Here is a 71,322-nt window from a genome sequence, read left to right as displayed (position 1 = left end):
TTTACCTGCTAACAGGTGATATGTTCCCACCCCTTGTGTCTGAATGGTGAAGTGGGGCACACGCCTCTCTGAAGCTGCAATAAATACCTGCTGAGATGCTGCTGTCAGTGACAGCCAAGGGAAAGAGGCCAGCTGAGGAGTGATCAGAGCATCATCACCATGGGGAACTGTTGCGAATGCATGAAGAATTTTTTCGGCCGGCAAAAGAACACCAATGTGCGTGTTAGTCTGCCGGCTGTCTGCTTCGTGTGGCAGATTGCTATGATCATCCTGTTTGGAGTTTTCATCCGGTATGATGAGGAGTCAGACGCGCACTGGGTGGAGTACAGAAAGGAAAACAACATCACTAGCGACATTGAAAATGACTTCTACTTCAGATATCCCAGTGAGTACAAAAATGGACAATCTTAAATACAAGTCTTATTTTAAAGATCCAGTGTCCTTCAAAAAAATTATCGCTTAATCGTCAAGGTTGTTGATGGTGGACCCTCTTTCTCATTTTTGTTCTTCCTTAGTCAGACCTTGGTTTTTTTTCCACTCATGGCAAATTAATGCCCATGAATTTTTAGCTATTTTAAAAATATTTATGTACAAATTTGCTTTGATTTCTCACAACTGCAGCAGTTCAGTGCCATACTGTATCAGCTTTACTCCATTTTAACTCTCCTGTGTTTGTCCTTGTTTTTGTTCTCTACTAGACATTGCCACATCACAAAATGATGTTGCATTTAACTATCAATGGTCATAAAAAATCAATTTTCTGGCTTTACATGGAACAATCTGACAGCAGCAGTATGTTGCCTGTAAATACTTTATTATTGGATTGCAATTTGCCAATTGATACAATCTTACCAACCCTAAATGAAAACATAAATGGGAAATCTATAATAAATGAGAAACCTTAATTCATCATTTAAATTACCCTGAGCTACTTCATGTGAGTAGAAGATTAAAAAGATTGTGGTGTTCAACTGTTGCTCCATTAATTATTCCACAAATGTAACTCACTGGATGCTATTACAGCTTGACACTCATCATTCTGATGTTTTATTGCCCTTTCTCCAGGCTTTCAGGACGTCCATGTCATGATCTTTGTTGGATTCGGTTTCCTCATGACCTTCCTCAAACGCTACAGCTTCGGTGGTGTGGGCTTCAACTTCCTGATCGCCTCCTTTGGTCTGCAGTGGGCTCTTCTCATGCAAGGCTGGTTCCACTCCCTTGACCCCACCACCGGAAAAATCACCATTGGAGTTGAGAGGTGACTCTCTTCGCTGCAAGCGAAATTAATCATTTTATTTTGTGTATCACAAATTAAGTAGCAAACTGTAAAAGTCTAGGCAGGGAAGCACAGGTGTGTTATGTAACCCACAGTAAACCACATTCTTTGCAAATCTGGGTGTGGAGTTTGACAGAATTGAGCTTAACGGCTCTTTGTAACTGCTCATCATTTCTGCCATATGCTCAAGGCCTGAGGTTACATTGCTGCTACTACTATAACAGAGCTGAATCTCTGACTGATCTGTTGGTGGTATTGTGGCTATTCTAGGTGCCAGGTCTTGACAAGGAATAAAACATCATCCTAATGTATTGATTTTGATCTTTTTTTGTCTCTACTGTGTGTTTAACAATGTTATGCCGTGCTAAGTAAGGGGAGTCGTCTTTTGAGTACAGTAAACGCAACAGACTATACAAAACAAATCAGCAATTCAAACCACTTGACACAAAATGACTTGTGTGTTCTTGTCCTCATCCCCCCACAGTCTGATCAATGCAGACTTCTGTTGTGCTGGCTCCCTGATTGCCTATGGTGCCCTCCTGGGAAAAGTCAGTCCTGTCCAGCTGTTGGTTGTCACCTTATTTGGCGTCACGCTGTTTGCTGTGGAGGAATACATCATCCTCGACCTCCTTCACGTGAGTCTCACCAAAAATAATCATTCCACCGGAAACTTAATTATTAGTTCTTCAAGGAGTGAGAATTTTCCTTCAGATGTTGCAGTTGCTGCTGTGTGTATCTGTCTGCAACAGTGAAATCTCAATGTTTCCACAGTGCAGAGACGCTGGTGGCTCCATGGTCATTCACGCCTTCGGAGGGTATTATGGTTTGGCCATCTCTTGGGTCCTCTACCGACCAAACCTACACCAAAGCAAACGCCTCAATGGATCTGTCTACCACTCTGATTTGTTTGCCATGATTGGTGAGTGAGCGGTGATTTATACTTTACACTTCAGCACCTTCTAATTTCACATATCAGTACTGTCTTTGGGACACATCTCCTCTGGTATATTTAAAATTTTAGATTCAGATCTGTGTGTTTGATCATAAAAACCCAGCTGTGGTTTCACTGTGGTTTGACTTCCTCTCACCTCACAGGTGCACTGTTCCTGTGGATGTTCTGGCCCAGTTTCAACTCGGCCATCACAGACCACGGTGATGGACAGCACAGAGCAGCCATTAACACTTACCTCGCCCTCGCTTCTTCCGTGCTCACCACTGTGGCCATCTCCAGCATGTCTCAGAAAAGAGGAAAGCTGGATATGGTAATGCTATGTTGCTTAAAAAAAAAAAAAAAAAAAAAGTTGCAGGAAAAGAAAAGACCACGAAGAGCACAGCAGTTACTCAATAACGCAAGAACTAGTTATGTAACATTCATGTATTTCTCAATTTCTGTTTTACCTGACAGGTGCATATCCAGAATGCCACTCTGGCTGGCGGTGTTGCCATGGGAACAGCAGCAGAGTTCATGATCACTCCTTATGGTTCACTCATTGTGGGTTTCTGCTCTGGCATCATCTCCACTTTTGGCTACCTGTTTGTCACGGTGAGTATTTCACCTTCTAACTTCTGATCTCTGTGGCGCAGTCACTACAGGTGAAAAGTAAAAGAGGAAGAAGAGAGAAAAAAGTGGCACGGATATGAATGAAGCAATATGAAGGAGGCAGAATGAAAAGGAGTCAAACTGAGACAAACTATAGGTTGTACTCCAGGAAAATAGCAGAGTTACAAGAGCTAAAGACTCACTTGAACTGAATGGACTTAATTAACTGTTTTTCTCATTCTCAGCCCTTCCTAGAGAAATATCTCAAGATCCAAGATACCTGTGGTGTCCACAACCTGCATGCTGTGCCAGGGATGCTTGGTGGCTTCACAGGGGCCATTGTTGCTGCAGCAGCCACTGAATCTGTCTACAGTAGAGAGGGGTAAGTCACTGACACAAATAGACACAGAGCTTGAAATTCAAAAAACCTGACCTTGCCTGTTTATTGACTCCAACATAGCGACTGGAAACAGTCACCCACTTGACTTCTTTTTCTAATTATTCAGGTTATGCATTATATGTGCTTTTAGTTTTTGTAAAGACAGTCTCTGCAGTTTCTTCCTAAGTTTTAATTAACTGAAAATGAACTGACCTTGCAAGGCCTTTTTTGAAAATCTTGTCTTATTGTCTTATTTCTTTCTGTCTAGATTGATCAACACGTTTGACTTTGAAGGTGAATTCGCAAACAGATCTGTAGGAACACAGGGAGGCTTTCAGGCTGCTGGCACATGTGTGGCAATTGCGTTTGGACTGGTTGGAGGTGCAATTGTTGGTGAGTTTGAAAAATGGGTTGTGTTTTACTATCAGAATCAGCAAAACAGTAATCTTTCCCTATCAAACGATCTGTTCCACGGATTTTTGTAAAGCATTCCAGAGACCTGATTATTTTTATTTCTAGTTTAATTTCTTTTGAAAGGAAACTTCTCCAACCAAAATATTGAGAAAAAAAATAAAAAAATAAAATAAGAATCAATGTCACTTAAAATAGACAGTATCAGTGTTTTTGTGAGTCTTCTTCAAAAAACATATTTCTTAAATCCTTAAAAAGTGCTTGTTTAGCAGCCCAGTTATTGTCAGATCGACATTTCCTGGACTTTCTACACTGACAAACATGTAGCTAATGACTTATTTCATCCTATTATTTTAAATTAAATCTAGAATTACTGCCTTGCATGTATCCAAGTTGCAGGAAATATATGCACAACCTCTCCCTGGATACAGTATTGAATACTGGGCAGAAGTGTTTTTGCAGATGTCACACTGAATTTGACCTGTGACCATTTGGATATAAAATGTCATCACTGCATCATTTTATCCTATTAGACATTTGTGTTAAATTGTGTCATAATTAGCATATGAATTTATGAGTAATGGCCAAGGCATAAATTTTTTTTTAAAAAAAGGCACTATTGCATCATGGGCAAGACGGTATAGAGATTGAGATGAATATTGCTTAATGCCTGTTTATTCTCTCCTCAAAGGTTTCATCCTGAGGTTCCCTATCTGGGGCGACCCTGCTGATGACAACTGCTATGATGATGAAGTTTACTGGGAGGTGAGAGAGATGGTGTTCTTTTCCTTTAACTGGAAAGGAAACATTTTTTCTGTTTCATGTAAAAATATTGCACTCTGAAATCACTCAGAAGTCAGCAAGCTTCTGGCTCATGATCTGATCCCTTATGTCGGTTTCAGGTTCCTGAGGATGAGGAGACCATCCCTCCTGTGTTGGAGTACAACAACCACATGATCCACAAGCACCAAGACATGTGAGCTCACTTACACTCACACAACTCTTCAATTACTCCACCCTTTCATTAGTTTCCCATTAACTGTAATTTTCCTTTTTCTGTACAACAGATCTGAGTCAAACTTCTCCGTGGAGCAAAGTTAGAGCCGCACAACAGGAGATCAATCCCCTCATATCACTTTGAACTTGATACAGCTGTGAAACACACAAAAAAATCAAAGAAGGAACCATCATCAAAAACGTCTGGCACCTTTTTCTACACTGCACAAAATGGGGACAGAATATCTCATTAATGGAGAAATAATTCTGAATACAAAGTGGTATAAATAAACTGCATTTACATCTACTATGTTGGAAGAAACTTTATATTATCTGCAGATGCTTAATGACTGGAAAATGTCAAAGACGATTTGTTTATACTGTGTAATATAATTATAATGAGCAGAAGAACTAAGAGCTATTTTCATTGGAGTTTGGAAATGCATTATTGTCTACATTAATTGGAGTAAATTCCTCTTTTTAAAGAACAGTACAAAGCTCTGAATTCTTTCATGTAATACCTTTTAATTGCTGAATATTGTCTTTGATAATGCATGTCTGTTAGTATACAGTATATTGTGCTGTGCATAAAAAGGCCAAATTAGATGTTTTTGAATTCTATATTTTAGTTATTTCTTTCAAATTATGTATAGGTCTTTGTTAGTTGTATGTACAAATTATTCCACTTTTATTTTTTTTGTTGCCTAAATGACTTGTTCTTAAGATGGACAGGAACTATGATGCAATTGTTAACAATTTTGTTGCTGTATGTTGAATGTTACCTCCAAGACACTAAATGTGATGGTCTGTCACAATTTGCTTGTTGTATTATTGACGTATTATAGTATTGATCAAATGTAACTAAAATAAACAATAAAGTTATATTATCTTTAAACTGTTTTACTCACATTTTTATGACATATGATGAAAATGAAATAATATCATAGTAAGATAATTACAATTCTGTCAGTGAGTAAATAAGTGTGATAATAACAATTATGTGCTTTGATAACAAGAATAAATGATAATGATCCCTCTGTGCATACAAGGAGCCTTAATAAGTGAATAAACGTGCAGAAGAAGCATTGTAACAATTGGCAGTTTTGCTATGTTGCTAACTGTTATATATACCATGGTGAATGAAAGCACAATATGAGTGGAGGGACAATGGATCACGGTCATTTAAAACAAGAGAATGAATTCATTCAAAATCAGTCAAATAAAATCATTGGACACAAGACGCTGTCCTGACAAAGAAAATATTCTCATTTTGAGCTCAAAGTGACTTCAAATGGCAAAAAAAAGACATCAAAATGACAAATTCAGTGCATGGATGGGAAGTTATATATCTGGCTTGATGCTATCGCTCTTTTAATCACCTCACCCGCACAGAAACACATGACCATGCAAATTCCATTGACATTCTTGTTGTGTACCCACCTGTGTATTTTTAGCTCTGATGCAAGACTGTCATATGATGCATCACATTTTTGGATAACCATCAAGGACAATATAATGAGGCAATTATAGTATACCTCCTTAGTGAAGACGGACACATTTTAATCAAGCGAACATGAGCATTTATTGACTGACTAACATTTGGTAAGTAATAGAGGAGGATGGGAGCAATTAGAAGCCAGAGCAGTCCTGCACAGTCCAGCAAAAAAAAAAAAAAAAAAAATCGAATTTCAGTGATTTATCAAAGCATTATGGCAATCAAAACAAGTTCCTAGTGAAGCACATCAAAAAGTAAGACGCTCTCAAATCTCACCACAATTGGCAAGTATCTCACCACTGTGCTGACCCTGTGGCAGGAACACTCAAGATTCCTGCTCTCATCATGGCAAAAAAATGGCTTTTGCCACATGGTAAACAGTCCAAACTGCTACCAGCATGATGACAAAAAACAGTCAGGGTCCCTGCTTCTGTCATGGCAGAAACATTACAAATGCCTGCTGATACCACAGCAAAAACCCATTCTTGCTACTGAACAGAAGATACAATTTTCTGCAATAAAATGGTTGGAAGTCTAGATTGACTCATTGAGCACATCAACAAGAAACTGGGCAAAAAGAAAGCCAGTGTAATAGCGACTGTAACTGGTGAAAAAATGATGGCATTATATGCCATTATGATTTAAAAAGCTGCTTTTATCATTAAAAGAGCGATAGCAACGTCGTTTTCCATTACAGTGTAAACTATGTAGAGCCCGTCTCTTGTACAAAGCAGGAGCACTTGCTCTCTTGCTCTCGGGTCTTGTAACTTTCTTGTAACTCTTTTTAATTCTTCGCAGTCCTACTGGAGTAGCTGATGATTTATGTTGAAGTAAGTGACTGGTTATTTCTGACTGTTTGTTGTGTCTTTATGATGTAATCATTGGGATTATTGTGGTGCTCCCGACAATTCGAAACAGTTTGTGCAGTTTGCAGTGACACAATTAACCTTTTGAATTTTTGCGATCAACTGTAAAGTGATATATCTCCCATCATTTATTTCAGGGAACATAAATTATGTTTCCGTAGAGGTGATGGACTGTGGTTACAGAACTGGATGGTGCTGTGTGTCTACTGTGTTGATGATAGCGATTGGCTGTGCTTTTGCTTTATTTCCAGAAAGTCAGAGGGTGGAGCTGAGACCTTGGCAGATGTGCAGCACACTTGGTTGACATCCATGCACTCACACAGACATTCCTTAAACCACTGACCTGGTCACACCCATAACTTATCGTATCAAATTAAAACAGTTTGCATTATTTAAGAACTCTATCTACTTGTCACACACTTTTGAGCCAGGTTTTGTAACAGTAATATGGAGGTTATGAAAGGATACCTTGTTGTTTTCATTTGATTTGGTCTCGTATTAATTCACAAATCAGATGCTCACTGCTTAACCTGAAGGGTCGCTGTCTGCACATAGAGTAATAATAACAATAAAAATGAGAATAAGGTTATAACTTTTTTATGGTAAAAAATATTTAAGCTTATTTGTAAAAGACTTTTCAAAACCAATGTTCTTTATACACAGCAATAAAAAACCAGGAGGCAGAAATAAACGTAATAAGGCAGAAACCAGTAAAACCAGTGTGGCAAGTAAAGTCACATGATAGTAGGATCATTTTTGTTTTAACAACAAGGGAGGAAATGAAAACAAAGTCTATTGAAACCTTTTGAGAAACGTGTGTTGAACAGACTGGTACCATATCATGAAACCACCCTGCCCATCCATCACCATGTCAAACAAAAATAATTTGACCATTTGAAAATGTTCTCTGTTTATTGTAATTTGTTCTTTGCTCCACAGGGTGGAGCTATAAGGTTAAAATCAACAGCCTCTCAGTTCTGGTCCAGCAACTCTTCAATCAATACTTAGTGATATGTTCTTTCAGACGTAGGAAAAAATCATGTTTATGACCATGTGATATGTCCTAGTAGTCAGTGGTTTATTTATTCAAAAACAGATTTTAAGTTTAGAAGAACAAACAGGATTAAAATTTGCATGCATGCTGTACCTCCTCCAGGGTAATAACATCTATTTTGTTTCTGTAAATTTGCTCAGTGTGGGGGCTGAAATTTCAATACATCTACACTGACAGATATCTTGCAGTATTTCTTACACAAGGTTAATAATTGTATGAATTCCTGACAAAGACCGCAACTAATTAACGGCTGATATTCACAAAACTGATTAAGCTCCTTGAATGAGTGGGGAAATAGTGTAATCTCTTCAATGATAGCCCACAGCTTTATTTTGACTTGACTTGAAGTTGAGAGTCTGGAGAGTCAGAGGAGAGTTAAACTGGGACAAGTGGACATGCGGTGGGCATCTGGCCCCTTCAGGCCACCATGGGCTTGCTTGTTGCCTCCAGGGCTCTGGTCTCTCTGCTCCCTTAATTCTGATGGTAATGAGGCCTGGATGGGGCAGTCAATAGGGTCATTTCCTGACCAATCACTGTGACATTAATGAACTCTGAATACACATATGCTTTGTGCTTCTCTTGTCAGGTTGGCTAGTGGCAGAAGCTTTATTGAGTTAAGAGGTCTCTAAAAAGGCCTGTTAAACAAGTTAACTGTGGGGTTACCTGTTTAAAGACTGTTGGGGTCAAATACTTTGGAGTCTGTGTTATTAGTTCAATGACACAACATCATTTATACGATGTCATTCTCATTGAATTGACCCCCATTTTTTTATTAGATGCACTACTTTCCTACAGATTAGTTTTACTAATATTAATGACCTCATGTGTGTCCCAGGGTCCAAGGACTCCGTCATAAATGGTTAGTGTTTGCATATAAGCATGCATTGTTAGGCATTAGCTCAATATTCAAATCATATCATAGGTATGCAGCCTTTATGTGTTTAGAATGATATTATAATGGTATACTTACTCTTAAAATATCCATGATAGTGTTGCAAATGTTTTGGCATGTTTTGTTTTTTTGGACAGTTTACGACTTTGAGAGTTAAGAATGTGATGATGTGAATATAATTTATGGTATAATTCATTTATATTTATCAACTAAATTAAGACAAGATTTTATAAAATTTTATAAAAACCTTTTGTATGTTAGAGGATATTAAGATTTGATCATGATTATTCTACACTCACGATGTCTATAATGTTCTTCTGACAACTTGTAGGCAAAACAGCTCAAATTAAAAGTCCCACCACAACCCTCAATAGTCTGCAGTGAGTTGTTCATTAATTATAAATTTGACAAAAATTGTAAGATGTTCCCAGCACACCAAAATGTGTCAATATTTGATCATCTTTTTTAGATTTTTACGCAGTAGGTGACTAAAGCATGGTGTCAGATTTTTTAACAGTGACACAGACAGATGCTGCTACTTGAGCATGCTTAAAAAAAGTTCTTTTATGGACTTATGTGGAAAAATATTCCATAGAAATCATGAAGGAAGGTTTGACAAGGATTCATGTTTTTTCAAACCAAGACAAAACCCGTGAGACATACGTTAAAACAGACAAACCTCAGGGGGAAAGAAAGACTGGAACAATGAGTGATCCATCGCCTTTAATAAGAGACAACATCATTTCACCAAAACATCAGATTCATCAGATTTTGACAGTGATGAAGGCTCAGTGGTCTCAAAATGTTAGTCTGTGTGCACTGTTATTCAAATCAGTCAGTGCGCTCCAGCGTTTTTTTCTTGACTCAAATCCATCTTTTCAGTAGCTGGAAGAGTTTTCTGAGATTTTTTTAAGGACAGGATCCCAAATGTGAGAAATAGTGTCACTGTAGCAGAGATGTTTCTAGACAGGCCTTGCTGGGACCTGATGCCGGAGGAGAGTGGACGCAGCTCCTCTTGTGAATCATATGACCCTGGGGAGAGTGTTTGTGAAACCACTTGGTCTGCCATTGTCCTCCTGGGACTGGCCTCCTCTGAAAAGCTGCAGCGAGCCTGTAATCAGATTAAAGGTTGCTGGGAAGGGGAGGAGGGATTTTTGAGGAATAGCGAAGAGGTCGTGGAAGTTCTCTAATCAGTACCTGCCATTGAAGTGCAGAAGAGAGGCTAAATAACGCAGCAGGAGGGAAGGCGGGAGCCAAGCTGGAGGGACAAATTGGCCTGTTGTTGGAGGGGGATAATGGGACAATGAGGGAGGGGAGTATAATCAGTGAGTATAGAGTGGGAGAGAATAGATGCAATGGGAAAAGGAGGACACTGAAGAACTCCAAAGGCGGTGGCCTTGTCCCATCTTGCCCTGGCAATTATATCACCTTTGTGAGCTGATTGGAGCGGGCTGCAGAGTCCATCTGGGCTTATAGATGGACGTAACAATCTACATTTTCTCACTGTCCTCGTCAACCGTCTTACTGGGCCACTGAGTGAGATATCAGGGGCTGTAGTGGTCTCAATAAAACTCATCAGCACACTCCTGAAAAGCTCCTGTCCTTCTGGGGGTCCATAATACCTAAGTGCAACATGACAGTGACAATGATCAGTTATCAGTCAGATCTGCTTTCTCCTAGACTATTTCATTACATTGTCTCATTCAAAAAAGAAACATTCAAACCTGGAGATGTTTATTGTTTGTTTTCTAGGTCTGGCGACAAACAGGCAAATGAGTTGTATTGACCAATGATCCTCTAACCGGTGAAATGAACCTACTCAGTACCCAGGGCTTGTAATGCTGATGTCATATCACAAGACATCCCACTGATTGCTGCGCTCCACAAGTCTCTCCGTAGGATCCTTTCTGTCATTGTGATTACTCATCAAACACCCATTGCCTGAACACCAGGCATCACTAAAGGCCAATCACTTCTTTTTTTATTCAGTTGACAAGAGTCCATTTGTTGGGGTCGAAGGGGAAGGTCTCAAGGGAGAAGACCTCTCAGCCAGCACTGGTGAGGAGGAGAACCAGAGAAATCACTATTCATAGCAGAAGAGTGCTTTGACTCAGGCACAAAGGCCACTAGTTCCCTGCCTAGATTGAAAGAAGAAGAAAATCAGAGCTGCTTTAAAACATGTACAAGGGATCCAGACTGAATGGTTTAGTTAATTCACTGCTTCACCTGCTCATGAGCCCTAATTTGGGCATAAGAGATATTATTTAATTATTATTATTATCATAAAATTAAAAAAAAACAATTTGGAAAAAACATTGGAATATTTACATACCATTTAGCCTTTAATCCTAATTATAATATATGACATTTTATTTGCATAATTGTTCAATCACAGAATAGGAAAAAATCCATTTATTTCTGAATCAGCAGTAGAGTGTCCCATTATTGAAAAGATTTCATTTGTTTATTGGTTGCATTTCTGTAAAACAAATCCTTATTGTATTTGATAATAAAACGAAGAGATAGGTGGAGTTCTAGTGAAAATCAAAGAAAGTAAAATATGAGGACACAAATGTTTGAGAAAGACAGAGACTATGAGAAGCAAGCTATTTCTGAAAAACTGCTCATAGAAATAAGAATTTTGCTTACATCTGAGAAAGCACAACAAAGTACTAGACCTGCTTTGGTCTCGTGTGTCAAATAGGCTTTAACTACAATCCCATACTGAATGAAGAAAGTTTCACTTCACCGTTCGCCTCTATCCCAAAATATCAATCCAATCCAAATACCAATTTTAATCAGAATCAGAATCAGAATCAGAATCAGGTTTATTGCCAAGTATGTTTTCACGTACAAGGAATTTGTTCTGGTGAATGGTGCAGAGCGCACCAAAACACCGAGGCAGCCATCTGCGGCGCCATGAGTCAAGAAAAAAAATCTGATGTTTTTTGTATAGCAAAGAAAACAATAGGGTCAGTTTTTCTAATCCTCAGCAGCATGAAAAAAGAATTATTGTGTTTTATAATTGGGAGCTGGACCCCAGAAGCCTGTTTTATTGCACATATACAATATGGACACCTTATCAAAATGTATGTCATGACACAGACTGAAGCTGAGCTGGTATAAGAGAAAGTGTGCTGAACCTCCTCTCCCTGAGACCTGATCTGTGATGAGTTCCTATCCCAAGAGTCCCCTGCTGAGTACTTCTCTAAACCCACCCTAAAAACACATGCTCACAATATAAATGTAAACAAGAGGAAAACTGATATATGACACTATCATCAATAATAACTGCAGAGATGCTGAGAGACATGACAGACAGATATTATTATAAAATGGCCAATAAAGCGACCTCACATAAACTGTAACTGTTTTTGTCCCGTTTGCTTTTTATTCTTATTTTTAAGAAATAAGAATTTAAAGAATATTCTCATAGTAAATATTTCCAAAGGAATACTTCTCCGGAGTGATGATCTGCAAGTGTTGGGCCTGCAATATCTATCATTTTTGCAAAGAAGGGCCTTGTCAGAGATGGCCTTAGGAAGGAAGAGGCATTTAAAACAGAAAAATTTACTTTTGTCTTACTTTTACAGTAAAGCAAGTGGATGTCAATAATTGTTCTACACTCCTTTGTGTGACTGTTTCAGAGACCGTACGAGTTGCACCAAAGTATCTCTGCACCAAAATCATCAGTGCTCCTAATGGGAAGACCTAAATTATTCATTCCTGAATGTCAGCCGTATGCCATCTTTTAAGAGCACATTGTAATTCCTGCAGGTGACTTATCTTTGCAGAAGCCATCAGCTCCAGCTAAGTTAATGCTGATGAGACACACTGACAGAGAGGGGGCAGTAATCCCACAAATACAAAGAAAGGAGGGAAAGTCATGGAAAAAAGGAGGGAAAGAGGGGGACAGGAAAGGAGGGGAGAGGAAGGATTCTCTTGGGAAGGGAGGGTGTTTGGGTGAAAAGCAACAGCATATGTATTGTTGGAGGCCCTGACTCGCCACCCTGGAGAGCTCCCTGTTCCCACGGTTTGCTCAACAAACAAACGCAACCCCCCCACCCTCCCCTCACACATACACACGCATCACACCACACCACACCACACACCACCATGCACCCGCACGCAGTGGTGATGTCATTAATTACCATCAAAATGAGCATGACAGCAAGCAAGTTTGCGTGCGTCTGCCAGCGAGGCTTTGTGTGTGTGTGTGTGTCTGTGCGTGTGTGTGCGCGGGAGAGAGAGGGAGTTGTAGGGAGTGAGAAAGAAAGAGACCATTGTCCGTTCTGAAATAAAGAAATCTCCACTGAAGCATTGTAAATGGAAAAGGCATAAAAATGGACCAAATTCGGGGATCTTTGAGTGAGAGCTGGGCTGTCACATCTCGTCAGAGCTTCACAAAACCTGATGTGCACACATTGCCCTGCCCAGCTACAGAGACACACTGTGGCCCTGTGATTGTGTGCTCTCCTGATGAAATTCAAGCCTTCTCCTTCCCAGCCTGAGAGGCACAGGGCTCCTGTTTTTATGAGCACAGATATTGTGTGTGCATATTTTTATTTTTTTTGTCAATAATAACTTAAAAATGGTCTTAATTACAGCAGGCACACTGTATGTTAGTATTTAGGTAAAACCATTGGATTAAACATTACTTTCACTGTGTAATGCCACATTTGGATCAGTTATTATGCGTGCAACCAGGCTGTTAGGAAAAGCTGCAGCATTGGTCTTGTAGTGGGAACTGTGACTGAACATTTTTTTCCTGTGTTGTGATATCTCTCTCTTGGGCTCATCCCCTCATGAAGTCTGACAGCTTTGGCAGCAAATGTGAGCAAATTCACCTGCTCTTGTTTACACCACTTGTTACTTTGCATCTATTTATATAAGTATGTTCATGTGCATGCTGCATAGACTGTATACATTTTTTAAATTATTATCCTGCTGTATCCACTGTATTTGAACATGCTCAAATCTTTTATTGCACTCATTTCTCTGATGTTCATTGATGTAATGTGCTCCTGTTATCAATGTGGTATTTAGTTCTTTTTTGCAGTTGAAATGAGGAATAAACTTGAATTTGAAACACTGTCAGCAATATGCGGTAATAAGATTTATTAGATCTGAGCATGAACACAATCAACTTTGCTTGTGAACAATGAACCATAGCTGGTTTGCTTATCATATGATAAAAAAATAAAAAGACTGGAGTCTACAGTCATGTTATCAGCTTTGTGAGACTTTAGGCACAGCAATACTTTGAACTAAACTCTAATATAAGCACAAAATGCTGATGTTTAGCAGGAATAATGTTTACCATGGTCATCATCATAGTTTACCGTCTTGTCTTGCTAATATGTTTATGTTTCAATTGGTATGAAACATACAGTAGAGCTAAGGATGATGGGAATGTCATTTAGTCATTAACCAAAGCATTAGACAAACAAAAATTTCAACATGATGAAAAGTTAAGTGATCACTAAAGAGATAACAATTCATCCTGAGTGGGACAAAAATGTCCGTACCAAATTTCAATCCAACCAATAGTTGTGACATTTTAGTCAAGACCAGAAATGTTAATGTTCTCTTTGCGCTAGAGGAAAAAACGAGGATCATAAATTCTCCCAGGTTATAAAATTTCATGGCAATCCATCAAATAGTTTATGTTCAAAACATGAATACTTCCAAACTAAAGCACAGCAATGACCTCCTGGTCGGCTTTTCCTCTGGTTTGGCTGAAACACAGCAGAGACGTGGCTTGGTTGTTAAGATGGGAGAGCAGAGAATGGGACAATTCAGCATTTCAGGTGTAAAACACAACTGTCCAAACGCTCAGCCTGCTACTAAACGTTCTGCTGTACAAGTAGAGAGTCCAGCTTGCTGTAGACGTCTGCTATACTCTCTAACCTAATGAATTTACAAAGATTTAAATTGGATTAACACATAGATAAAATCACTGAATTCAAAAAATTTCAAACAGTCATCAGAAAAAAAAAGTGTGTCACTCTGTATGTAAATGTGTGTGTGTTTGTGAAGGTGTGTGGTGTGTGTGTCAGCTCTCTGTCCTGCAGTTTTTTGGCACGGCAAGGATCATTGTATGGACCTTCATTAGAGATCATTAGGTTTTTTTGCAGAGTGGGCCTCACTAAGCTGTGGTTGTGCAGTGAACCAGTCCGGGGACTGAGATTATTGTTGAATGTGCAGGCATGAATACATGGGATTCCACCTCATCAAAGTTTGCACAGATAATTGCTACCATTTGATCTCCACTATCTGAGAAGAAACCGTGTTCATTAGAGGCTTTGATTGGGACGTGAAGAGAAGAGAAACAAACGTGTGCTTTGTTGTCTTGTACAACTCCCTCCTCTCAGAGGGTTTATGTATCTGCAGAGATGGAGGGGTTTTTTGTGCCCTAAACTTTGATGAGGTCCTTGTTTCAGGACCAATCCCATCTCTGCGTTTGGGAAAATGTGCCATGTGCACCCTATCCTCCAAGCTCATCAGCCATCCCCGGGAAAATAACACAATGCACTGCATTGAAGATGGGAGCTCGACGGTTGAAAGTCCTTTACTTTGACTGGTAATTTACATCTTATCTATTGTTTGAATGGTAAGCTCCTTGAGATGCGTCATTTTGTTTTTGAAAAGGATTTCACAAAGGTTAAACAAGGATAAAAATAATAACATGACAAAAACCTAGCCCAGGTTTGTGCCTTTTCTGTATCATTATTACACTTGAGTCACAGTAAAGCAACAGTTTTTTCTGATGCTGATGATTTCAAAACCAAGAAACTTACTGTAGTCCCTTTGCATTAAAAAAAGAAAAAAAAAAATTGAGAACTTACATTTCATTAGCAGTGATATTTGTCTATATCAGTATTACCTTCTTATTTTGTATAGTTATTTATAAAAACTCTTGAATCTTGGACAGTCTCGGATCTGTCACTTTAATATATAAGAGAGGCACAAGCTGGTGCTGGGGGAAAATAAATGTAAAAATGTGAGTCTAGTTTGGCAGATAGTTGAACTGTTAAAGGTTTTGAGTTTATCAAGACTGGGGATATCAGAAAAAAACATAACTGAAAGCAGTAAAGCTGAATGATTAGTTGCATTGTCATTTGTGTGCATGTTCACGTGCGTTTTGTGTGCGTTTGTGCAAAGAGGTAAATGCAGGTAAGAACAGAATAAAGTGAGGGAACACATTGTGCTTTAGTTCCAGCAGGTGGAGCCACAGTGGCAATGACACAGGGTGGTAATTTGTATTTACATGAAAGCAGACATAGAGTATATACTCTGAAATTATTAATGACTCTAAAGTGACGTAGTATTTGTGAGAGGGAAATATTCCTAAACTATAAATGTTATTGAAACAAGATCCCTGATCTCTTAAATTTTCTCCCCTTATCCTTTCTTCACCTACCTCACCCCCTTTGCTTTCCTCATCACTGACTGGCTCTTGTTTTCACATTTACCACCTCCCATTTACTTGGGTAAGTTCACCTGGTCATTTATTATTTCATTGTTTATTTCAAGACTTCACTCCCACTCCCTATTGTTTTTCACCTTTGTGTGAGGCAGCAGTTCTGGTAAGAGCAGTTTGTTTGTCTTTAGTTCTTACACTACATCCATATTAGTCTAATTGAGAACTTTATTTACAGGAGGATTTATTGTGTTAGACAGAAGTCAAAGCTTTAATCTCTAGTTGTTTTCTTTCAGAATCAGAGGCCTGTGTCTGTGTTCTCCGTTCATATTCACAAATGCAATTCATTTGACATTTGCAAATAAACTTTTGGGCAGAGGACTGTGGTTTCATTGCTTTTTTTCCCCATGCATTCTGACCCAATAGCCATGTTGATAGTTAAACTTTTATTCTGAAACTTCAAGTTACAGTAATGGGTAAAGAATGTGAATTTAACCCTTAAAAAGGTTTTCACACTTGTTTCTGTATTCTGCCATTTAAAGCAGCATTCATCACAATGTAGAAGAAGATATTACCCTACAGAAACTTTTGGAGCCTCACACTGTGAAAATGTAATATCTTTGTATCTATTAGGACAATAAAAAAAACTACATAACTATATAATGATCACAGGCAAGTGGTCATGATGGTGGTTTACAGTATTGACTGATTGTCCTCAGTTTTAAGTACTTTTTCCTGAACTGAGTTCAACTACTTGCTGGGAAGAATTCAGTTTATAGTTAGGACAGATAAACATTCAAGAAATTCACAGCAGTAGCTCTCAGATCCTCTAAATGAAATGGAGACTCATGTTAAATTATAACAAGTGTTACCTGTTAAACAATAAATGAAGATTTAACAGATATCAGGACTCCACTTACTTTTGTGGACAATCCCTTTAATTGTCTATTTCAGTAAATGATGAGTCCGTTAAATGGCTTTTTAATTTGCAACCAATTAGCAGACATGTAGCTCACACACATGCTGCAGGCTCAGACATGCATTTGGTTCTGTGGTTAAAAACATCTGAAGTTATCACTGCCAGAAACTGATGTCATTCGGCCAGTTGTACAAAAACTGCAGAGCAGAAGGGAAAAATGTTTTGAAAAATGCATCCTGTCCTGTCCTTCACATGTCACGCTTGGTCAACATATGATTTGCAGCATATCATAACAATGGTTGCATTATTGAATGTGCTGCTCTGCTTTTTGTACCTTCAGAGTGTCTTCAGCTCTCAGAAAGGGTTTTGTATCATAGTTGTGCAAAGCCTAACGGCTCTGTAATAATTCTCAAGCACATCTTCACCGAGGATCATGATTTGAATTAGTGTTATATTAGGGTTTTAATGCAAAGATGCAGGCTGTCCTGCAATCTGCGTACTAGACTGATAGTAACAAATACAAAGAGTTACTGTGTGCCCACATGAGCACTTTCAGCTGGTTTTCTCAGCTGGTGTCTACATGGCATGTAAATTAAGTTATGTTACTAGAAATAAACACGCTCACTGTCCTGGACCTAAAGGTGCCACTTGTGATGCACTTGTGCGGTTGAGATGTCCTCATTCTGTTCCACCATGTTGCTCTTTAGCTATCTGAGATTTTTCCCTTTTCTTCTAAATCAAAAGACTGAATAATAATAGGAAAAAAAACTTTTTCTAATTATATGGAATCTAGGCTTATTTAGCTTCTGAAAAGGAACTTGTAGCGCCACAGTAGCCCCTTAAATTTGCCAAATAAGGAGTAGCGCTGATGAGGTGAGAAGCAGAGAATGCCTAAAACAAACTGTAGAGAGGCTCCAGCAAAACAGCCAGGCTTAAGATATATTAAATTACCATGATTGGGACTTAAGGCATGGTTAAAGCCTGTTTGAGAGGCTGGGGAGCCTCAAAGCAGTGCTATTCATGTCTGGGGAGTTGGGTCAATAGGTTGGGGAAGTTCACAGGACCTGATTCTATTCTTATGCAAACGCAGCGTACAAGACCTAAAACTCACTGAGTTGGAAGATATAAATGACTGGACAATCATCTGCAGCCCTCCACAGGCACAACCCTGGTCCACAGCTGCCTACTAGTCGCTCATGAGGTAGAGCAACAGCATGTGAGTTCATACTGAACTCTGTCTCCCATCCTGCTTTGAAAAGTTGAAATGTACCTGTTGATATTATTGAAACTGATGCTGCATTTTGGCACTTGACAGCTCTGATAAACAAATACATGTTAGATTCAGTCCTGTCTCATGGAAAATGTTGTCCACACTTCAGATTTTGGAGTGCAGCAGCGTAAAGAATGAAACGCCATGATAAGTACTAGTTTATTTATTTATGTATAATAACAGCACATAACAAGTGTGCTTTGTTCTCTGCGGCTCAGCCTGGAAATGAATTTCTCAGCTCTGGTGAGTAATGTGACCTCCGGTGACTCTGAACACAATAGACAACATCTATCTCTATCTGATGACAAGTAGAAAATCTGAGCAGAATGAATGAATGAATGCACACTGAGTGCCGTGAGAGAGAGCACCTGCAGCCAGCAGCTCATGAGTTCCTGTGGTCATCTCTGTCTGACGCAGTTTCACATCACACGCACTTACAGTGTTGGGGGGTTTACAGATTATTTTTACAGAAATTATTCACTGACTGTCTGGGTGTGGTACTGTTTTGACATGAAATCATAGCAGCTGTAAGATACAGTTAACACTTGAACAAGACTAGGTCAAAACCTATATGGCTGCAAAGTTAAGGATGTTGTGGAACCGCTGTAAAAAACTGAAATCATCAAATCATATTTCAACCCATTATCTGTTTTCTTCTCTACTACTCTCTGTGCTCTCATATACAGTATTTTAATGCAGCCGAATTCCCAATAAAGCTGTCCTCATTTACGTGTTTTTCCGTTTCTGTTGTCAGGCAATGAAACAAGTTTGAAATAGTGACTGAAACACAGCCCATTAAGACTACATATTAACTTCCAAGTTATTCCCAAACTGCTGTTCTGCACTGTCATTCTGATTTTATAACCATGACATTGTCTGAAAAAACACAAAAGTTAACGACTTTACTGATTTCTGCTATATTTACATGTAAAATGATCACTCAGTGCACAGCCTCCGTAGTGGCTCCACAATAATTTTCAACTACTGTATTTATGTTCAGATCTGCTAGTTTCTTTGGCTTAACAGTTACCAGTGGCTTCTGTTACCTTCTTGTCCTCTCTTGCTTGGCTTGTCTTATGTTTAGTTTTCCTCTTCCTCCTTTAGAATGAATGGTATATGTAATAAAAGCAGTCTATTTGCCATAATGGAGGCGAGGCTCAGTGAATTGGAAGCCTACTCTGCTTCCCTGCAGCTCCTGAGAAGCCGGGAGACAAGGGCGGTTCAGTAGACTTCTCGTAACAAGAGGTGTAGGCCTAAGCCCCTGGTTGGCATCCATCCAGCCATATACTAGGTTTATACCCAGTCTTGTTTGAAAAAAGTCTCTAAATCTAATGACAAATGTGTTAAGTTGGCAACACTGCAGGCTGTTAACACCCTCTAACAAAAACAGTTTGTGCCAATTCATTTTGAAAGAGGAACGTCTGATGCCAACTCAGTCATACAACATTCGGCTGGCCCATCGTGGTCACTTAGTCAGTCAGTCACTGACATTCACAAATAATGGGCTGGCCCCACTGTTGCAGTCCAGCCAAAAATCAGGTGCTGATGGTCAAATGAGGTAAAATCAAGAAAAACCAGAGGCAGTATATGTTACATGGCCAAAAGTATGTGGTCACCAGGAAACCATGGGTATTAATCTGCTGCTATAACAGCTTCCTCCTGTCTGGGAAGGTTTCCAGTAGATTTTGGAACCTGAATGCAGGAATTTGCTCACATTCAGCCACAAGATCACTGGTGAGGTCGGGCACTGATGTGTGACCTAACAGCCAAAATGACAAAATGCAATGATAGGTTTAGCCATCCATTATGTTTATAGTATTTTCCTATAGTGAATATGTGCATTATTGTATGTTACAGTTTGTGAATAAAAAAGAGAGAGAAACAGAGCATGACATTGGGAATACACTTAACACAGCACTGTCTGCAATGTCTTTCTTTCTTTCATTTCTTTCATTCTTTCTTTCTGAGACATTATTCCATTGGCATTGCCTGTAAATACAGACCCTCCTGCCTGATAAAGCTGGGTCAGATGTGACATGGATGGTGAAATTCCTCAAGTCACAAAATCTGAGGGGTCACAGATGCACGTGTCTGGCGGCTTGCGTTGGGTCACGGTGTGTCCCTGGAGAGTGAAAGGTCACGACATCGTCTGTCTCAGTCCAGCAGCAGACTGATGCATTTAACACAGACAGTCTGCAAGTGCGACTACGTATGTGTGAGTCTGATGGTTGGCATTTACCACATCATACCATCATCAGAGACTGCATGGCATTGCTCTCATTATTAGATGGCATGACAGAAAGAAAAATGGCTGAACATTTTGTGTCTCCATAGACAACAAATGAATGGTGAATGTCTGGATTTAGTCTTGGTGCAGACTGTCTTTATTATTTTCGCATTACTTTTATTATCATTCAATAAATTCTAACATATACGGAGAAAAAGAATGACATCACTTCTCAGACGACTCAATGAACGCAGAGACTGAAATTGACTGAATTGAATAAGTTACTGCGACATGGTAGAACTTAAAAACACAGTATGGAGAAATGCCTTCACGTTATTGTCTTGGCACAATAATAGTCAGCAATGTGTGACATCACTTTTTTGTGCTTGTCATCCTTTATATAGTAGCCGAGGCCTTCCCATGCTTTCATTTCCCCATTTACCTGCTTACTGGTCAAGGCTTCCTGTGTTTAATTTTTTGGGGGATATTAGAGATGAATCCCGTCAAAAGAAAAAGAAAAATGTATCTCTACATTTCCCGCCATTTTCTTGTTGTTTGTGAAAAAGCAGCACATGCCGCTACATCAGGGATTTAAACAGCCCCATTATGCAAAAAGTAGCCTACCACTAGGCTAATACCTACTGTAAATGTTTTCAGTCTACTGCCTCTGTCCAAGGTGCTGACAGAGACCAGAACTATTTCAACAATAATGTAAATAATAACACAGTTATCATGTTTCTGAAACAATTCTTTTATTGAATAAAGAACAAAAACATATTCATAGTTATATGAATAAATTTAATATGTCATATGAATAAAGTCATATGAATAAATTAACAAGGAAAACAACAAACTTTCCTTCATAAAATTACCTGATTACTAATTTAAATACATAATCAACCAGAAGGACAAAAATAACACTTAAATACAAGTATACAAGTAAGTACGAAATATCTTTTGAGGTATCAAAACTCAATGAAAACAGGTTAGGGACACACTAATTCTATTTATGAAGTGTGTTTGAAACTGTTTTCAGTTACACTTGAAGCCCAATCATGGAAGAGAGAACACTTTCATAAACACTTTCATAATTGTACAAAGACAAAAGCCCATGTTTGGCAGAGGAATCCATGTGACTAACACACTGATGCAAGCACTGAAGATCCTCCACAGCATAGTGGCATCAGCATCACTGTGGTTCATTTCTAAAAAAAAAAAAAGACAAAAAAAGGACACAAACAGATCAACATAAGGAATCAAAATCCACTCTGTAGCCTTATTTGCGTGCAGATATTGTCATATGACATCATGCCAAGTGGACCACTCTGAACATTTACACTGTTCTTTTACTGGTTGCATCATCTCAGCATATGTAACTCTTGTCAGATGAAGTTCAGGTGGGAGCTTGATGTGAGATCAGGCTGAGTTCAGTCCTGCAGCCAAGCTGCTGCCAGATTCACCAAATTATATATAAAGAGGTTCCTGGACAATTTAATCCCACTGGGAGACGTGGTAAGACCCTTTCTTTGCCAATTTTCACCCTCTCTCTTATTCAAACCTCCTCTTTCTTCCTGCTGCTCCACAATGCACGATCGTGCTTTCTTTTTTTTTCCATGTTCTCTCATATCTTTTCTCAGTGTGGCTGCCACCCCCAAGCCCCTCAGACAGCATGTAGTTTATGCAAATTATCAGCCTTTCATGCTCAAAGTTGAATGAGACCTCAACAAAATCTCTCTCTCTTTCTCCCCCACACTAACACACACAGACAGCAGACACACACACACACACACACACAAACGCACACACACACACACAGACACACACAGTGAGCGATTCAGTTTGAAAATGCTAGTCTTCAGCATCATCCTTCTTCTCATCTCAGTTTTTGTTTTTGATTTGAAATCCTTCATAAGATACAGATTGGCATAATGAAGTGAGGTGTAGCGTGGGCACTGAGAGGAGAGCAAGACGAAGAAGAGCAGTGTATGTGTGTGTGTGTGTGTGTGTGTGTGGGAGGATGGTGGCTGGAAGTGTGGGTGACGAGAAATGCTAAGTGGTGGATGGATGCATGGATGGATACAAACGTGAGGGGTTGGTTGGGGAGGAGTGTGAGAGGGGTTGGTGTGTGTATATGTGTGAGGATGATGAATGTGAAATTCTTGGTGTTCCCAGGGTCTGGGAGATGTTTGAAAAGCCTGAGGGAGGCTGGCTGCAGGGGGGCGAGGGGTGTCTGTGCCCAGCTGTTGGGGGGAACCTGAGTCTCCCTCTCTCTCTCTCTCTGACAGGCTGTCCTTTTCACCAGCACATAGCCGGGCCGTCCAGCCTGCTGCCATAACAACGCCACAGCCCCTCTGTCATAGTAACGCCATGCAGTCATTACAGAGCATGGGGGGAGAGGGAGGGAGAGGGAGGAGTTTTGGGGGGAGGAAGGACAGACGTGAATGAAGAGTCGAGACATTTCTACCCCTGTGAACTTGAACTTGACTGACTTGTCTGAATGACTGGCGGGAGAGAATGGAAATCTGTTCCTGAGAGATTTTGTTCTGTGTTTTCGTCTCTGAAATACTTTTATATGCCATGAATCTGTGGTGTAAGTCATAAAAGAACAAATGTTTAATAAAAATAACAATATCAATAATAACAATAATTTACTGTAAAGGTCAACTTATTGACTTTTTCTGTAGCTTTCTCTGGAAATGAGAAGCTCTTTGTCTTGAGTGTGGTGGAAAACTCCAGAAAATGTTTGAAGTTGGATCTTTTCTTGTTTTTTGGCCAAATATTTTTAAAATCATTACAGTGATATCATTATACATGGTTCTGTTATAATGAAATTAAAAATAAAACAAGAAATAATATAAATGTTAAAATATTAATATATACAAATGCATAGAAATGCTGCCATTATTACTACGACTATAAATATTAAGAATCATTTCCACACCTTTTGATTTCTCTAATGAAGCCACACAGTATCTAAAGAGAGCAGCTGAGTTACAGAGGGATCTTCAGTTGAGATAAAGACTGTGAGGAGCTGCAGCTCAACAATAATGCAGCTAATATTTTCAACATTCAGTGTTTATCTCCATCTAGCTGCCTCAGGATCAGTGTGATATGCCTGTTTACTCCAGCCTAAAGCTGATGAATGGCGACTGGTCCACATCGGGGGTCTTAGCTGCTCAGACCCGCTCGACCATGGGAAACAAGGAGCTGTGAAAGGTCCCCTGTTGCTGTTACAAAGCCAAGAACAAGCCATAGCAGGATAATCGCGTTTATCCCCAGATTAAGACAGAAATCGCAGCTGCGGAATCCTTGTGGGGGGGGAAGGGGGCTGCAGGGATGTCCTGCCTTCAGACGAGCTCACTGTTCTATACAGGTTCTGGTGCTGAAGCAGGAGAGCTATGGCGGGGTCATTCCTGTATACTGTGAGGCCACAGCTTCGTTCTGGTGAGAGCAAGGTGTCACAATAGAAAAAAAAAACTTGCACTGAAAGCATCACTATCCATTACCTGTCCTCCTTTACCAAACAAGCACCCCTCACCCAGACAGAGCTAATCAGTGCACTGTAGTGTATTTGAATATCCTTTCTATCAGCATGCTCCCTGCCTCAGACACATAGCAACAGAGACAAATCATCGAACCGCCAAAAAACACACTGCCAGCTCTCTCCCCCAGTCTGCATACACTCTTACAGCTAAGCTCAAATCAAAAATGTATATGTGTATATATGTGTATGTGTGTGTGTGTATGTGTGTGTGTATGTGTATGTGTGTGTGTATGTGTTACATTTCTGTATTGAATTGCCCATTTACAAAAAAAATCTAAATCTGCTTGTAATAGTTTTTACTTAGATTCCTCTAATCATTGTTCTTCATAAGGGAAGAATTGTCCATTGAATGTATTTTACTTTTACTAATGACATTTTCTGGATCCAGGATATGTAACATTAAACATTTTTAATTATTTAAGCGGACTGCTTTCAAATGACAATGACAAATTCACATATCCAGAATATCCAAGTTAACATTTATATTAACTTTAAGTGTTTTCATCCTGTGTCACGCTTCTGTTTTATGCACAACACCTTGTTTTTTGTTACATGCTATTTTTATTTATTTTTTTATATTTGCATGTCTAGGCCCAATATAGAACAGTGTTTGTGCCTTTATTTTATTTTCTATTTTTATTTTTTTGTTTTGTGAATATTTGTAAATATAAGTCTGTCATGTGGGCTCTTTATTCCTTCAAGCAATATGAATCGAGTAGGATACACATTTGGCATAATGACCACGTCCTTTTTCATGAGCATTAGTTCTGGCATGAGACCACACACCCATACTCACTGTGAGAGACTCACTCGCAGACATAAAGAGGCAGGAAGACAAAGGGCCAACTTTTCCAGGAGACCCTCTTATGGCTGCAGTGCTAATGCAGTCATCTGCCACTGTCTGGTCTGGAGCGTGGTTCCCACCTCATTGCTCAGGGTTTACTGCAGCAGCCTCTCACATACGCAGTGTTGGGAAAAAGAGGTGGCAGACCTTTGTCAAGTGCTCCTTTCACAAAGCAGCCATTGTGGAGCGAAGCCAGGATCAGAATGATAATGTGGACTCGGGCTACTGTTTACCAACAGGTCTCGTGCAGCTGCAGTGGACAGTGCAGTGGCCGTGTGTGTGTGTGTGTGTGTGTGTGTGTGTGTGAAGGGGGGCAACACTTGTACTTTGAATGTGTACAGGTGCATATCGAGTGTGGGTCACTTAGTGTTTGTCCATTTATGGCTTGTAAATCTGACTAAAAACCAAACACTAGTTTTTCCTAAAAAATGATGTTCATGAATTTACAACGGCCTCATTACAGAGAACAGTTATTGTGGACTGAGTGGCTGACGGCCAGACAGACAGACAAGGTAAATCGATGTCAAATGTTATTTCTCATACAAACACACAGTCATTGTAACTAGACCATGACACATTGATTCCCAGCCTTCTGAGATGCTGATTTTGTTTTCTGGCACCAAAACAAATAATTTGTAAATATTATGTTATATTTTCAGCAACACCAGGTTTAAGCCTCTTTTGGTGGTTTTTAATCTCAGAATAAAACACATTTTAAGTCAAGCCAATAAGGCTGATTTACACATGTGCTCTTTGCTGGTAGTCATATAACATTTTGCTGTGTGAGCTCATATTATCACTCAGCTTCACACATGGCCCCTCCCCCCTGCTGCTTGTCTAATTACAGCCTGCTTCCTAATAAAGGAACAGTTCCCCTTTTATTTTTCAAGCTATGGCACTGACTATTAAAACCATTACTTCTTTGTCATGATAAGAAACAACTTAAAAAACGTATGGTTACATAAAACGTGTGGCACATGGAAACAGCCAACAGCATCAACAGCCAAATTTAAAAAAGAAAAGTTGAAAACAGGGCCTTGATAGAGACACTTTAGTTGTGGTCTTTATGTTTTCTCTAAGAATTTGCTAGGTTTTCAATAGGCTTTGTGCAGTTTTTGGACTCGAAATTTAGGCCTATTAGACTACTTTTATATCAGTAAAAGAGAATTCATCATTTCTCCATCAGAATTGAAATACTAGCTTCAAAATAACATTTGCCCTTATGCTGAAACTTAAAATTCACAGTTAACAAATTAACAATGGGGTGGTGGATTGGGCCTAGGTTGGATATTTTAATGGACAAATGCATGAATACACTTTTATGTTCTTTATTTAGAGAAGAAAATAGCTTTGTGATGTTAAAATGTAGACCTCTAAGCACAGCATTTTTTTAAGGATATTATAAGTTCAGGTTAGGTTTCATTTAAGGATAAATTAAATTGGATAACATGTATTATATGTATTAATATTAAATGCCAACCGATTTCGCCCATAAACGATGAAAGTATCAAACTGTCCGTTTTCTCCATCCCTATTTCATATCTTCATCCAGACTTTGGTCTGGTTAACAGCGGATGGAGGCGCATGCTGGGTGCTGCTGCGCCTTTAAATACTCTCTGCCCTCGTTTCTATGCAATTATGTTAATATGCAGAGCTTGTCTGTGTCCTATTCATTATCGGCTGGAGTTGCGCGATTGTTTCCTTTATTTCCCATCTTTTCCAGCCTTTGTTTTTAGGCAGGCCTGCTTTGAGCCACAGCGATGGCCTGGCGGCGAGACCAACACAGCGCTCTAACGTCGGATAAGGACTTTTTGCGTTTATGTTTGCAACACATTTTTTCCTGTATGAGGATCTTTCTCTCAGTTTCAACACTGCGGATAAAACAGAGCCGCCTATTAGTAAGTAGCCGCTCAGCTCTAGGCTATATTTATAAAAGAACCCACGCAAAATGTGAAACAACCCTGGGCCTATTTTGCTGATATAGATTTAATTGCATTGAACTGTAAGTCCACTTGAAATAATCAATCTCCTCATGTGGCTCATCCTAATGTAGCTCATTTTCAACCTTTGTGTGTGTGTGTGTGTGTGTGTGTGTGTGTGTGTGTACATTAATGTGTTTCTGTTCAACAACATCACGATGGGAACTAGAAGGTCATCGCCAGAGGAAGCACTTCAAATATCTGGAGTCTGAGAGCAAGAGGGAGGAAGTTGTCTTTAATGTACACAGCAGATTTTGCACCGTTCGTAAATTTGTGAAGAGAAACCGGTAAAGAAAAAAAAAACAGACAAATTGGCAGATATTTGTAATGCAGGAAGGTTAAGTTTGTATTTTTTCTGCTTTAAATCAGAATTAATTAGCTATTGAGATCTGGCCTTTTCGGGGGGAAAAACACAAGGCCCAGGCTGCTTCCCCAGTCCTGTCTGCCCCTGACTTCTTCACTATAATTCATGTAACGAAAACGTGCTTCACAGTGTTCACCACTCTGTTTCTCATCATGTAACTTTTACAGATTTTTGTTACAAAATAGAAAAAAAAATCCGATTTCCGTCTTATGTATCTCTACCCATTACATTTAAAATGATAGAGTTAAAAACAGACTAAAGGTCTGTTGCTTTAGTCTAAACACACACACACACACACACAAACACTTCTGTGAATGTAACAATATTTTTCACAAAGTTTTTGGAGATGGTGTATGTTTTGAGAGGAACAAATAAATACAAAAACAAATGTTTTTTAGCTGCATATATTTTCCATTAAAATGATTGATTCCTTTTTGTTTGCTCTTTTAATGTGGGGGTGGCTCTGTCAGATAATTCTCAACAGTATGTCTAGAGTTTGAAAAATGTCATATGCCTAATGAGATGTGTGAATGTATTAATTTGTTATTGTTATTTTGTTTGTTTATTCATTTTTTATCTGTCATGCTTATAATAAAACCGGCAGGCTACAATTACTTTAACTTGTAGAAACTGACTCAGTTTTAAAATGTATTTGTCTAGATATCAGTTATCACAGCTATGTTTGCTTATCAACAGTAATTTCAACCACAATGTGTTGATTCTGTAAACTTGACTTCATTAATAAGATTTGCAGGACTTTTATTTCGCCACTCATGACATTAGTGTGATCCCAGAGATGTCACGTATACAGGGATTTACCTGCAGCTTTAATATAATCAAATGTCCCGAGATTGTCCAGCACTCATTTAATCATTTGCCGTTACAGTTTACAGTAGCAGTTACATGAACTCTGACTCACTGATCAACCTTTAAAAGCCTTAGTAATGTGACCTCACTAATTAGCTACAGGTCTAGATAGTGAGATCACACCAGAGAGGAGATGAGTAATTAGACGTAAGACGGGAAGTCTTAAAGACAGTGCTGATTAGAGTCTGATAGACAGCTAACGATGGACCAATTAATGCGGCCCAGCTATGTGCCAACACAACCATTTTAGAGGCAGCAGGGTGGCTCCGTCAAGATGGCTTCCATATAGACAACATGATGTTCTGGCAGTGAGGGAGGGTGAGCTCTAACCTGCACACTCCTGCATATGCTTTAATCATGGGAGGAGGCCTCTACACAGTCGTTTGATTAGCTCTAGGACAATCATTTATTTTTTCTTTGCATTTGTAAAATTATTGTAAATACATAACTGTTGAACAATCTGCATCTGCATGTACACCGAATAATGCCTGACATTAAATTAAAAAAAAAAAATCTATCCCAATTAAAAATAAAATTGTGTATTTTGTGTAAATGCAAAAGTAAAGACAAAAGTATCTGAGACAAAAGCTGTGACAGTTTTAACTAGAATTTCCAACCAGCAAAAGAGTTTCTTGTAACCTTTATTTGGTCAGAAATCTCTACCTTATTGGTAATATGCAGGATTAGGGGAAACATTATGAGACGTCTGTGTTATTTCTCTAACAGCAGAAATAATTCTGTGCTTTGCAGTTTAAAATCTGCAGCATAGCAGACACTAGCCTTACAAAGCTTTGCTCATTTTACAGCATGGAGCCACTTGATGTGTCCTCCACTCTCTTTGCCTAATTTTCAGTCCCATTGTTACAGTAGCAAAAGAATAGTAACACCTGTTTTGATACAATAATTAAAATAAATGGAAGATTAAAATACATTGTTATCTTTGAATTTATAATGGTGATAAGCACATTCAACTTATACTGCCTGAGGCTTTTGAGTTTCATCAAAGCAATAGGGACACTGAACACATGTGAAGCTATTTAATAGTTTTAAGTTTGTTCAACAGAGATGTGAAGGGGCAACGTGACAGTAAGTGCCACTGCTATGCAGAGAAATTTGTCTCAGGTAGATATCAAAAGGAATTTTCTCAAAGAAAGAGGGAGATTAAGAACAAATTTTCACAAATGAGACGGTTGAAAAGTTTAACATTTTTGAACTGAAAAATAACTGAGACGATTGATGGATTTTCTAAACAGTTCAAATAATAATAAGGGACATCTCAGAAACAAAAAAAAAAAAAAAGATTTATGTTAGACTGTATCGTTGTGACTAGGGCTGCAACTAATGATTATTTTCTCTATTGAATAATTGGTTTATAAAATGTGAAACAGTGAAAACAGTGACAAATGTCCAGCACAATTTCAGAAAGCCTGATATGATGTCTTCAAAAATCTTATTTTGTTGCACCCACCCTCCAAAAGTCAAAGATAGTCAATTTACTCCCACATAAGGTTATGAAAAGCAGCAAATCCTTATAAATGAGACATTTGAACTGGGAAAGGTCTGACAGTTTTGACTGAAAAATAACTTCAACAACTGATCGATTATCAAAATAGTCACTGTTTTTCTGTCAACCAACTCATCAATTAATTAATTAATTGTTGCATCTAATTGCGATGATAAAACCCCAAATGTCTTTGACAAAAGGTTAAATTAACTTGCACGAATATATTAATAAAACAGTTTAGTGTGTCATTACCCACCTGAAAAGACTTCTCATCCTCGTGTAGTAGAATCTGTTTTTTCTTTTTGCTTCATCTCACTGATGCAGGAAGTTGAAGGTTTGGAGGTCATTCCTACTTTCGGTTATCTAGCTTTATGATGGATGATTAACACTCATACAGCTAGATAACCAAAGACAGGAACAGGCTCCGTTGTTTGCTCAAACAGCAAAAGGTAAGTGTGAAGCTTCCTGGGAACAAAGAAAATGATTATGGCATTAATGCAGGCCTAATGACAGGCTTAATTTAACAACTGGTAACTCTGATTTAAAATGGTAATACGTCCACCTTAACATGTCTCCCATAACTTATCAAAAAAGCCTTTTTAGCTTTTCAATCAAATAGAAGGTGGTTAATACATTATTAAAACATTTTTGGGGTTTTTTTTTTTTTTTTTTTTTTTTTTTTTTAGAAACTTCTCTGGCACTCACAGAAACACTTCAAGTTTATGTTGACAACTTGTAATTAATTCAAATTCTAGGCAAATACAGTGAGCTATCTGTGAGGCGGGGTGACAGACTGTGCAGTATGTGAGAGCCCTTATTGCCCTTTACTCTGCCAATGCAACCTATTATCACATATAACATGCAGTCAAGCCTGTTTTCAGTTGCCTCCCATGTTTTTCAAATACACCTTCAAATGTTACCCATTTGAACACACCCCGGTTTTAAGACTTAAATCAGCTCCATGTGATATTTTTCAGTCCAACCTGTATTTTCTTCCTATATGAATCACAAATTAAAAATGACCAAATGTATAAAACAGTCTTTGGTGTGTGTGGACACGGTCAGGGTGCGTGTGTGCCTAAGTGCTTTTGCCTTGTTTGCAATTTACTGAAGATGAAATTTTTCACCAGTGTCTTCTGTTTAATTTTACAACTATACACTGCTGTATTGCTATGATTACTATTCATTTATTATGATTGATATCGTTGGTTTGGTCAATCCTAAACCCTATGTATAATTTCCCCTCCAAATATATGTTGTTACACTTGAAAAGCCAATAATGTCACATAATCCGGCCTTTTCCGTGTGTCTCATAGTCTATATGTTAACTCAAAATCACCTCATGATGAACTCACGCTTCTCTTTCTCAGTACGTCTGACGTCAGTCGTTTTAATTGGGAAATAGATACGTTGGCATAGATGCGTCACTTTCTTTGTATATCTGGGAGAAAACTCTGACAAATATTAATACAATCATCATGGCCCTTTTTTCTTAAATAAATGAACATATTCAAAAGACAACAGGCTTCAGACTGTGTCTACACTGGTTCTATTTTATCCAAGCGGGACTCATTAATAAACCTCATACTATAGGTGTGAAGATGCCTTTACTGATTCAGTACATTGGAGGGTTTGTGAGGGGCTCTTGGTGAAACAGAACGGGCCTGTCACTTTATCTTAATTGCTACAAAGAATAGTCCAACGTTGTCTTTGTCAAATAGGTTCAACCTCAGCTTGAAATGTGAATTTGGTTGTTCCAATGGGACTTTATCTGTTAGCTGTGGCTTTTACGACGAAACCCATTTGAAACATTGGGATTGAATATAACAGGATAACATGGATGCGTCCTGTTCCCTAAAACATGTCTAATATCGGGCGAGTGCATCTGCGGCGGAGAATGAGATGCGTTCACTGAAACATGTCTGAGGACGATATAAGCGGGTCTCATTTGTGGAAACTCACGAATCCGAAAGACTCACTTTCCATCACGCAAGATGAATCCCGCATCCGTGGAGACCGAGAGAAAACATCCACACGTGCCGACGGGGACGGTCGGCGTAGCATTATTCAGGCTCCAGATGTGCAGGGCGCGAGTGTCTCTCGGGCTCCAGATGTGCAGGACGCGAGTTTTCTCTGCAGCCCGTGGTCTGACTAACAGGTGAGAGCGTGGATTCAGATCGATAAATCCACCACACCATCCGCCGAGGCTTGCGTGTTCGCACGGCGGGCTGTGAAGGAGCGATCCTCGTTGGATTGTGCGTCTGTTTGTGTCCGTGGGCAGGAGGTTCCCGGGAGGTCCGCGCTTTCCTCTCCCGTGAGGGGGGGGGGGGTGCCCCGCCGCACAGACGTGCCCTTTATCCGCTGGGTGTAAATGTGTGTTTTCCTTCAGTCCGTGGTCCCGAAGCTGCGCTGTGCTCCCTCACAGAGCCTCCGGTGATCTCCTCTCACCTCCTCTCTGCCTTTTTTTTTTCTAAATGCTTCCTCCTCCCGGCTGTGATGACGTCACACCGACGGCAAGTTGCTCGTAACCAATCGCATATGGCCTCCCCGTGTGTGTGTGTGTGTGTGTGTGCGGCTCCTATCATTAAATGGTTGGGGTTGTGGTATGGCATTGCTAGGAAGGAAATCAGAAAGTTATTGGGTTTACTATTTGTTCTTTTAAGGTTCAAAAAGTCTTAATTATTCCACAGTTTGTTTTAATTCGTGTCTCCTTCTATATGCTTCAACATAGCGACTCCATTCGCTATTCAAACTTTAAAATGTTCAGCTCAGTTAGGACATTATTGGATATATTCAGCTTTTTGATATAAGTCATAACATAAAACATTTTCCTGACATTTTTTCCCATTAAGATGAATGGACAGAATGTTCAAAATCCACAACCTTTCATGCATTTTTCGACCCCTTCAACTCATTTACATTTTCAGCTAGAAACTCCATTCCAAAGTCATCATGTTCAGAAACTTTCGTTAATTTGTGGTTGTATTCAGCTTTTAAATCCAATTCATAGTATTTACACAGTGTCAGTTCAAGTTTCATGAATGTTTCTGGGCCTTTTCAGGCTTTTAATGTGTATGTGGTGGAATTTTCACAGCTAGAGTGAATGACATCCCACAGAGTGGGGAGAAGCTGTTCAATGGGTCTGAAAAATTTCTGTTTAACTCGTCCTCATGGCCACAAATTTCACTCTACACACATCAAATTACCCCAGATTGTGGGCAAATGTGTCATCTTTCACACAATGTGACTACCGAAGCACAGTGACTCACAGATTCTTAACTATGAGCTTCAAAGTGGAGGGAGTACCTTCCATCTGCCACATTCAGGCCAATGTTAATAACACCAGACAATCAGGAGGAAAACAGGAAGATTCTGACACCGCAGACATTTTATATCATTGTGTTCAGCAGAATCTCCTCTCTCAGAAACTTACTTTAACCAGGTGTGACTAAGCAGTTACTATCACTATAGAAACCATTAACTGCAGCTGAGCACACACAACTGATTCAGATCAGCAGATTAGACTTGCACGCGCACATAAGCACTCAGATACACAGATAAAAAGATACATGCACAAAGGTGCACAGAGACACACACTCACACCTACGTTTTCTTTATTCCCAGTTCATGTTGCATAATTCAGGCCATTCATAAAGCAGAAATAAGATTGGTCTGTACGTGCAACTGGCTGTGAGTGCTTGATACCTGCCCTCATCTATATCCTTCTGCAGCTGTAACAATACAAATTAAATAGTATAGTAGTAGTAAGGTCATCTTGTCTTCACTTCTCTTGAAACCTAACTTTGTGGTACAATGCAACTTAAATATCCAATATTAAAATGGCATATAATCTTAAGATCAATGGACAGAATATAAATTTGATCTTTCGTGCAACAAATCAAGTGAAGTTTGGTAAAAGAAAATAAACAACATTTAAACATTTTTGAGGATGAAATGTCAAACAGCTTTTCAATTTTCATTTTAATACGGTCATAGAAAAAAAAAAGTGATATCTGCATTTTCTTTTAAAATTTTAAGTAGAATATATAATAATCTGAGAACAAACCAAAGAGATTATATGTACTACTTTGGACTGTCTCTGTCCAATCAGATTCCAGTTTAAAAATGGGGTAAAAATTCTACTTGTAACCTCAGTGTAGGAATTTTGCTCTTTTTCTGAGTTATGATAGCTTCATTAGACAACACATGCTAGAGGAATGTAATGCCATATTAGGTCTGGCATATATATTTGGCCTTTATTTTACACAGTTACTTTCTTAATTTCATAGTTGCTCAGTAGAAGAAAACTGTACCATAAACTAAGGTCAAGGCACATCAGGTCACATCTGGGCCCTCCTTCATCTCTCCGTTGTAGTCTGGATGTTGTCCACAGTCCCATGGAGGTAGCTAGTGATAGTTTCAACTATCTAATCGTTGGACTGCAAATTTGCTTACTCAGTGAAGGGATGATATCCACTGCCTGGTGTCGGAGCTTTGAAAAAAGGATGAGCCGCTTCATGACTTTGTCTCTGTAGTTGCTGTCCAGGCAAAGCATATTCCTGCCATAATTTCCCCCATATTGTCATGCCATCGCCAGTAGGCATTCCTTCCATGCACTCACCTTAACATCTGTGTCTGCAGTCTCAATCAATCAAAACTCCACATGGTCTAGCGGCAGCAGAACAGCAGCCTGCTCCCTGTCCTTCTCCTGATAATCCAATTGCCATATTCCACTTTTGCTGCCCTAGCTGCCCAACCACCCACCTCCCTAATGTCCCTGATGGTCTTGAATTTTGCTGCCATGCATGCTCCCCTGGGTTGGCCTCAATGTACACTGGTACAGTATTGGTCTGCCCGGAGGGCTCACTCTCCTCAGCGAGGAGAGTGAGCTGGAGGCAGGGGCAGTGGGCTCCATCACTCCTGCATTGGACTTGGATTCTGCAACACTGTTGACGGTCACCACGATGCGCCAGAGGATTCAGGGGTTTGCACCGGAACCAGGCCCAAGGCTCCAGAGTGTAGAGCCACACCAAAGCCAGCCAGAGCATTGTAGTTTTAGTCAAGAACTTGACCGTCTGTTTGGCTCATTTCAGCACTGAGTGTCATTCAGAAAACAAATAAGATAAAACTGTAAAATATGGGACCTTTAAAACCACTGCAGAGAATTAGAAATGTTCTTACTTTGGTGCCCCTAAGTGGTAGCACAGAGAAAGGCACTATCGCAGACAGGAATACACAATTAGACTTATTTGTGTGGACAGCTTTAAGGCCTAGAAAACATGTTACATACATTTCCTATCACATATCAGCAAAACCTACCTGCATTTACATGGTGCTCTCTTTCATTAGTGCATACCTACATTTGACATTACATTATAGATGCCAGTTATTCATATGTATTGTAGCCCTCTGCCAGAAATGTGTGTGATTGCACACCTGGCCAGGTAGGAAACAAGTTACACACAGTACGGAAATCTTCCTATTAAGACTTCAAGACTGCAAGACTAGTTTCCCTGTTTATCTAGAGTCAAAAAATATTACTATTAGCCATTTGTTTGACATTTTGTCATAATTTCTGTGTGAAGTCTTGAGTAATGGCTAAAAAGTGTTTTGTGAGGTCAGAATGACCTTGACCTTTGACCACCAAAGTCTCATCAGTTCGTCCTCGAGTCCAAGTGGACATTTGTGCCAAATTTGAAGGGATTCCTTTGAGCAGTTCTCAAAATATTGCATTTAAAAGGCCAAGGCATTTTGTGAGGTCACAGTGGCCTTGACCTTTGAGGTATGACCACAAAAACCTTACAAGTTCATCCTTGAGTCCAAGTGAACATTAATGCCAAAGTTGAAGTTCAGTCAATGCGTGACTGAGATATTGTGTCCACAAGAAAGGTGCTGATTGACATACAGATGTACGGATGGACAGATGAACTGAAAACTATATGCATCCAGCTCTGGCTGTTGGTGGCGCAGAGGCATAAAAACTACAGTATTTGCTGTATAGTATCAAAAAAAACAACAACAAAAAAAAGCTTTAGCTTTTCTGAGTTGAATGGTTTTCTTTTCCAGACAGCATGAAGCAGTCAGAACTTTTTTGTCTTTGCATCCTGCTCAGGATACAAAAGATACTCTCCCAAGATACTCTGTCCCCCTCCTCCTTCTGTTTCATAGGAGTCATGACACCAGTCCTTCCCCCTCAGATGAGTTGTATCATCTGTTCTGTGAATGATTTGAACCTCCAAGCATCTCTACCCACTGTCTCTTGCCAACACCATCAGGCGTTTTTTGGAGCTAGAACAAAGAACTGATGTTTGGTTTTATCATTAGAGCATTATTGGATTTATCTAGAATTTTCCCCATTCCCCAGTCTTGTGTGAAAGAAAAAGAAATTTAAACACAAGCCAGACGAGTGAGGAAGGCAAAAAGAATTTAATATAAAATATCGTAAAGGTCAGAAGACTTATACTTGATTACAGAGCAAGAACCTCAAATTGTAAAGATGCAAATAATTCTTGTCTTATTGACTTTCATGGTTGACCATATACCTACAAGTTACTGTATGAAATGGAAACATAAACTTTACTTTAGTCAAAGTGCTTCGTGTAAAATCAGTGGGTGTCCATTTTTATTACAAAAATTGGAATATAAAAACTAAAAATGAATAAAACAACAATCTTTCAGAAACCACAGAATAAAATCTACATGAATGGTCTTAATGTAACAATACACTGATTTTCAGACAGGATTCTTCCGTACGTCAATTATTGCATTGTTTGAAGTCATTGGTCCAATGTTGAGGCTGGGGCGACGTGACTCTCGGCGAGATTTAACCACAGGCAGGGATGTCTGCCCAGCCCAGGACCCCATACCGCTTTGAACTACACGATTGACAGGAACGTCCCCAGCTGCTCGAAGCCACAGCTCCTCCATTACTGCAGGCTCCTCTATAGGAAGAGAAGAGCGTCTCCATGTGGATGGGAGTGGGGCCTTTACCAGCTCACGCATTTCCTCCCTAGACCTGGGAGGTTTGTCAGGCAGCCCAACACCTCTGCCTCCTGGGCTGTCCTCCAAGCAGCGAGTCAGCTTCTCCATGCTACCAGCACCTGCTGGTTTACCATCAGATGCCACGACTGAAAGACAACAATTATCTTTAACAGTGAGGTTTATCCAACAGACCTGAGTGCTGCTTTTCAGAGCTTTCTCTGAGATTACTGGATATCAATAGAAACAGGATAAATCAGAATATCTGTACTCGTGCATAAATGATGTGTAGCATTCAAGGCAAAGTAAATAAAAAATTTGAAGAGTAAAGTAGAGGTAGGCACAGACTCAAGATCTCCTGAGCTAATCAGAATCAGAGGAACTCAAAAGTCTAAAACTACGTTCAGCACATTTTCACCAATTCTCAAGAACTATGAAGATTATGTTATTATATTACTTATACTGATAGCAGATTAAAAGGGGGGGTTGAACAGAGGTCTGTGGTGTGGCTGACAAAGCATTTAGTCTGAGATGCTGGTGGTCTATTGTGACACCTAGTGGCAGTGACGATCGTTTACAGAACCTTTAAAGACAAGCTGCAAGCCTGATGTGCTGTGGTTATTGAGCCATATAAAAAAACTTCTTCCACTCTCTAACAGCAGACTATAACTGAGCTAGTGACAGGGCAGCACAAAAATAGAGAGGAGATACAGTACTTGCAGAGATAATTTGATTTGATATTTACAGAACTCTGCCACTTGGATTGCTTGAGGGTATGCAGAAGGCTATTTGCACTAAAATTTGCATTGAAATTTGATATGACAAAGTAAATACTTTGCTCTATATATTTCTTTTTTTTGTACTTATGTCTACTTTTGTTTTTTCTAAGTGTGATTATTTTTGACAATGTTTGCTCACTCGACATTGTTGTAAATGTGGGCAACCTCAACTGACTTCGATTATGAATAAATGTTTGAATGAATTTACCTTTAGGATGCTCCTTTGGCTGGCTGACTGAACCACAGAACTCCCTCAATTTGTTGCTTAGATCCACATTAGCTGCCTTGTAGTGGTTAAGCTCCTTGCTGAGGTTATGGATCCATCCCTCATATTGTCGCATCCTTCCTACCAAGCCCTCGTCTATTTGCTCTGTGGGGGTAGTAAGATAGAAACAAATGGCTGAATGAAAAAAGCGCTGCTACTACTACTACTTATCATTCTAATGGCTGATTATGGAAATAATTGGATGATAAAAAAAATATAAAAATGTAGATGATATGCTAGCAAGTAATTATTTTTGTAAAAGATCCATGTGTGAAATGTACCTCGACACTGCTGCAGTAAGAGCTGTACGCTCCTCTCATGTTCCTTCTGCTGTTGTGTGAGCCGGCGATCTGTGTCGAGTTGTGTGCGATCAAGGGCATTCTCCAGCCACTGCACCAGCCTCTGCTGCTCGTCTAGCTGCATTTCCAGCTCGGCCAGGGCTAGCTGCAGCTTACGCTCCTCCTCACGCAGAGACACCACCTAGAGAAAACATCCACATTAACACTTAACGGCATACATACTGATGAGTTTGGGCATAAACAGTCTCACCTTGTAAGGTCAGATACAGGTCAGGTTTCTTATGAAAGGGTGAGCATGTGTTGATATGACCAATAAGAATTTTGTTTAATCCTATAAATGTTTAAATGACATTTGGTGCAGAGTAACCAATGAGTAAAACTGTCTACTAAAGTAGTATAGCACAAACAGCACTTTTGAATGCTGAAATCGGTGAGAACACGGTAAAAACAGATGAATCTCAGGTTGGTGAAAGCACATACCTTGTCAAAGTACTTGCACAGCAGTGCTCTGGTCTCAGAGGCAGACAGATAACTGAGTTTGGCCATAAGATTCATCTCCCACTGAGACAGCATACTGGCAGAAGCCCTCAGCTGTCTCTGTCTTTGAGTGATGGCCTCATTCTTGTACTCGATAGCTGCATCCAGCGCCTCTATCGCCTCGTCCAACTGGAAAAGGGTTCGCTCCTCCTGGTAACATCAGAGGGAACAAATGAGCTTAATGACAATTTGAACACAGATATTCAGCCACAGACAGGTAATATTATAGTTTCCAGTGAGGACTAATTAGAGCCACATTGCCAAGTTCTTGCTTGTCAGAATTCCTGCTATTGCGTTTGCAGCACAAGAATATCTTGCTTAATCTGAAGTATATTTTATCTTTCTCTTTCCAAGCAATTAACACATATTAAGATGCTTGAACCCCAGAGTAATATCTGACCTCAGGTGAGAGCAGGTTACCCTGCCGCAGCTTATCGTCCAGCTCAACCCGTTGTTTAAGCAGTGAATCTTTCTCTTGACGCAGGTTGGAGATCTCTTGGCGGATCTGTTGGGAGTCTTGAGCACTACTGCTGCGAAGGAGGCCGTTCCTCTCACTCAACTCACGCTCAAGTGACTCAATTCGCCCGGAAAGTGTCACCAGGTCCTTACTCAGGGCCTGCAGGGAAGATGAATACAAACTTTTAGTACTTGTTTCCTGAGCTGCTAAATTCAGTTTTGTTGTTTTTTTAACAAAAGTAACTCATTTTATTTATGATACACCTGTCATCTTCTACAACTTGTGTTTTTGTGTCACCTCTAAAGAACAAAACCAGTATACCATATATATCAAGATGATTCAATCACAAAATACATGGAGGGCTTCAAAGAAATACTGCAGCAGAATCCTCTCCTACACATTTTGTGTCTGTATGTGATCTTATATAACTTCTTAACTGAGACATGTCGCAGCATCTTTTCCCTCAGGTGTTGGAGTGATGGTGCTTTGTTAATACCTGACTGGAACGGAGCCTCTTGGTCTCCAGTCCGCTGCGTTCCTGCAGCAGGGCTTCTTTCTTTGCCAGGATTTCCTCTCGTTTAGTCAGCTCTCCTTCCAGATCTTCCAGTCCTCTCCTCTGTTCCAGTACCCGCTCCATTTCCTCATCCAGCCAGCGTTTTTGTTCTTCAATCTTCTGCTCATGGGCAGTAAAGCACACACAAAAAAAATAAACACACACACACACAAAAAACCTGTAGCAGTCATGATGGAGTGCTACAGTATTAACAGGAAAATTCATAACGTTGTCCAATATTAGGCTGACATTGATGTATTTTCATGCATTATATTACTTCAAACTGTGTTTTAACTGCTTAGAAATGTTTGTGTCAGCTCTAAGCAAAAATACTTCGTGATCATGTGCAATTTACCCTCACATCATTTTTTCTCCTTATACACAGTATTTGGTTATTACACTACACAAAAAAATGTTTTCAATTTCCTCAAATCAGTGCAATAAAATGGAATAACATGGCCAGAAACAGCAAAACAAAGTACAGTGATAGGTACAACTAGCACATAATCTCACACGTTTGCCAACCTCAAAAGATCTTTAAATTAAAAATGACCCATTGAAGCACAATATATTCATAAACAATCAATACATAATTTGTTGCACCTGCTGCTCTTCCAAAGAGATGACAGAGCCGTTACTGCCACTGCGTCTCTGCCGCTGGAAGGCAGCGATCTCCTCTGTCTTTATCCTCAGGATCTTCTGCTGCTGCTCATTCTTTATCTCGAGCTCCTGTAGGGGAGAAGAAAAAGATAAATTACAGGACAAGTTTGAAAGATAACTACTTCTATCAAAAGTAAATAAATGCCTTCGGCACTTATGTATTGTTATGTTTTCCTTAAAATAATTCCCATACATGTTTTCAATAATTACAAGCAACTCTTAAGAGAAAACAATTTGTGATCAACTGAAACCAGCTTAGTTCTAAAAAAAAAAAAAAAAGAAGAAACCTCTGGTGTGGAAAACCTCAGCTATAAATTTATGTTGAAGCTACATGAAATTACCATCTGTCCTGTCACCACGAATAAATTTCCCCATCAAATAAATCACTACATCAGTGTCAGTGGCATTAAGTGTGTCACTTATTACTGATGTACATTTCTTAAATGAGACTTTTGGGAAATTGAGCCACGTTTGTTTAATAGTTAAAACAAATACAGATCCCACTCTGTGGTCTCCTAAGCGGTACCTTGACTCTGTGAGTCCTTCGTTGCATCTCGGTTTCCAGACGTCGTTTCTGCTGACTTTCCTGACGCAGCCGCCTCTGCAGCTGCTCCTGCTGCTGCCTCATGGACTGGACGCTGCGCTCCAGCTCTAACACGCGACGTTCACTCTGCGCAGGCAGGTTAGCTAGACGAGCAGTATCCCTCTGACGCTGACTTAGAACCTAAAACACGACCATAAAGATTTTCCCCTTTCAGATGTTCAAGTATAAGAATATTAGAATATTAGTAGAAGTGTTCTGTTGCCATTTATATATCAGGGGAGCAGTCATCAAGAAAAAACATGGGTTTAAAATAGTATTTCTGCTGCACATTTCAAATCAACATCACTCCATTTATAGGTATCAGTTGCCTATGTGTTATTATGCATGGATACAGGGATGTGACAGTCAAACCTGCACTTTGCTCTGAGCTGCAGCTATCTTCCTGCGACATTCCTGTGCTCTGGTCTTGTCTGTTGCGCTGATCTCTCTCTCTTGTCTCTCTAGATCGTGGAGCTGTCGTTGGGCCTCCTGCAGCTCCTGCCGAGCCTGCACAGCTTCACTCTCCAGAGCTGTGATCTTATGACTGTACTGCCTGTTCAGGGCCTGAGCATCCTTACCTAAAACAAACCCAAACCCAAAATTAGAAAAACACAGAAGAGAACCTCTATTTGGAAAAGGTGCAGCTGAGGAAGGGTAATGTGATGGTAAGTGATACCAGTTTTGACCAGCTCCTTGATGAGCTCTTCTTTCATGCGGATGGTGACAGACAGCTCCCTGATCTTCTGCTGTGCCTGAAGTAGACCCAGCTCTGAAACACCTTCGAAACCTTTCAAACTGTCCCGTACAGATGTCTCCCCAGAACTGCAGTGGGCTGCACAGTGATTTGAGAGTACACAACAGGTCAGTAGGGTGGTATAATGAGGCAGTAAATTGAAAGACTGGTCGCTGTAGAAACATGTTGTGAATGTGTAAGTAAAAATGTTAACAGTGGGGTTAAAACACTGAGCATGAATATAATAAAGATTAATTCAGGAGCATCTGACAACTCTAGACTTACATGCTTTTCTGGCTAAATACATGTGTTGGTCTGGCTCAGGCAGCTGAGGTGCTGGCCCTCTACCAGCTGCTAGTCCTCCAGACAGCATGTCCCTTTTGGTCCAGGTCAGGTTCACCTGCCTAGCAGAATCATGGACATTACACTTCAAACATAACAGCACCATAGGTGCAATGACATTAATACTGTCCCTTAATGTTTGTATTATTTGTTTTATTAAAGCTCAATTCAAATTGTGTCAGCTCCAAGTTATGATTTCTACACAACATGCACAATGCAGAACATACTTGCGTCTCTCCTGGCTGAGGTTGGAATGACTGCTCTCTTCTTCTGTGTGTGGCATTTCTGCTCCTCCTAGCATCCCCTGCTCCTCACAGAGGTTACCATCCTGATCACCAGAAGGCCCATTACCAAGGTAGCCCAATGGACTCACCTGTGACCACACACATAAATCCACAGATCTACAAACAAGCAGTCTACAACATATTCTGTAAAATTAAGACCAATTAAATTACTCTTTTTTTATAAACGTTAAAGGGTATTTTTGTAGTTCTTCAGTATGTGGCTTTCTGTGATGGCACTCTGGTACATTGCAACTTTAATATATGCTCATCCCAATGAGCACATCCCAAAGTGCTTTACAGGGCACTTTGAATTGTCTTGTGTCTGAATGGTAAAAAGAACCACCACCTCAAAAATGCACCACCATTTCTTATCACTGGAGAACCTTTCAAAGTGCAGATTTAAGTACAATTCCCTGTCAGAGAAGGACACATCTGAATCACTGTTTTACTTTCAATTCCAAAAAAAAAAAACACAGGCTAAAAATCTAGCTCTGCTGGTTCGTTACCTGTCTGTGTGAACCTCCATTTTGACTGAGCTGCATGGAGCCCATAGGGGCAGTGTGTGGCCTCGATCTCAAGTTAAGGCCCAGGCCTATCAGCCCTTGAGTAGACAGCTGACACTGCAGCTCTGCTATCAGGTCCTGTTGCTCCTGCAACTTATCACTCTGAGACAGAAGGAAAACAATCAAATAAGTATCAGATAATCGAACACCAAAACACACAGTGCAGGTTTGTCCAAAATGCACAAAATACTGAGTCTTGTGGCAGCTTTCCATCAGGGTGAACATCTGTACAGCCATGCTGTGACCAAATATAATTACTTATTTTTAGCGCTTGACTCTTTGACCACAGCAAAATTCAAATTTTCAATAAACCATTAACTTTTTTTTAATTTAACTTGGATTTTGTCCAAAAGAAACAAGCTATTATGTGGGTCCAATTCAGTTTCTCTGTGACAGTTCATTATGAATATGGCAGGGCAGAAAAGCAATATTAGAATTAAAATTCATCTGACCTGCTGCTTGTATTGCTCCATAGCATCCTCCAGAGCTGCTAAAAAGTCTGTGTTCTCTCTCTCCAACCGCTGAATCTGTGCTTGAAGCTGAACAATACTATCCTCCTTCTCTCCATCTTTCTCAGTTTCGTGCTCGTGGCTCCACCGCTCCTCTGAAGCCTCTGAATCCTGGTAATAAACCACATTTACAGATGTATCAGTACTGCAAGCCTAAATTTGTAAAAGTGGTCTTATAGAAATAACTTCAGGAATCATTCGTAAATATTTATTTGAGAGAGTGAAAGAGACATACCTGGTTCCTTACAGTAGGCCTTCCCCTCCTCAGCGCAACACTGTCCTCAGTGGAGCTGTTCTCGATACCGCTGTCTGGTCCCGAGGCAGTGGTCAGTCCACTCCGTTCCTCCTCCACCGAGCACAGCCACTCCTTCACTCTCAGACTCTGTTCTGCAGTCAGAGCCCCTTCACTCTGCAACTCCCGCAGTAACCTGTGATATATCAGTAACTTAACTATTAAAGGAAGAGACACTAAACAGCATGCTTCTTAAACCTATGAAAGCTATGAAGCCAAAAACACATCTTGCGTCTGAGAAGACGGTGGAGTGACGCTCTCTTACTACCTCATTGGCCTAAGGAACACAGCCAACTCCAGTACTGTCCAAAAATAACGCAGCCAGTATTTTACCATAATAATCACGGAAGTGTTTAATGTGAATTCTGTAAATGATCAATGATTCATAAATTAAAGTGCCACTCCATGGTTTTGGGTTATGCTTGCACCATGCAAGAACTAGGATATCCGGAATACATGCAATCCTTTTCATTGAAAACATTTAAAGACAGATTAAACAGCCTATTGCACCCCTGCTGCACAGATTAAGTTAAGGAGATCAAATTTAACTGGATTGTGCTTTAACCTGTAAGCAGTGTCCGTGCAAGTCCTGTAGTGGGCACTTTGGACTTGAAGTCTGCTGATGTCTCCCTCTCCCAGTCGAGGTCTCCTGTTTGGATCAGCGTGAGAAATGATGCGGGTCTCTGAGCGCTGGCGGTTTTCAAGGGCTCTGCGAAGGGCCTTGATTTGTTGCTCCAGCCCTTCCACGCGGTCTGGCTCACGCTTGCAGTTGACTGTTGCCCGGTTCTGAATGTTTCTGGCCCTTGTGGCATAGTTTAGTGTATTCAGACTCTCATCAAAGTCTGAGGAAGATGGGCTGATGCAGGCAATCATCAGTGTTTTTGAATTTCCACCCAAAGAGTCTTTTAGGATCCTAGGTGAAACAAGGATTATATAAATTAAACCAAACTGAAATTTGAGACCAATTTCTGTTAGAATGTTATGCTACAGTGAACTAATACCTTGTGATTTTAGAATCTCTGTATGGTATGTGAGAGCCTTTCCTCTTGGGGTCCCCCAGTGCCCCAATAACATTTCCCAGGGCCAGGAGACCACTGTTAATCTGGATGCTCTCCTTTAGTCTCTCTCCAGTGTTCCCCGTCCTTAGGATTCGCTCTGACCCTGCCAGGTCAACAAAGTGGAACTTGGAAGACAACATTTGCGGTCCAGAACCTGCAGCAGTCCCGTACAGGCGTGAAATTCCTCGACGCTGGTCCATGTACACGGTGAAAATCGTGTGTGACCGGCTGGAGTTTGGATTCATCTGGGTTGCACCAGTGTGTCTGGCTGTGTTTCCTGACTCTAGTAAACTCAACACCTCATCAAGACCCTCCACTTCACACTCTTTTACGCCACACAAAACTATGAAAGCACAAACACAAATATAAAATGTAAATAAAATTATACACAAACTATTAGTTTGACTATAAGTAAGTAAAATACTTGTAAATGGCACAGTATTAAGATCACAACGGCAAAAATATGCTTGAAGATAATATATGTAACAGCAGAATGAAGAGATCGGTATTTTATACCAATGTTGCCTTTATCCTCCCGGATGTGGATGTCTTTGCTGGCTGTCTCCACCTCCAGTAAGTCCTTGAACTCCTCTTTGTAGACCTCCAGGTAGGAGACTCGGACCGAGAAGTCTGTAAGATCATTTTCATCTAACAGCTTGAAGACATCTGCCACAGCCCTGGGGATTATACCCTGCTCCTCATCTCTAAAGGAACCTACAAACACAATTAAAAACACAATTGTTTAACATGTCATACTGAGGCGTAATTTCTTTCTGGTCTTGTCCTATGCAAAAATGCTGTTGAACCGTATGAAGCCTGGCAGTTATTGATACTGTGTGCATGAGGCAAAACTGCACACGCTGTTGGAACCAAATGCTTTGCTAATACTTTGAAGTGGACAATGTCAGACAAGAAAAAAGAAACAAATAACTTACAAATATTAGCTTCTCCAATGGTGTAAGTCTTGCCTGAGCCTGTTTGACCATAGGCAAAAACTGTAGCATTGAAACCTTGGAAGAAGGCATCGATGAGTGGCTGGACAGACACAGAATAAACCTCCTCCTGGCAGCAGGATTCCTCAAACAGGAAGTCACAAAGGAAGTGTCTGTCATGGCCCAGAGTAACTCGACTCAGTTCAGGGTCCACGGTGATACAGCTCTCATGGCAGTGTAGAAGCTCTTTAGGCAGCAGGGGGCGCACTCGAACAGCTACTTGCACCGCAGAAAAATCTCCTCTGCCTTGGCCACCAGGCACCTTGGGAGACATCTCTGCTACGCTGTTGGAGCTCTTCTGTGTTCTCCTGTTATGTATTGATCATCATTGGAGCACTACAGGGGATAAAAATCATCTGTCACCAAAGTGTTTTTTAAACATCTCATGTCATCTGGCTAAAGGGTGTAATAAGGCCACTAGTGAGGATGTGAGTGATTGTACGATAATGCAAACCAATCCAGCAGCTTAAAGCACACACTGTTTTGTACAGACAGACATTTTTTGTCATGAGACCTTCTTTTATGACATTTCAATTTAAGCTACAAAGAAAAACGAAACAAAGGAGCGACTGGTATGGATAAAATCCTCACAAATCCCCACCTCAATCACACAATGTTTACTTTATATGTTGACATGAATATCTAATGTGATGTAGTTACTATTCTGGAAAAATTGGAAAGCTGATTGGCTTATAGGGCAATTGCATGAATAAGGAGGTGTTCAGGTGTTCTGAGTTAAGTGCTCAATGAATGTAGCTGAAATACTGAAAAAGTATAAAGCTGAAGAAGCTTATTCCATGGTCTCTAATACCGAATATTACAAGGAAAAATTAGAATCTCACTGCTTAGTGAGATACATAGGCCCTTTTTCAGTTTCACAACTAATTTGTTTCCTAATTCATTTGTCATTGTGTGAAAAAAAAAAAAAAAAAAAAAAAAAATTCACCAAAGGAGGGAGTTAATGAGATGAGATGCTGGACTGAATGCATTGTCAAGAAGTGAGCTCCAACAACTTTTTGCTGAGAATTGCTGATCTGGCACCAAAGCCACGAAGAATAATTACATAAGCTCTCAAAACAACACATGAAACTTTGACTTTTGTTGCTTCCATGGGTGGCTTGGGAGCTAAGCCACCCATGGCTGCCACGTAATCCCAGCGTTGCACCCTGCAATGATAATGGAAATAATCATTACTTGTAGGCCTGCAACAAACAGTTATTTTCCTTATCAATCAATCTGCTGATCAATTACTCCATGAAATGATTAATATGTTGGTCAGCGTCACATAAGCAGTGAAAAAAGCCTGACAACATCCTAGAGCACAAGCTGACATCCTTAAATGTCTTGTTTTGTCCAACAGCCCGAAATCCCAACATATTCTATAATCAAAAGTTTTGACATTAGTTACCTGACAAACGATCCATTTATACAATTAATTGCCAATTAATTTTCTTTCAAATGATTAATCGACCTTGCAGCTGTAGTTGGTTGCAGCACTGGATGTAACAAATAAACCATGGTCTTGTAATTTTGATACTATTTACAGATCTGTCATTCACAAAAAGTGATACAACGCTTCATTTCAAATAATAAACTTTTAATTCACACAATAAAAATGATTCAGGGATGAGATCCAACTTCAAGGATGAGTTAGGCAGATGCATTTATGGTAAATGTCTGCACCGTGAAGCAGGACAACACACCTGGACGGTCTCTAACAAACTTTAATCTAAACACAAACTCTTCAAACTTACGTGTTACTTTTATCCCGTGAGTTTACGGTAAATGCTTGTTTTTCAAAAGTTAGTTAACTTGAGCCACATTTGTTAATGTTGTCGTACTCACGGTACTATTAGGTGAACTTATCCTGACCATGTTAGCAAGACAACGTTAGTTAGCCACCGTTACCTCTGTTCAACAAAGCTACTAAATGTTAAATGTGTTAGGCTCCGTTATCCACAGGGGAAAAACACACATGTCGGCTTTTTTCCCCTGAAGCTTCTGTAACAAGAAACTTCCCAAATTCAACACGATGGTTGGGTCGCCTGTTTCCCAGATAACTTCAGCTAAGCTAAAGTTAGCAAGTTAGCCAGCAGTCCAAACAACAAAACCAAAACATGAGGATGAGGCAGGATATCGACATCTGGAGGTGCTGCTACATTTTCTTGTAAGAACCGGATAACATTAAACAGCAAGCACTGACTGGCTGAGTCCTCCTCAACACTTACAACCAACACACTTACTTTTATTGAAGCAGAAGTTACTCCATGAATTCAGGATAACACTGGAGTTTTTTTTTTTTTTTTTGGAGAATGGAGGTCGAGGGGCGGCAGGGGAGGAGCCGAAAGTCTGGGTTTGGTCTGTGATGAGCCTCATGGCTGCAGAGGTAAAAACCATTGACTTATGAATAATCACACTGAGAGTATCTTTATACTTTTGTGCTGCAATCGTGATTTCATACTAAAATCCCGATTTGTAAATGCCCTAATTTCTGCATTCGTTTTGGCTGTTCTTACTTAACAGCATAACTTTACATATATTATGGGCTGAGCAGGATTATATCATCTAATTTATTTATTTATAATCCAGTTAATATAAGTTTTTACAGTATTCAACTGCACAATCTCATCACATGCCCAGCCATTAAAAAAAAAAATAAAAATCAACAACCGTTTCTCAAATTAGCCCACTATTGATCCATATTTAATTCTTAGTAAATCTTGTTGCACTAATCTGTTTACATGCTAATATATTTTCTCACTATTTTCTATTTTTGTTAACAGTTTATGCTGTCAAGTCTTCATCTTCGGTAAATTTAACTACTTAACTTTTATTTGTTAGTCAATGTATAACAGTAAAGAAGGTTGCATTTCTATAATTTTTTATTCAGTACAACATAATTGTCAGGCACATGATAAACAAAGTGAACAAGTGTAGGAATATTTAATAACTTCATATATAGTTGAATTTTATTCAGTTCAGAGCAAAAATAAATGCTGCTGAGCACCACTAACACCCTTGAAATGGGAGTACAGGAAATCAAACTGACAGAGGTCATTATGTGCATCCATAAATTGCAGTACAACCTTATTGCAAATCTTCACTGCATCAGATGTAAGGGCTTTATGTCCTAATCATTCATACATTCATACAGACTTCATTTTAGCCACCTGTATAACACAGGAGTCTACATAGCCGGTGTGTCAGGTGTGTAAAACACTCATTCAAAATGCATACAAACTATGCAGTATGATAAGAGAACAATTATGTTTAAGATCAAAATTCATTCAAAAACATAAAACATTTCATCAATGAGTCAATATGGACAAATTATGCCAATCATATAACTAGCATATGACTTATGATATACGAATCATAATTTCCATGTATGAGCAGGGACTTTTCAGTGAAAAACTCTGAATTAAAAGAGCTTGGTTTATATATTTTAGCTGATTTTCCCATGAGTCACAATCCACTTTCCCAGAACTATATCAAACAAATATATCAGTCTCAGAAACCTGACTCCACATACTTAATAAATAACTACCTGAGGTCGACTTAAGTCTTAATGTACAGTTTTGCCATGGATAGAAAATGTAGGCCTACTTGTGCACTGGCCTTTTTCTACTGTTGTTTACATGTTACAAGTTGAGACAATACTCTCAGTATTATATATACTCTCAAGTGTGTTTGAAAGTAATGCCAGCTGTTGGGGAAATCAAAGGTTATGGCTTCAGTGTTACCAGACTTGTCTGTGATCAGCAGGGGGCAGTGTTACATCATAGTTTTAAAATGCTCATGAACATAAGCAGGTTTTTATTCAAGACACAGGCACAACAGTAAACTGACTTGTGAGCTCTAATTGGACAATAAATTAAAAGAAATTGAACAAACATAGCAGAAAGGAGCTGCATACCCTGCTAGTTTAACTTTAATTTAACTTAAGTCGAAGTTGTCACCTGCATGCCCACATCGAATGGCCCTGAGCCAAACTGCCTTTCCTGTCCTGTCTGCAGCATGGGGAGCCGCTGCAGACCCAGTCATGTTCTTCTTTGTTCCATTAAACTCCAGATGAGACCAAGGTATTTCCTTTCAAAGCTAAGTAACAATGATAACCCAAGCTGCTGTCAAAGAGAGTGTGCTGGTTTCTTAGGACGAGATTAGGATATTGATTTCAGTCCCATACACACTGCCAGCACTCATTAGGAGGGGTTTTTATCTGGACGGTGTGAAGCAGCCATGCCGGAGAGAGCTGTAAAGACGGGACAGTGGAGCTGGACAAGCTGGGATGGAAGGATGAGAAAGTGGATGTAATATGATAACATAGAGGACGGGAGGAAAAGAAAGGACAGTGAGGTGAACAGGACAGACAAAACATCAGACTCCAGCCCAGGTGCTCTCACAGGCTGACTTTTTTAGAGTCCAGTTTGTATATATTTGTGTAAGTGGCTGTTGGGCACCAGGCTGATTCCACACCAAGCTATTCAGAGGTGAAATGGAGAACGGATAATCTGCAGATGAACGGGAGTTGTAGAGGGGACAGGAGTAGAAAAGGAGGAGTCTGGATGAACCTTTAATATTGATTCATCACCTCTTGTGGATCCCTGAGGGACAGACACAAGGATAGCCTCCAATTCAACTCTACTTTTGCCATTAAGACACAAGAGGGAGAGACTGAGTCATGAGTCGTCAGAGGTCATATTCTGTGGTGGTAGTAAAGACAGTTTTTAATGCAGCCTGCACCCCTCAGCCAGTGACTGACTGGCTAGACTGAATCATCTTCTATTCAGCCTTCTCCATTCAGCCATCACTCTGCCTCCCTATCTCTATGCATCTTTTCTCTTCACTCAGCGAGCAGTCTTGTTTTAGGGCCCCGTGGCTAAATCTCCCCCGCCCCCTCAGTGGTGTCGTCGGCAAGTCTCACCCGGAGCCCCCTCTGCAACTAGAGACATCCTGTTTGTCTCCAGTGAACCTTCACTTTACCATGGAGTAGATAGGTGGCTGGTGCAGCACAGAGGTGACACGTTTGATCACACTTCTCTGAAACTTCACAATTCTTACACGTACACACCTTCCTTGTGAAAGGAAAATGATCACACATACGTCACTTGCTTGCAAATTTCAAAGTTAAAGTTATTCATGTACTGTAGAAACACAGTGGCTCTTTTCAGCAGCCATGACTTTGCTGCCTGTCTGCTGAACAGCACTGCTCTGTACTGCAAGAGCTGAAGTGCTTCTCAAACAAGTACTGCTCACATATATCACTGCTTATATATATTTCTGACTGCTCTTACAGCATATTTCAGCAGGTAGAGCATGAAACCTATACATTCAAATTGTACCAAACAATTTTTTTTTCAATATTTTATGCATTAGCAAAAAAGAAAAAAAGAAAAGGGACCAACTTTTTTATGGTTCAGGGTGTTTTAATGATTGCGCTGGAAATTATACTGAAACAAATATATAAATAAAACATGATAGTAGAAAGAATTACAAAGTCTTGACATATCATGATTACATGTCCAGTATACATAATATATAAGTTAACATGGCTGGACCACCATTTACAAAAATAGCACTGTGTTTCAGGGTGGACCGTATACACATTTCTGGTTCAGCATGTTACAAGTGTCCTTCAGCTGAAAACTGGTTGTTTCTTTGCTACATCATGCCATTCCCCTTTTGTGCCCCCTACACTCATTTCTATCTGTGTGCAATCAATATGTTTTAGATAATCCATACAGAACTCATATTCTTATGCTACCAAATCATACATGACTCAATTTACATTCCTTTAGCTTATTACCGGTGCCCCTGAAGAGGCCATTTTCTAAAACATTGCATGCAGCCGTGCATGACAGGTGCTGCTCTGCCACCACGTCATGCTTAATTTACTACAGTTTTGAAATCTGGCTGCAGCAGTTCCTTTAGCAACAGTACAGGTGACTTTAAAGATGGTCATCACAATACATCAGATTATCACACCTGTGACTGAATATCCTTAGTCCTTAGCTAAATCCAAACACATTAGACTTTTGTTTGGCCTGTGTGCTCTAAGAGAGTTTCTACGTTCATCCTCCATGAATGTGTTCATCCTCTCTCTAGAACTCATACTGGGAAACAAACATGGTGATTTTGGTGATGTACCTCCCCAGCTGGACGCGTTTCTCCAGCTCGCTCATCTCCACTTCTGCCTCCAGAGTGGCAGGGCCCTGCACTGGGCTCACCAGCATCAGCTGACCCGTCACACGGTCTGAACGCTGAACTGTGAAGTGGCGCCGAGCTTGCCTTCCCCCCAGCAGGGAGAAGCGAAGCGTGTCACCCATTGGACGCAATGCTGAGACCCTAAACATGACGCGAGGAGCTGACAGGTTGGACACAACAGCCAGATAATGGTAGGAGAAGGAATTTGGGGCCTGAGAACATGCCTTGTTGTCCACAGGACAGGGGTTACGTTCACAACGCCTGGGAAAAAAAAAAAACAAGTGAAAACTGAGGATGATGTAGCTGAAAGAGTGTGTGTGAGAAGTGGTGTTAAAACCATGGAATCAAAAACTAGTTTAATTTGGTCTAAGACTTAATCCCCTTACTGTGCATTTCAAATAAAAATCTCATTTTTTTCCACAATGGGGAGTGAACTGAATTGAAAGAAAAATGACAGGATAATGCTCACATAGGCGACGTCTTGACATATGTAGCATTAGGGATTTTGGGGCAGTCCACACGGACACACTGGAAACCACCATATGTATTAATGCACATCTGGTCCTTTGTGCAGTTGTTTTGTCTGGTTGCACACTCATCAATGTCTGTGAGAAAATATCAACACATTTATTCAAATTGAAATGTTAGTTGGGATATCATTCACGCTGTGTGAGAATTAAATTCTTAATTTTTTGCAGAGGTAATTTTTGATGTATCGTTTTATCAGCAACATTTTGTATACAGACACTTTCTTGGGAGTACTTCATGTCATTGCTGAAGTGATTGCAAAACAAAAGCAGCAAAATAAAAACATGAGTGCACCTTTACAGCTGCGTCCATCACGGGTCACATTGTATCCAACAGGACAGGAGCAGCGGTAACCTCCAGGGGTGTTGACACAAGCGTGTAAACACAGTTTCCCAGCCTGACCATTATGGAAGAGCTCACATTCATCTATATCTGAAGTGAACAACCAAAACACACACAGTTAGCATCCTACATAGAAACATAAATGAGTATATCTGTTTTAGTTACAGGGCAGGTATCAGTCGCACCAGTGCAGGTATTGCTGTCCCTGCCAGAAATGGTGTATCCTGGCTCACAGGTGCAGTGGGTGGTCCCCTGCACTATAGTGCAACGTGATGGACGAACAAAGGGCCCAGCGGTGGCAGCTGGCAAGGTAGAGGCAGCAGCAGCAGCAGTAGTGGCTGCAGAGATGTTTGTCATGGTAACAAAGACTGCATGGGGAAGACAGGAACGAGAAGTAAGCAGTTGTTTTGAATGTGTTGTCATCCTCTCCTGTGTAATAGGTCTGTATCTACCCTGGGGCTCTGCAACATCCAAGCCTTTGGTTATTATTGGACAAAGAGTGAACACCAAAAAGTTTTTGAACTGTGAAATGTCCCGAACTCTGTGTGGGTGCATGGGTGGGTGGCTGCGCGCGAGCGTGCATGCATGTGTGTGTGCATGTATAACTTCTCAGATACTAGCATTCATTAGGTATAATTAGACTTAGCAAGTCAGTCTATCACCATGAATGTGACATGATGAATTGTAGGTTGCCCCAAAAAGGTAAAGAAAGCCAGACCTACAGTAACAAACTGTATGTTTGTTAAATAAATAGAGAAAAGCTAAACTATGTGGGCTCCAGAGATTCACAGTCCCTGTTTGTACATTAACTGAACCAGCCACATCAGGGAGCAGACCACTGCTGCTCAACCAGCACTGTCATGGACTTCAGGCTGGAATTCAATAAAACCCACACTGCGGTATGTAGCACTGGCTTGTACTGGCAAAACCACTGGCCAATGTAATCTCCTTTAACAGACTGGGAGGATTTGGATACTATAAAAATATCCTCTGAAGAAGAGCGTTGTCTTAAATTCTTATATTTGATATTCAGAGGCCCTATGATATAAAATACATAGGAATCTTTTCTGCAGGCGAAGGTATATGATGTGATAGTTGTTATCTAAATGTGAACAACAGTAAAGTATTGAAGTAAAACTACATCTCCATCAGGCATGTGTGGTCTGGGTATGTAATTCCTACATGTTGGCAAAGGGCTCTGACAGGTAGCTCCAGCCCAGCCTTTGGCACAGACACAGGAGAACTGGTTGACCTCATCCACACACGTCCCTCCATTCAGGCACGGAGAGGACGCGCACTCATTGATGTCTGAGGGAAAAGACAGACAGGAGGGGTTATACGAGGAAATTCTGGTGCTATGTTTGAACATGCAACTGAATATCAGTTGACATCATGGTGTATGTATTTGTTAGAGAGAGAGGATAAGGAAAAGGTGGAGCAGATGAGCTCACAACAGGTGCAGCGAAAGTGCAGGGGAAGTCTTGCATGATAAAACAGCCTTTGAGCTGATATCTCAAAGTCCACAAGCTGTCAGAGGACACTGGAGTTGGAATATCGCATGTCTCAGCATTCAAGAAGCTCTCTGGACAATGACCAGAGTACATAAAGGGGAAATATGATCATGGGTCATATATGAAACATATCTCAACCTAGAAAAACGTTGGTGACATGCATGATGCACAAAAAGAGGAACGGCGATAGAGAGCAGGAGAGGAGGAGGTTACAAAGAGGATGATGACAGCATTGTAAAAGTGATCAGTGGGTTAGATAACAGGATAAGAGATGGTCAGGGTGAGGAAGAGGATGAGGAGGAGACAGTAGACAAAGTAACGATCCCAGAGAGGCCAGGTAGCAGAAGATCAGTGCCTGTCTCTCACCTCGGCAGGTAGGATGCTGGCCGCTCCAGGTCAGGCTCTCCTGACAAACCCTGCTCTCTGATCCCACCAGTTCATAGCCAGGGTCACACAGAAAGTGAACCTCATGGCTCACACCGTGTGACTTGCCAAGTTTTCTTCCATTGATAGGTGCATCCAGTTTTGTGCAGGTATCTGTTGGAAAAGCAAAGGTGATTTTTTTAAAAAAGAAGAAGAAGCAGAATGAGATATAATCTCAGGATGTTTTTGCTCACTGTTGATGGCTTTTGTTGTCGCCTTCCCTGCGTTGCTCTGCAATAAGTTTATTTTCTTCTTCAGGTTGCGTAGACTCTGCATGTAGGAGGCTTCATGGGCTGAGAGCAGCTTCTGGACCTGCTTCAGAGAGCCCTGTATCTCCTGCCTACTAGGACAGTCCTGGAAGAAAACAGAGACGGTGACTAATTTCATGAAGTACCGATTAATAATTCACAACAAGTTGTTCAGAGCCGATTTGAAATCCACCGACAAGAGTTTATCGAATAAAGAATTTTTATGCTTTGCTATGATGTTGCAAATAGAAGTGGTGCCACATAATTATAAGTAGTTAAATTCAAAATCTTTGATATGAGAACCATGAGATTTTTGTCAACACCACATTCCTCTAAGCTTTAGGACCATTTAAGAGTGTACTGCACTATGCATAGTGTTACTATGTGGATATTGAAAACTAGAGGGCTCTCATTTGCTTTAAAAGTTTTATAGGATTTTTTTTTTTAAAAGGAATGCTGTTTTTGCTGAATTCATGAATACAGAAGAGCTTCTCCTCTGGCTCTTCTGAAGCTGAAAATAAATATTTGTCAACATGAAAAAGAGACCACAAGCCAGTGATGTCATTGATGTATTGCTGGAGAGCCAACTTTTTATTTGTTCTAACATTTGCATTCATTCACAAGACTCAAAGCGATACTAAAGATTTTTTTACAACCAAAGGAGCTTTACAATTTGTAGGTTTGTTGGAGTCAGAAAATGTATTTACACCACACAAAAGGTTTTCTATGTTATCCACAGATTCACCTTTTTATCACTGAAGCATGAGTCATGAATATGCTGCTCTTTAACAGTTTATCAGCCACAAGATTACTTCTACTTCTACTACTACTACTAAATTACACCTGCATTTCTGTGTCCATAATGAATGGATACCAAATGTTACTCTACCCATTGGGTTACCACACCTAATATGCAAGCAGATGGTTTAATTAAGTTGATCTCATTATGAAATCTTAGTTGTAACCAAAACAGAGTCTGCGAATAAAAGTCTGCTGAAGAAGTGCACTGTTCAGTACAGAGGCCGGGCTGTTATATGAGGGAGTAAATGCAGTAGGATCAGAGTATGTTTTCCCACTGTAAGTACATTTGCAAGCAGGAACCTCTGTCTCTCAAAACTAGATACTGTAACTCAGTCATAAACACAAAAACAGACTCTGAAAGTAACCAGTGTAGTATTTTTGCAATATATATATAAGGTTATGTAACTGCCTTGTGTCATTTTAGGAAAGAGGATAATATCAGCAATGGTTATTTAGCTTACATTACAGGTAATCACTTGCTCTATATGATGTGGTAAATTTAGGGTTTGGGGGTCAGTCAGTCAGGTAGAAACGCCCTCAGCATAAACATCACCTGTGTTACAACCCCCCCTTTCTATTGGCTGAAAGGAGTGGCAGCAACTTGTTTTCTACCCACGTCCACTACCTCATTACTCTCTTTCATTCAACAGCGTCATTCTGTCCTGTCCTCTCATACATGTTTTCAGACAACCAATTAGTGTTTTCTTCCAGCAGGAGTTATGTAAGAAGAGTCAATATTTGTTGAAAACACCTTTCTGATTTGGACTGAACTCAGGTCTGGAGAGACTTCAGTCAGTCGGGGGGTTGACTGGTGTTTATGGTGTAGTTGTCAAAGGCCTCTTTCTACCTGTGCTAGGCGACATTTCACATGGCTTCATGTCAACTGGGTGATGTTACCGTAGTGTGTACGAGGCATGCGGCACGGGAGCTCAAGATTACAGTACAGTTCTATTGAATCTAACCAAGACTGTTTAATGTTTAACCACTCTGAAACACTGATATGCAACTTTAAACAACACACATTTATACTCACACGTACAGTATAAACACACATATATTAAACTAAACCATCACACTGACATTCTTACTCACCTTAATTGGTTGGTCATCTCTGAGTAACACACAAACAAATATACACATGCACAGACACAGACATGCATGCAAAGACCAAGAGCGAGTCATTCACACAGAGAGTACAGCGTAGATGTGTTGAGTGTATTAATAAAGAGGAGCCTTTGGGATCTTGTTCCTGAAGCTTATGTGCCAAATGAGGGTGACTCAAGGTTCGGTCTGTCAAAAAATTTGTAGGACCTGTTGTGCACTTTAGAGAAGAGGGAGGTCATTCAGATTTGAGCAGTTTTTGGATTTGAAGCCATGCACCATCAGTTCAATAGTTAGATTACAGCTGTCTTTGTGAGCATGTCTCATTGCCTTAGTTGTCTTTTAACTGAAATGATGTCATTTAAGTCAAAGCATTCTACTGTAACTCTCGTTCATTCATTTGCTCATTAGCCAGTGACACTGTGTTGCACTTACCTGTCCAAAAATAGGACGGAGTGAACAGGAACACATTAAGGTGATGACAACTGCAGCTGACACAAACATGTTTCCACCAATGCCAATCCAATGCACAGTCGACGGTCAGTCCTCAAATGTGTTAAGTGTTGCAGTGTGAACTTTGAGTGGGCAGTCCTCAGTGTGTGCAGGGACTCCAAGTGAGAGAAAAAACGCAGTTGGCAGTGGAAAAGCTGCTGCAGCGAACTGCTGCGGAATGCTGGGTTTACTCCTCGGGAGCCAATCAGGGAAGGAGACTTTAAGAAAAATGTGACCACATTATTATCCCTTTACTTAATTTGGTGCGCACTTCCTCTCAGGTCAAAGCAGCTTAGTTTATATCTTGTTTACAGAAAAGTGGAAAAAAACTTTCACCAGGTCAGTTTGACAGCATGAGATAATAGTCTGACGGACACACACATAGCACTTTGACCACTTTGAGTGTGTGGAAAAATGCAAAGAAAAGGGCACTATGCCACTAACATTCACAACACAGGAATAGAATCTGCTCTCACTGCTTGACAGGTTGGTCTTTTAAGACAAAAAAAATGTCTCTGTTATTTTCTCATGCTGTTTGTTTAAGGCAACTGATAACTGTACCACCAGTCAATACAATGAAAGATATACAGATGAGAAACACATTAAGACTTGTAATTTACAGTATATGGTGGAAAAATGACTGACATATTCACAAACACAGCTTTTTTGAACATTAAAAAGCCATTTGACTGACTGATTTGTCAACTCGACTCGAAATCAGAGCGCCACATTTGCTCCAGTGATGGACAGAATCCACAGAGAGGCTGTGCCCTCTACAGGAATATATGCATACATGCATCCCTGTACTTGACATCAATTGCACTGAACAAATTAACACAATTACTCTTGAGTCACTAACAAAGGGCCATACCACACATTGAGTGAAAGAGTGGATAAGAATATAGGCCATATGACTTCAATATTAAATATGGCTGTTTTTAATGTAAGGACATTGTCCAAAACACTTTGTATCAATGACCTTATCGCTGACAATGAACTGGACTGTCTCACACTGAAAACCTTTTAGAAACCTGTCCCATGAACTATGTTTTTTCTCATTCATGCAGAGAAGGTAGGAAAGGTGGGCCGAAGCTCTGTCTCTCTAATTTTTTTTGCAGAATTCTCCAAATTTCTTACATCCATCCACACGAAATATGAAAGCCCTATTTTAATTGGTGATTTTAATATATATATATATATATATATACAGATAATAAGACATATAACAAAGTGAAGGGTTTTTTTTATTTATTATTAGATTTTATGGATTTTAAACAGCATGTTAATGAGCCAACCCATAATCTAGGTCACACAGTGGACCTGGTAATTTCTTACAGGCTGAACATAAATGTTTTCTTCATTGTTGACTTAGTTCTCTCAGATCACCACTGTTTTTTTTTTAATGTCTTTTATTGTACCAGACCAAATTCTATAGAAAAAGAGGTAAAAAAGTGCTGTCTTACTCCTGAAGTGACTACAGATTTCCTAGCACATATCTGTACAAACCAGATTACATCTTCAGTTTACAGTTTGTATGATACTTTAAAAAATAAGTGACAATATATAGCTGAAGACTCTCCTAACATACAATGTGAAGCCCTGCTGGACAGGTTTAGCCTGGTTGATGCTGAAATGCTCAGGAAAGTGGTATCAGCGCTGAAATTTCCACATGTATCCTTGACCCAATTCCAGCCTCCTTTTTTAAAGATGTTTTTGATTCAGTGTCTGAGGAAGTTCTTACAATTTTTAACTATTCAATGCAACATGGTGTGTTCCCCACAGCAATACGACTGCTCTTGTGAGGACTCTTTAAAAAAACAAAAAACAGACTTGATCCCTCAATACCCAGCAATTACAGACCAATCTCCAATCTTCCATTTTTAAGTAAGATTTTAGGAAAATTAGTGTACATTCAATTAATCAATTTTGTGAACTCAAATAATATGTCGGAAATGCTTCAGTCTGGTTTTCAGGCAAATCATAGCACCGAGTCAGTCCTAGTAAAAGAAGTCAGTGACATCAGGATGCATTTAGATGTAAATAAGCCTTCCATGCTGGTACTGCTTGATCTGAGTGCACTTTTGACACAACTTTTTAACTTGCGGGGTTCCCCAAGCATCAATTTTAGGGCTACTTCTATATAATATATATGTTACCCCCCGGTGATGTCATCAGTAGACAAGGCATCTCCTTCCATAGCTATGCTGATGACAAACAACTTTATGTTGCAGTGTCTCCTGATGACACAAGACCAATCAATTCTCTTTTTAAATATATTTTAGATATTAACATCTGGATGACACAAAACTTTTTACAGCTCAACCAGAACAAATCTGAAATTTTAATGATTAGCTCTTAAGCTCAGAGAGAGAAACTGGTCACAAAGTTAAATTTCCTTGGATTCACCCCAATCCAGCAAGCAAAAAACCTTGGGGTGACCTTTGATTCTGAGCTAAATTTTAAAGCTGATGTGGGTCTTGTAACCAAATCTGCCTTTTATCATCTGAAAAACATTTCTTAACTGCAACCATTTCTCTCTCTGAGTGACACTAAGAAACTTGACCAAGCTTTTATATCCAGCAGACTTGGCTATTGTAATGCGCTCCAAAAGCACAATCAACCAGCTCCAGCTAATTCAGAATTCTGCTGCCTGAGTGTCGACCAGGACCAGAGGGAGAGAACACATTTCTCCTGTTTTAAAGTTCCTACATTGGTTTACTGTCAGCTTTAGTATTGACTTTAAAATTCTTTTACTTGTTTTTAAAGCACTTCATGGTCTTGCACCAGCATATATGTCTCAAATGCTCACACTGAATTAACCATTATGGCTCCTCAGGTCCTCTGGCACAAGTTTGTTAATTGTTTTGAAGTGCAGGACTAAAACCTTTGGTGGGGCAGCATTTGCATTTAACTTTTACGCTTTGAGCTGATGGAGCAGTCTCCCTGAAGACCTGAGAGCAGCCAGAAGTGTTGAAATTTTAAAAAGTAAACTCAAAATGTACCTCTTCAGCCTGGCTTTTAATTAAATATAGTTTTTAATCGTTAGTCACTTTATTTTATTCACTTATTTTGTTGTGATTTTGTTGTAAATAGTATTTTATTCTATCTGTTGTTTTATCTTTTTCTTTTAATCTATTTTTGTATCACTAATCTTCTTACGCTTGTTCTTGTTTGCTAATGTAATTATTTTTTTTAATCAATTTTATTGTTTCTCATTGTCAGCTTTCTTATCTGATTGTCATTTCCTTATTAGTTTATCAGTCATCTGTGAAGCACTTTGAACTGCACTAACCTGTATGAAAAGTGCTATACAAATAAAGTTTGTTTGATTGATAACTACTGTCATCACAGTGTGGTTATTTTTCCCATTCATATTTTATTACCAAGCTGACAACAGTGGTGATTTACTGCTGTAAAAAGACTAATTCCCTGATTTCTTTTCTAACCTTATAACACCACTAAATCAAAAAAGCTCCACCCAGCGGACTATAGCTGTTTTTAAACTCAGTGCTCTTCACACTTGACACATCACGGTTGAGTTATGCGGCAACAGTGAGTATCATTCTTACACCTGTCTGTTTGGTGGAATATGGTAAAACTGCATGTTTGTGTGGACTGAGACATTTTTATGAAGTTGCTACTGAGAAATTTTGATCACGTAGACAGGCCTCATCTGTCCTCGCTCACTATACCTGAAAAATAAGTAGGGAATTGTTCTCAAATTGACTTTGAAGTTTCATCCTGCTAGATGTCAGCATCAGCATCCGCATCTTCTCTTCTACTGTTGTATACAATGATTGATTATAAAGACAAAACTGTCTTTGAGGAACATATGATTATTTAAATTAAATGTTTCCATGAGTTTGAAACTTAACAAAAAAATCTATTGTGTAGATGGACTTTTGTCATCAGTGTCTGCTGCTAACACTCCTGTTGTCCAAAGAGTAATGACGTTCGAAGCTTTGAGCTCAGGCAGCAAGACACCGGATTTGGATTTACCTGAGAAATCATCTTAGTGGGTGGCCATGTCTAACTGAGCCCAGAACAGACTGTGTGTACAGCTGCCATTTGCCTCAGCAGGTTCAGACAGTCCTTTACTGATGCAGCAACATCACAGAGATAAGAAATAACCAGGTAGACTGGGGACTGAGTCCTCGGTGCAAAAATACATTCAGCCCACAGGGGAGAGAAATGAGTGTGTTTCTATTGTGTCGCACAGCAGTCATCTTCAGACACTGAATCATCCCACAGTGCGCGGATCATGATTCATGCTTCCCACACTGGGTCTAAACAGACACCCAGACAGCTCCATGCTGTACCTTACCAGACCTATCAGATCATTTTGTACCACTTTATGATCTGCCACCTAATGTTCTGAAAAAAACATCACAAACACATTTAGCTTCAAATGAAAATGACCTATACCTCAGTCAGTCCCCGGCTCAGTATTAAAGCTTCATCTCTTGTGATTCACCTGAGTGATTAGTCCCTCAAAACAAACTTCCCCTCATTCAACAATGATGAACACGCATGCTCAACCATGCCTTAAAGTAAACCTCTCTTTTTGTCACTAAGATAATAGAGATGATTAAGACTTATGCTTTTGTCCTCAGTGACTGACTGGCACTGGTAAAACAACTGCTGTCAGTGGTGGAAATTAGGCAGTGAGTATTAATTTGTAAATTCACATAAGCTCTGTACTATTCCAATAGAAGTATTTAACAGATATGGTCGTAGTTGCTTTGCAGATAAAGATTTTACATCTAAAACATATGATTGTCTTATAAACTATGATGGCTTGTTCAAATTGAAACTACCCAACAGTAAAAAAAAAAAAGTAGTTAAAATTACCCTCATCTCCACCAGATAAAAATCAACAATGATACTTCTGCATTAGTAATAATAACCTAAATATGTAATATATATGATAATGTAAAACTGGAACAGGGGCTATTGCACTGACACTCAGCTAAATGCATTTTCTTACACATATGTACTTTTAGCTTAGCTACATTTTGAGTAGGCCTACAAGACAAAAGTGTGTTAAAAAAAAAAAGCCTAATATAGGGGATGAGACAGTGTCTCTGATTCAGTGATGCTTTTAGGATGCGTTCTTGTAGTTGAGCACAAATCTGAACTTTTTGTAACAGCCTTCGCTTTGTGTGGCTGTGGCTGATGCGACATTTTTTTTTTGTTTTTGTCGTTTTTGTTTTGCAGTATGGATTACTTACAAAAACCGGGGGGGGGGGGGGGGGGGTCGTGCTGCTGTTCAGCCGCTGAGGAGAAGACAGGGAGGGGAGGAGCAGGGCGGCGGCAGCATAACTGAGCGAGTGGCCGCTGTTGTTCAGACACTTGAGGAGTTCACCATGGGCTCTGTAACAGCTCTCCGAGGTTTGGATCTGCTTGTCGTTTTGTCTCTGCTGTCCCCGTTTATCCACGCCAACCGGATGACCGCAGACACACCGGACCTCCAGAAGTCCCCCCGCACCACCGGTAAACACATGAGGGACAGCGCTAGAGCTTAGGGTGCAGGATGAACTTCATACATTCATAAACATTTAAAAGTTGTTTTTCCGGATGTAAATTCAGTTTTTAACTTTTACCCTAACAGAATACAATGCCCTGAGTGGACTGGGAAATATATATATTTTTTTTATATATTGGAACATTTTATCTTTATGTTGGCAATCAGGTGGCAATCCTTTAAGCCGCAGACTCAAGTGGGCTTTCTTAGCCGTCCAAATCCATCTGGCAAGGCACCAACAGCCCAAGATTTCTGTCACTGCCTGGCCTGCTGTGCTACAGAAGTGTGGCATGAGCTTAACAAATTACCATTTTGATGGTGTTTTGCAAAACACATGGCAAAAATTATTAACTCATCACGAGGGGAGCTGAATCCCCACTTTTTTTTTAACTTTTTACTGTGTGTGTTCAGACGTGATAACTGTAAGGGGTAAAATGAATGTGATTCCTAACAGACCAGGTCCATAGTGTTATTTATCCACAGTATGGATTGCAGGCCCAGTATAACCGTAGGCTACATATTAATCTAATGTGGAATATATTTGTCATGGCTAGATAAAAAGGGAAGGGTTGTCATATAGGCTTAAAGCATTCCGAGTTTGTATAATGCTGTGTGTATTTGGTCAATGACAGATGATTGGGACATTTTAAATCTGTTTGTAGGGGATGCTTGATCAATCGGCAGGCTACACGCCAACATGGTAGAAATATCATTTTTACTTTTATTCTAAATTCTGTGTTTCACTTGAGTTACCCTTGAGTTGAAGTGTGAGAGAAACTGTGACAGGCTGTATCAGCCCATGCTCCAATCACACACACACACACACACACACACACACACACACACACACACACACACACACACTTTCATACTTACATACTGTACACTCAAACATCCCACCAACACATTTGCATTCCGTTGCCTTGGCGACGGCAGCAGAGGTATGGTAAATGAGTGTTTCTGTTTTCTTCCAGGACTCGGGGTGAAGGAGTGCTCGCAGATTGTTGCCCAACACAATAGATTGCGGAGCCGGGTCAAACCCATGGCAGCTAACATGCAAAAAATGGTTTGTGGCACCTATTGTCTGTTTCCTCTGTGTGTGTGTTTGAATGGTGCGAATGCCGTCGCCTAAATGTGAGTTCAAGTTTAACATGGTCCATTTGCCGACAGTAGTCTGCGCTCTTGTTAAAAACTGGAGGTGGTGCACTGTCTGCACAGCTGATACTCACAATGCAGCTCACATTTGCCTCTTTATAAGAATGCTTCCTCTCTAGTGCAGACTTTCTCTCCCCTCCAGTAGTGGAAGATATTCATCCACGTTTTGAAAACTCAAACAAGCCTGAATTTGAAAGCTTTAATTGTGCAAAAACCTAGAGAAAAACAGTAATGAAAGTGATGCTGTCAGTTACGATCAGACGTGTGTTGTGTAAGGATGTAAAACCCTGTTGATCAGGTTGTGAGCCAACAGTTCTCAGAGGCTTGTGGGAACAAGAGTTGTTTCAGAGCTTTTATTTTGTTGTTTCTCAATCTAACTACAACAGGTGCCACAACAGCTCAGTCACGGGCAAATGCAGCTGTTATTAAAGAACAGGCCCTTTAAAACCACCATAGTTATATTTCACCAAAAATTATTCCTTTTTCGAAAGTGATATCACTAAACAAAGGCATGGGTAACAAAGGCTTTCAGTTGAGCTGTCTTGCTCTGTGGTGCTGATTGTCTCAACAGCCTGATACTAGTGTTAGTGCACCATTTGTTCTGCTCTGCTGAAGGCAGAGTGATGGTGTGGACAGTTAGAATGGAGCCAAAATCAATTAGCCGTGCGTTGAGTCTTCCAGGGGTTGAAATGAATAAGGATTAAACTAAGCAGCATCTTTCACTTGTTAGTCTGTTAATACTGACAATAAACATACACAGTTAAAATACTCTATACCAAATTCCGATCCTAAATTTGACAGAGTGATATACCAGGTCAGAGGGTCACGGTCTTCTGATCCCATTTTCTGCTAAACAGCCCAGCTAAATCATCCCAGTATCTTATTCCATCTATTGCTTCTCCATACAGTACCACTTATCTGCACAACTGTCCTGCCTGCGTATGATAATGACCAAGACGTAATGATGGATTATGAAACACACAATGCACTAGATATCCTCTGGGCCTAATATGAGATTTTTACCAGGGAAAACTGTCACTTTGTCATAGATTACATTCTCAAAGCCACCTGCACAGACTAACCCCTTTTCTTCGACTGCTCTTCAGCCTCGGAGAACTGTTCTCAACTGATAAGGCAGTAATGAGAAAAAGGGGATGTGGATAATCATTCTGCATTCACAGCTGTGGTATTACAGGTAATTTCCCTGTGAAAACCCTCAGAGGAGGCTTTGCCGAGCTGAAGAGGCATATTAAAGAGCTTTACTGATAAAAGTTAAAAGGCTCAAGGCTTTGGCTGTTTGTGTGGATCTGAATACGTTTTTTTTCACACAGAAAGGAACCAGTAAGCATTGTGGTGAGATTGTGTTGAAGTGATTATAATACAGTGATTTAGGCCTTGCTTTAAGGGTGAGATAAGATAGCAATATTTTAGGAATAAATGATGCTCCTCCTTTTCTTACCCAAAAGCCCTGTCTGCAGGTTGTATGTGAGCTCTTGAGGCTAAGAAGTATTATGAGGTCACACCATCACTCTCAGAGGCAGAAATTAAAGGAGTGTTTACTTTGATATGTAAATCACGACCCCCTGATTGGGAGATTTTTATCTTATTATTAATCTCTCTCAGAATTTCCCCAAGCTCCCAGCACTGAGAAAAAGTAGATCTGCAGAGTTTCACAGCAAAATATGGAGCTTCATTAATTCAGCTAATTCAGTACAACAATATAGCAGTTGTGGATGGAGCCATGAATGAAGGCAGAGTAGTATTATGGGAGACAGCATTTCATTCGCTCCTCATGACTGTTAAATGCCTGCTTCTTTCAAACACCATTCCTCCAGTTTGTATTGCCGGCTTTCTGTCATAACTTGTTGGTATCTAAACCAGACAGAGCCTGGTGATGGGTTATTTTCTCAAACTTTAGAAATATCCCTCCACAACCACAGAAGATGTTATCACCCTCATGACAGGTAAACTGACTTTCAGGTGTCAAATTGGTCAAACTGCCCTTTTAAGAGACGTAGTTCATTAAAGGAATACTTAAAACAAAAATCCATCATTCATCCAACAGTCAATCAAAAATATTAATGATTTAAAGCTTAACTTTTTGCATGACTTTGTCCTTCCCAGAAGTAAAAGAAGTAACTGAAATGATGTCCATATGACAGCACATATGGCAGAGTGATAGTGGAAAGATTGTGTGGAAACCAGTCATTTGTTTGAACCAGCCACTCCAAACCTTGGAAAATGTGTTTATGCCAGTCCAGAATGCAGTGAGTGTCGGTCTGTGTTGTGTTGTCGACTGGCAGCTTGCCCAAGATGTCTCTCTGCCTGTTGCCCACTGTTGGCAACGGCTGGCTCCAACTGCCGAAAAGGATTAAAGGAGTAAAGAAAATCACTCATGCACTATTAGGAATGACCTTCAAGCTGAGGAGTTTCTTTCATCCAGTCTTAATCACTATCTGCAAACTACAATATGACCTTTATTAGACATATTACAGAAGATGAAAATTTCCCTTTGCTAATTATTGATAATTACTCCCTTCATATTTGTCAGCTTGGAGGACAGGAGTTTGTTGGACCCCTATACTGGAAACTATAGGGGATATGAGATGTGAGAAAAAAAAAACCTAAACCTTAAACATCTGCTGAAAAAACCATTTTGTTCATAACAAAAATGAAGGATATGTATTAATTATACTAAATCCTATTATTGTCTTAACCCCTAGGAGTGGGATGAGAAGTTGGCCTTACTTGCAAAGGAGAGGGCAGCATCCTGTCACACAGACCCCTCCCCTCAGCACTCCTCAACGTTCAGTCTCATTGGCTGGAACACACATCTCTCTGCTCGTGGTGTTGCTTCATTTTCTGACATCATTGCCTCCTGGTTTGAGGAGGGAAAGGATTTTCTCTACTTGAGTGGGCAATGTAGAGAGAACACCAGCTGCCAACATTATACACAGGTATTCACTAGCAGATACAACCTGTACATACAGTATGTTTATGCGGAGTCTTACATTTATCACACAGCTCACTTCACAGACATTCATATGCGTGTTTTTCCTTTAAAAGTGCTGATGTAGTGTGTCTAATCCCTCTGTTGTTGTGTAGCTGGTGTGGGCCACTTCGAGTCATGTGGGCTGTGCCAGCCAGCTGTGTCAGAGAGGAGGAGACCTCTGGGATATTTTTATCTGTGCATATTACCCAGGGTAACACGTACACACATTTTCCCCATAAATGAAATCTATCTGAGAACCACATAGTTTGAGTAAATTAATTCTTAGTTTTAAACAAAATACAACCAGCTCACACATAATTATGCTGTTGAAAACAATAGTACTTACATTTAAATTTGCATGTCCCTGGATGTAGATAGTTAATTATTCAAGTTATGGTATTATCTACTTTATTGTGATCCATGATAACCCTGTCAGTCTCAATATGTGAAACTATCTATGAATGAAGGCCTCAGAACATGATTATTGTAAAACAAAGTCCCTGCCCTATATGGAGATTTCATTTGTTATTTTGAACATTAAAATGGTTTAAGCCCACCTGCCATTACTCCAGGTCAGATTGTGTGTCTCTTAGTATATGTGTAGTATATGTAGTGTCTGCAATATATATTTGTGTTACTGCAGGGGTAACTGGGAGGTGAATGGTCGACTGGTGATTCCCTACAAGTCGGGACTGTGCTGCTCTCTCTGCACCTCTTCCATGTCTGGCTGCTTTAGACTGTGGGATCATGTAGGTGGATTGTGTGGTAAGACAATATATATGTATGCATTTATATACATATTTATATATATGTAGGTTGCAGCAGAAGCAAAATTTGCTGTCATTGGACAGTGACAATATCCAATGACTACCTCAGTGAGGTTTTTGATACCAAATGAATTCCACAAAGATGAAACATAAAACCTTAAAATACAAATGTGGGTCATAGTTGTGCTGTTTTTGAAGGACAAAGCTGGAATTTTCAGTGTTTTGCTATCGTGACCACTACTGTAGATCTGTCCAATGTGCTCCTCAAGCACATTTTTGTCCATCTACCCTCAGTGTCATTAACTATTGTTAGAAATGCAAATTAAGTCCACTTTCACAAACATTGCAGATGTGCACATGCATTATTTCTGGTTGTGAACTTATCGTTCCATGCATTCTTTTCTATGCAAGTTTTGCCAGTCAACTGCAATTAAGTTTTTTGAGTGTTCAACAGTTTCCTGCATATATAATTCAGCTAGAATTACAATTCTGCTGCAATTGATGCTGATTCGGGTTAAATGATCAGAGAATTGTGATTCCAGATGTTCACTCTGAAACATACATGTTTGTGTGTATTAATGTGTGTCTGCTGGTGTGCATGCACATTTTTTATCAGAGATTCCAAGGAACCCATGCCGTATGAGTTGTGGTCAGCATGGCCATCTTAACATCTCATCCTGCAAGTGCATATGTGGGGCGGGGTTCACGGGACGCTTCTGCCAGGGTACCAGACAGCAACATCAAGAATAGTAGTACAGTAACAAGATAGTTTACATATTGGTATCAAGCCTTACTAAATGTGTTTTCTACATATTAGTATTTTACTATTCAAAGTAGAGAGGCAGAATTTACTGTAGCAGTGTCTGTTTTTCAGTGCGGTGCAGTGTGCAGTGTGTGCACGGTCGTTTCAAAGAAGAAGAATGCTCTTGCTTGTGTGATGTTGGCTATGGTGGTGCTGAGTGTGCAGGTGAGTGCAGTGCGTTTCATATACCTCAGCAATGTGCCCTCTGAGACACAGAGTGGCTTTAAAATTCGAAAGCACATACAGACACATATAGTGAGGAAATTAATCTGGTTGCTGCTACATTCTCTGTTTATCTTAATGGGTCCAGTGATATGGTGAAAACATCATGAAAACACCAGACTACTGACTTGTTGAAAGGATGCATAGGATATTTTATCATCAGTGGGTTATGACATTTACAGTTTATATCAAGTAGCACAGTTACATACATATCTTCTGGCTCTGAAGACGTGAATGTAATTACACCATTTCAATAATGGATGTTATGGTTGCTTGTATCCCAACAGAGAAAGTGGAGTTTCCCTTCCACAGCTGTGATGTGATGATAGATGGAGATTGTTTCATGGTATCTTCAGAAACCGACACCTACTATGGAGCCAAAAGCCACTGTCAGGTGAGAGACAGGTGTGTGTTACCCACTAAGAGAGTGAGACAAGCCCCACAGCCATAGTGTGTCATGTAAATCATTATATCAAAGCTCCCATTGTGCTCTCAGTGTGTGGCCGTTTCTTTGTTTAAACCATCAGGAACGAGGGGGTATTCTAGCTCAAATCCACAATCAGAAGGTTCAGGACATTCTGGCGTTTTATCTAAGTCAACTGGAGACAAGCAATGAGGTCGCCAACACTGACTTTGAGACAAGAAACTTCTGGATTGGTACAATCTTTCATCTTGGTCATCCAAATAAATGTTAAAATCAGACCGTGCTCTCAAACATTAGACAGCACTACCAGACTAGTTTGCGGACTGATCCAACAGCAATGTTTTTGCTCCACAGGTCTGACATACAAGCCTCTGAAAGACTCATTCCGCTGGGACACCGGAGAGATCCCTAGATTCAGCAGCTTTGCCTTTGGGCAACCTGACAACCAAGGGTAAGAGACAGATTTACTAACAGACAGTAGCTATGGCAGAGTATATCAAAAACAGAGATGTGTTCTCTGTGGGAACTTCAGTTTTTTTTTTTGTTTTTTTTAAAAAGGTGGTTTTATATCTGCAATATGTGGGAGTTACAGATTGCTGCAATAAATTATAAAGAAAACCTCGGCTTTCATTTGCTTTCATCTCTTAAATCCAGCTCTTAATAGCATTTAATCTGACATTATCCACTAAGGTTCCCTGAAAGAAATTACACTCAGTGATGTTGGGCTGACCTGCAACCTTAACCCTGACCACTAGATGTCTGTCTATCTATCTATCTATCTATCTATCTATCTATCTATGCATGTACAGTTATTCACTCCATCTCTTTCTCTCTGTCCAGTTTTGGAAACTGTGTAGAGCTGCAGGCATCAAGTGCTTTCAACTGGAACGACCAGCGCTGTAAAACACAGAACAAATATATTTGCCAGCATGGTAAGGCTCCTTCTGGGAGAGGGTAGATGAAAGTATGGGTAGGCAAAAGGAGAGGTTTGTTTTTTCACAGCTGACTGCACAGTGTGATCCAGTGGACCTTCCCGCTAAGAGGTGGTAATGCTAAGCGCTGAGGTGCTGTGTCATGTGAGGAACATTTGGTACAAGCAATGATAGTAATTCAGAATAGTTACAACTTGTGGTATTGATACAGACTAAATTGATGATACACATTTGGCTTCATGGTTGGCAGATTTCCTTAACGGCAGCAGCGTGTCCACAGTCGACTTGCAAGGGAGACTTGCTTGTCCTCTTGTATTTCCCCCAAAAGCTGGCTTCCTACCATCTGTCCAGCACCAACTGCTTTGAAGCAGAAAGCCATCATGGTGAAACAGATCTGCCTCTCTCAAGGTCCCCTGGCCCTCCATTCAGCCATGAAAACAGGATTCAATGCAGGGAATATGAGTTCCCTGTCTTTGGATGAAATAAAGTCAATTTTCTTATGTATGATTTGTGATGAGGCCTATTCTGGGAAAGCATCTTTCCCAGAATTCTCCTTTTCTTTTTCTCTCTTTTTTAAAGTACTTTTTTGAAATTTTTATACCAGTGGGTGACAGCAAAGAGACACTGCAGACTTTGCAGGTCATTGTCTTATTATATCATACATATATATATATTATATATTATTGTATCCCCCAAGCCATGGGGGATAACCTGGTCCACCCACTCCTGAGAAAAATATGATGGTGGTCACTGGAAATGGTTGTTCATGCTTTTATTTATTTATTTATTTATTTTTATTGAGAGCAATGAATCTCAGCCATAAAGTAAGTGTGAAGGCCAGAAAACTAAAAGTGAGCTGCTGACTCGTGTAGTCAGTGCAGCACTACAAGTGAGCCCTTTCACATTATACTGATTGATTTGATTCAGCATTTAAAATCAAAAACATCACTTAATAAAGACATTTTTATGTGTTTTGGCAGTTAAATGGCTGTTTGCTCATGTATTCAAATCCAATATTACCAATATTCCAGTATTAGCTTCTGTGCTCCACCGTGTCCTAATAAATACTGTAGTATTACCTATTCCACTGGAGGGTGAAGTGTAAAATGTTAATCCAGTG

At 39.9% G+C, this 71,322-nt stretch overlaps 4 protein-coding genes across 6 annotated transcripts in view; 2 read left to right on the top strand and 2 right to left on the bottom strand.

The window, feature by feature from the left end:
* Nucleotides 1–100: 100 nt before the first annotated feature.
* Nucleotides 101–5,497, top strand: rhcga (Rh family, C glycoprotein a). The gene is made up of 11 exons (XM_071489492.1): nt 101–385; nt 1,066–1,258; nt 1,761–1,911; nt 2,048–2,195; nt 2,372–2,538; nt 2,682–2,819; nt 3,062–3,198; nt 3,464–3,588; nt 4,298–4,371; nt 4,509–4,582; nt 4,674–5,497. The coding sequence occupies exons 1-11, from the start codon at nt 160–162 to the stop codon at nt 4,705–4,707; spliced, it is 1,467 nt and encodes a 488-aa protein (XP_071345593.1). The 5' UTR covers nt 101–159; the 3' UTR covers nt 4,708–5,497.
* Nucleotides 5,498–36,261: 30,764 nt separating this feature from the next.
* On the bottom strand, nt 36,262–48,124 carry kif7 (kinesin family member 7). 3 transcript variants are annotated; one of them, XM_071489422.1, is made up of 20 exons: nt 47,978–48,124; nt 45,678–46,070; nt 45,259–45,456; nt 44,686–45,085; nt 44,250–44,597; nt 43,628–43,820; nt 43,336–43,503; nt 42,827–42,985; nt 42,264–42,409; nt 41,980–42,098; nt 41,638–41,793; nt 41,334–41,539; nt 40,905–41,102; nt 40,322–40,447; nt 39,662–39,838; nt 39,109–39,324; nt 38,652–38,858; nt 38,154–38,352; nt 37,816–37,977; nt 36,262–36,977 (listed from the first exon to the last, which is right to left on the bottom strand). In XM_071489422.1, the coding sequence occupies exons 2-20, from the start codon at nt 46,006–46,008 to the stop codon at nt 36,583–36,585; spliced, it is 4,104 nt and encodes a 1,367-aa protein (XP_071345523.1). In that variant the 5' UTR covers nt 46,009–46,070; nt 47,978–48,124; the 3' UTR covers nt 36,262–36,582. The 3 variants fall into 3 exon arrangements, with proteins under 3 accessions (XP_071345523.1, XP_071345524.1, XP_071345526.1); XM_071489423.1 differs by lacking the exon at nt 47,978–48,124 and adding an exon at nt 46,681–47,953; XM_071489425.1 differs by lacking the exon at nt 37,816–37,977.
* A 3,015-nt stretch (nt 48,125–51,139) lies between these two features.
* LOC139628439 (fibulin-7) lies at nt 51,140–57,532 on the bottom strand. The gene is made up of 8 exons (XM_071490113.1): nt 57,328–57,532; nt 54,937–55,096; nt 54,686–54,856; nt 53,991–54,116; nt 52,994–53,176; nt 52,761–52,898; nt 52,408–52,543; nt 51,140–52,199 (listed from the first exon to the last, which is right to left on the bottom strand). Exons 1-8 carry the CDS (start codon nt 57,394–57,396, stop codon nt 51,836–51,838), a joined length of 1,347 nt encoding a protein of 448 aa, XP_071346214.1. The 5' UTR covers nt 57,397–57,532; the 3' UTR covers nt 51,140–51,835.
* A 5,103-nt stretch (nt 57,533–62,635) lies between these two features.
* The window catches only part of LOC139628260 (C-type lectin domain family 18 member A-like), a 10,479-nt gene continuing 1,792 nt past the window's right edge, over nt 62,636–71,322 (top strand). Inside the window, exons 1-11 of the mRNA XM_071489766.1 lie at nt 62,636–62,877; nt 63,883–63,974; nt 66,787–67,020; nt 67,169–67,266; nt 67,699–67,820; nt 68,439–68,546; nt 68,697–68,789; nt 69,134–69,240; nt 69,374–69,503; nt 69,625–69,721; nt 70,111–70,202. Of these exons, the coding sequence (XP_071345867.1) occupies nt 62,751–62,877; nt 63,883–63,974; nt 66,787–67,020; nt 67,169–67,266; nt 67,699–67,820; nt 68,439–68,546; nt 68,697–68,789; nt 69,134–69,240; nt 69,374–69,503; nt 69,625–69,721; nt 70,111–70,202 (1,300 nt within the window). The 5' untranslated portion in view covers nt 62,636–62,750. The remainder of the gene's footprint in view (nt 62,878–63,882; nt 63,975–66,786; nt 67,021–67,168; nt 67,267–67,698; nt 67,821–68,438; nt 68,547–68,696; nt 68,790–69,133; nt 69,241–69,373; nt 69,504–69,624; nt 69,722–70,110; nt 70,203–71,322) is intronic.

Source organism: Trachinotus anak, unplaced genomic scaffold, assembly GCF_046630095.1.
Source record: "Trachinotus anak isolate AG129_WGS33_773 ecotype Australia unplaced genomic scaffold, CSIRO_AGI_Tana_v1 ptg000011l, whole genome shotgun sequence".
Lineage (NCBI taxonomy): Eukaryota > Metazoa > Chordata > Actinopteri > Carangiformes > Carangidae > Trachinotus > Trachinotus anak.
This window is presented reverse-complemented; position numbering and strand designations above follow the sequence as displayed.

Bases quoted from the DNA above. Each gene is read 5' to 3' on its own strand.
- rhcga (XM_071489492.1), top strand. From the start codon at position 160: ATGGGGAACTGTTGCGAATGCATGAAGAATTTTTTCGGCCGGCAAAAG. The intron at 386-1,065 runs GTGAGTACAAAA...CCCTTTCTCCAG, and splicing joins CTTCTACTTCAGATATCCCA to GCTTTCAGGACGTCCATGTC. The intron at 1,259-1,760 runs GTGACTCTCTTC...ATCCCCCCACAG, and splicing joins ATCACCATTGGAGTTGAGAG to TCTGATCAATGCAGACTTCT.
- kif7 (XM_071489422.1), bottom strand. From the start codon at position 46,008: ATGTCTCCCAAGGTGCCTGGTGGCCAAGGCAGAGGAGATTTTTCTGCG. The intron at 39,325-39,661 runs GTATTAACAAAG...TCTTCCCTGCAG, and splicing joins AGAGGCTCCGTTCCAGTCAG to GCCCTGAGTAAGGACCTGGT. The intron at 37,978-38,153 runs GTACATTTCACA...CTACCCCCACAG, and splicing joins CTTACTGCAGCAGTGTCGAG to AGCAAATAGACGAGGGCTTG.
- LOC139628439 (XM_071490113.1), bottom strand. From the start codon at position 57,396: ATGTTTGTGTCAGCTGCAGTTGTCATCACCTTAATGTGTTCCTGTTCA. The intron at 53,177-53,990 runs GTAGGAATTACA...TTCCCCATGCAG, and splicing joins TCAGAGCCCTTTGCCAACAT to TCTTTGTTACCATGACAAAC. The intron at 52,544-52,760 runs GTGCACTCATGT...ATTTTCTCACAG, and splicing joins TGATGGACGCAGCTGTAAAG to ACATTGATGAGTGTGCAACC.